Genomic DNA, 72,089 nt, shown 5'->3' with positions numbered 1-72,089 from the left:
TTCTGTAGGTATTAGAACATGGTTTTTCTAGTTTGGAAGAAAACTGCATATGAAATATACAACCAAAATGAAATTTCAATGAAATATAAGGCAATTAGGACAATGACAGGAAAATATGTTTATGACAGTGACTAAGTTCACAGTCAAATAATCTCAAAACTAATTTCTACAGAGACTATTTTTTGACCATTACAGATTGAGGTATTAATTGATTGAAGAGAAATCTGAACAAGTTTAACAACAAACTGTCATTATATAATAGTGAATTTCTGTTTTTTAAATAGACCATCATTGAAGATTTTGAAAAAAATAAGAAATACTGTATGAATATAACTATGGCTTAAAGAAATAGTAAAAAAAAAAAAAAGAAAAGAAAAACACATTATGAATGATAGTAATTTATATGATGAAATTCAAATATTTTATATTTTCTGTGATAATCATGTATCATACATGACCCAAACACAATGTTTAAACACAATATGTAAAACTGAATGCAGTCATCTTTGAAAATTTGCTTACTTTCAGTCCTGAAAACTACAGCTTCCCACATATTTTTCTATTTTGTCATTACAAAGGTAGATTTGTCAATGCAGAAGGATGAAATGCATTTTATTCAGCAATGTGTGAGCTTGATTTACAATTTTTAAACATATAGACATAGAGTATGTGGGCCACCATTCATACTCTTGCCACGGATGCTAGGGACCAACATGAGCCCAGCATCCCAACCACAAATACATTTCAGAACTAGGCTGGTGAGCACTAAGAATGAGGGGTGAGGAAGCCTGATTTAATGACAATAATTCCCTGTCAGGGCTAGGTGACTGGCATGTGCCACACCAAAGGCAAGAAAGGGTGGGCCCAAGAGAGGCCTAGGAATGGTTGATCAAGAAAGGAGGCTGCTGTCCCTGAAGCTGGAATATAGTTCAAGGAGGTAGTTTCAAGGTCATCAAAGGACAGCTGCAGCTCAAGAGAGATCTGCAGGACCCAGCAGGGCAAACACTACCCTCCTCCTAGAGCCAGAGAAGAGGAGCACAGATGTCAAGGCAAAGAATCAGATGCAGAAAATGCCTTGAGGCCCCAAGACAGAGATCAAGCTTGAATCTGACAGGCTTCCCTACAGAGGCCCGGGGAGCAGGTGGCACGGGGGCTGGAAGTGAGGGTCCCAGCAGGAGCAGGCAGGGTCACAGAGGATGCATGGCTGGTGGAAGGGCCCGGGTGGGTGTGTGCACAGTCAAGGACCTGGGCCAGTCCTGGCCAAGGTCAAGAACCGGGTTGGGCTGTGTTCAGAGACCTGGACTGTGATTGAGCTGAGGGAAAGAGTAGAGTCCAGTAGAGAAAGGGAATTTTGTTCTTTGTGTGCCAGGAGCGGCTTCCCTCGACCATGTCTGCACTTCACAGCCACAAGGTGTGGCCTGGGTGGGTAGGAGCAGGGATAGGATGTTTCTGGCCCTGCAGGACTGTGGGGGTCTGGGGCAGACTAATTGGTAGCTACCGAGAACAGCTGTGGATGAGTTTTCCCTGAATCCTTGGAGAAAGTGGGTGTCCAGCATCTATCTAGTCAAACTCCTTTCTTTTCTTTCTGAGAGGAAGGGAGCTCCCTTCTCCAACCAACCTGAACCACCTGGACTCCATTCTCTTCCTTTCTAGATTGAGGAAGGATCTTAGGTCAAATTCGTGATGGTTTGAAGTAAGTATAAAGACCGAGAGTCCAAAAGGACTGCCAGTGCAAGGCAGTCTGTTCTCTCTCATTCCCCGGGTTCTTCACCTTTAGGTCCTCACCCAAGGTTCCTCCTTCCCTGAGTCAACCCAGAGGGAGGAGGAGAGGATCCCCACACACTGTCACTCTAGACAGGGGCTTATTTCCATCGTGTCTGACCTGCCAGAAGCAACCGACTCTCAGGCTCTCTTTCCCCAGGTCAGACACAAAAGACTAAGTTAGACATTTCCCAAAGGAAACTGACTACTTTACTAGGGGAAAAGTCACATCAAAAGCATGATAGTACAAGACTGCAGGGATGGATGTGGCCATAGGGAATTATTTTTTTATTTGGGCAGAATCAAATTCCGCCTCAGGAGATTCAGCTGACTCTAGTGTGGATGCCAAGTTATTTCTCAAAGACCCAACCTTGCATGGCCCCTGGGGCTGAGCGATTCATTCCACCACAGCAAGTGAATTCAAGATGTGGGCCCAGGCTGCCTCCTGGCCTTGGGCTGAGATGCTGGTCAGTGCTGCATGGCATGAGCCAGCCTAATTCCCAATGAAGGGGAGGGAATTAATTATTAAGGACCTACCAGTTTGCATTTGGGTTTTCATTTAATCCCTTCAACAAGCAAGACAGCTAATATTTGGCTGGTATGAGATCTTAGTTTGACCCAGTCAGGTTTCAAACAGCTATGGAGGAGACTGAGAAATCTTCTAGGAAAAAGAAACAAATTGACCATGCTCACAATTAGAATGCAGATATATTCAAATACATCTAGAGGAACTAGGGCACCAACAGAAGTCCAGACTCAAGAAGTGACAGGTGATAATTCCCAGTGCTGGTGAGGGACCATTACATGCTTTTGATCAGTGTATAATTTGGTGCAGTGTTGTTTTTTATTTTTTGTTTGTTTGTTTGTTTGTTTTGAGATGTAGTCTTGCTCTGTCGCCCGGTATAGAGTGCAGTGGTGCGATCTCAGCTCACTGCAACCTCCACCTCCTGGGTTCAAGTGACCCCAGCTTCCCGAGTAGCTAGTATTACAGGTTCCTGCCACCATGCTCAGGTAATTTTTTGTATTTTTAGTAGAGATGGGTTTTACCATCTTGGCCAGGCTGGTCTCGAACTCCTGACCTCGTAATCTACCCCTCTCGGCCTCCCAAAGTGCTGGGATCACAGTCGTGTGCTACTGTGCCTGGCCTGGTGCAGCGTTCTTGAAGGCAATTTGCTGTCATTAAACATTTGCACACAGATACTCTTTGACAGCAGTTTCACTGCCAGGAATTTATTCTACAGATTTACAAGTACGCAAACATTTGTGAACAAGAACATTCACTGAAGCATTGTTTATAACAGTAAAATAATGGAAACAAATGCCCATCAGTAGGGGACTAATTGAGTAAAATAAATACTCTGCATCTACTGAAAAAACGAGATGAATCTATATGTGCTGATATGGAACAATATATAAGATAAAATGAGAAGAGTAAATTGCAGAAGAACCTTGCAATACTATCCCATTTGTAGGTTTTTAAATAAAAATGACTACATATGGACTTACAGTGGAATAGAAAATATTTGGAAAGATACACAAATGAATATTGTGTATATTTATAATTGCGTATATAATAGTGGCTATCACTAGGGGACTTTTACTTTCTTTTTGTTTTTTGAGACAGGGTCTCCTCCGTCTCCAAGGCTGGAGTGCAGTGGCTCCATCACGGCTCACTGCAGCCTTGACCTCCTGGGCTCAAGCAAGCCTTTCACTTCAGTCTCCGAGTAGCTAGGACCATGCCCAGCTAATTTTTGTATTTTTTGTAGAGACAGGGTTTTGCCATGTTGCCCTGGCTAGTACTTCCTATCTTACATTTTTCTTTACTGCTTTGAATTTACTTTTATGAACCTATATTACTTTTAAAATAGAAACGAAGAAAGTGAAAGAAGGAATTAGGGACCAAAAAGAGAAAAAAAGGAATTTACCAAATGTATCCTTAGAAGTCAAACTCAGCAACAGGACCTAAAGGCAGGTAAGACATGGTGGCTGATTGATGGACCCTTCCTGACCAGCTGACATGGCCAAATGAAGAGGGTTTGCTCTCACTCATCAAGCGGTCTTGCTGTGGGGCTCCAATAATGTGGCTGAGGAGAGTGGTGCCCTTTCCCGTTAGAAGCAGACTGTGGAGCTGTCAAAGAACAGAAGGGTAAGCACTGGTAGCTGGAGCCCCTGGCAGAGACTGGCACTCATGGAAGAGTCTGGAGGCAGCAGGCATTGGATCTCCAGCAGGCTGGATCTCCAGCTTGCTTACCACCAAGTCTTGGTACAGTGGAGGTGATGGCAGAACTGCAAGTATCCAGCAACAGCAGAAGGAGGCAGTCATCAGAACTGGGCTAGGAATGTATGGTGGGGGTGGGTAAGACAAGCTTGGAGAATCTCAGAAACACTTGAGGAAAAGCTATCAGAGACTGGAATGTCTGAGTGAGTACTTAAGCAATCCAAATTAATGATATTCATGTTTCACTCACGCATCTGATACACTGAGCTCTTATTATATGCAAGGCACAGTACCAACCACAGGAGATACAGCAGTGAGCAAGGTAAACACGGAATTTATTAAGTTGAACTGGATGGAAATAAAATTTCCAATATTCAACTTTTGGGGACTTATAAAAATGATAATTTCTTATGGGTCAGCATGAATACATTCCGGCAAGAGAGAAAGAAAACAACAACGCATTACCCAATTAATTGCTTGATTACAATTATGAAAAGAGCTATCAAAGAGCAATCCGATCTGATTCAGTCGTGTGTGTGTATGTGTGTGTGCGTGTGTGTTGCCAGCCAAGAAAGGCTTTCCTATAAGGAGTTACTTTAGAGGAAGTGAGGGTGAAGAAGAACTAACTTAGTGAAAGAGAGTAACAGAGATCATTCCTGGCCAAGTCAGGTGCGAAGGCCGTGAAGGGTAGGAGACTGGCATTTTCCCGGGCCTGAGAAGGTGGTGACTGCCTGCAGGCAGACGCAGGGGTGGTGGGATAAGGTCTGGAGAGAAGTGGGAGTCGAATCAGACAGGGCCTTGTAGGCCATGATAAGGACTTTGGCTTTTATCCCAAGAGGTTCAAAAAAACACAATGGTATATTATTTGTATCCAAAAGCTGGCAACATCCAGGGAACATTCAGGTTACAAAAAAATGTTCTATGCCCTTGGTACAGATGAGCCCGGAGGTTCACAGCCACAGGGGTAGTATCTGGTTGCGTCAGGATCAGAATCTAGGTCTTTCCAAAGAGCTTTCTCCACCCTGGATGCCACTGGGAGGGTGGCAGGGGGTGAGACAGGCGGGGAGGCTAGGAGACTCTTTAGGAGGAGGCCAAGGAGGCCCCGTGCACCCTGGGTGCCCCCTTCACCGGGCGGCAGCTCAGTGCCCAGCAGTAGTCCTGGCGGAAGCGGCGCACGAAGCAGCAGCAGATGAGTGGGTCCAGGCAGCTGTTGAGGCTCAGCAGCGCCAGGCTGAGGGTGTGCAGGATTGTCCAGCATGGAGGTGGCGCGACACCGGTCTCCGTCGCTGTCCCGCCCGGCCACCCTGGGCTCCAGCAGCAGGTGGTAGGGCGCCAGACTGAGGGCGAAGACTAGCAGGAGCCCCAGGACCAAGGTCTTGGCCGCGCGCGGGTGCGCGCCGGCGCTAGCAGGGCCTGGGCCCGAGGGCACCTGGAGCACCCGCGCCAGGCTCACGCAGGCTGCGAGCACCAGTAGGAAGGCGGCCGCGAAGAAGGCCACCGTGACTGAGGCCAGCCCCGAGCTTGCCAAGCGGTGCTCCTGGCAGGGAGGGGCCAGGCCCGCCAACCAGGCGAAGGAGCAGGCAGTGCGCGCGGCGCGCCGGCGGCGCAGGCCAGGCAGGCAGCCGCCCCGGGCCGGGGGCCGCGTACGGAGCAGCAGCGGCACACGCTGATGTGCCCGGCGAAGACCACCGCGTAGGTGGACACGTAGTAGGCGGCCCCAGCAGCACGGCAGGCGGCCTCCGGGCCAGGCCCAGGTAGTAGATGAGCCACGGCTGCAGCGTGAGCGTGAAGAGCTCATCAGCCAGAGCCAGGTTGAACAGGTAGAGTAGCAGGGCCTGGCCCAGGCGCCCGCTGCTGCGGATGAACACTGCCAGGGCAGCCACGTTGGCTGGCAGCCCCAGGCCCAGCGCCAAGGCATAGGCCGCGGGCACCACGATGAAACAAGCAGGGTCATCCCAGAGGCTGCAGCCGCCAACACCCAGGTCCCCAATACTGCTGTTATCTCTGACCTTGATGTGGCAGAGGAAAGGTTACTGCGGAGGCTAGCCACAAAGGCAACCCCCATTCCACCTTCTCCCACCCCAATCTCCTCTTCTTCAGCCCTTGCGGGGAGGGGCACTAGAGGCAGAGTCCATGTGAGAGGGAATGAGGACCGAACCTGGCCAGCAGCTGCTGAGAGGGGATGGACTCCGGAGTTTTCGGTGACAAGTTGTGGGAAGCGAGGAAGAGGCAGGAGTCCTAGATAACTTGGAAATTTCCAACCTTGGTGACTGAGAGGGTAGAGGTGCCCCTCACAGATGGAGTATGGTTCATACATGTTGGGGCACAGACCTGTGCAGTAAACCCACATAGGGCTGAGCCAACAGAGAATTCTGGAGAAACAGGCTGAAACATAGAGGCCTTTCCAGAAAAAGACCCAACTCCCTCGTCCTTGTGCCACCCAGATAAGAAGCACAGATAAAGGAATGGGCCTGTGGTGCAGTGACCCATAGGATAGGCCTATGCACAGTGACCTCGGACTTGCCTTGGTGAAGGTCCTCTCCCAGGGAGGTACCTCAGCACTTGCCTGGAGCACCCTTGGCTGGGCTGAAAAGCTTTTGCCACTCTGAAGCCTTCCATCCTTTTTCCTCCCCCCTCACTTTTTGACCACAAAGAAGTCCTGGGGTCAGACTCAGACCTCTGGACAGAAAAGCAAAAAGTGCACAGGCCCAGCAATCAGGCAGATTCTAGATATACACATCTATCTGCCATGTGACCTTGGGTAAATTACTCAGCTTCATTGAGCCTGTCTTTGCTGCAGTAAAATAGAGATTAAAATACCTACCTCACAGAGTTGTTGGGAGGATTATGAGAAAACATAAGTAAAACTGAGCCCTGTGGCTGACGCTGGGGAGATACTTCATTACTGTTAGCTCCCTTCCCTTCTAGGCAGCACATAGATAAATGTGTACACTCACACAGGCACACACAGAGTGTCAGAGACACAGACACCCCAGGCACACAAAACAACACAAAAACATCTGGGCATATTCCTATCCTCTTCCCAAGGGAGGTAAGTGTACAAATCAATGTCCTGTTACTATTTGTGACACACTTACACACTCCTAGGATGTCCTAAAACTCAGTTCCTCCAAAATCTGGATTTTTGCCTTTGAGCATCTCAGGCTCCAATCCTTTCTGAGACCCTGGGTAACTATTTCCTTTCCCCACTTCCTCTGTTCTGTTCTCCATGCCTGTAGCCTACCCTGACCCATCCCCTGCCATCCTACCAGATTGTTCCTTTCTTACCTTTTGCTATAATGGCTGCTGGAGTTCTCTCTGGGGTCCTGACTTTAAGGATCTGAGACAGGGCAGAATCCCCTCCCACCCACACATCCCAGACCCTCCCATCGGCCAGCTAATCCCAAGAAACAACATGAAGAATGGGTCTGACAGCTGGAAGGGCTGGAGCCCACCTGTGGCAGCTGTGAGCTGGGTTTCTGGGGCTGCAGCCAGGGCCCCAAGGGAAGGGAGTGTCATCGGAGGACAAGAGAGCCTTCAGTACAGGGAGGGAGATACAAATGTATTAGGAAGGGCAGGCGGCTGAACATCATCGTGCTGAGATGACCTAGATTTAGGCTGTAGTTTGGGGGGCACATTTCCTGAGGCCCGGCTTCTCCCTGGGCTGCTAAGGAGGCACCGCTTGGGCTCAAGATCCTCCTGCTGCTGTCAGTCCCAAATGCTGGTACACATCAGCTGCCCAGCCTACTCCTCTAGCACCCTGACTTTCCTGTAGCTGCTGGGCAGTCAGTCCTACAGCCAAGCTTGGGGGCCCCAGTAGCTGCTTATCAGCCTACAGATCCAGACTTGGTAAACAGGAGCCCTCAATCTAATGCTAGCTGCGAGAGGTTTTACTCAAAGTCCGTCCTGGCAGGACACGGGCTGGCAGTGGCATCCTGGAAGGGGTGGAGAAAGTATAAGGCCAGGATCCTTGGGGCTCCAGGCTTTACTTTCTTGGGCTTCAAAATTTCCAAGCAAGACGGGCACAGTGGCTAATGCCTATAAACCCAGCACTTTGAGAGGCCAAGGCAGGCAGATCACCTGAGGTCAGGAGTTCGAGATCAGCCTGGCCAACATGGTGAAATCCCATCTCCAAAAAAAAAATCCAATCAGAGGGGAAATGCTGGAAAGCAGGACAGATTTCATCACGTCAGACAGGTCATCCCATCTACCCTCAGACTGAAGACAGCAGGGGTGCCATGCCTGTCCATTTTCAGCTTTGGCAGCTGGTGCAGTGAAAAGTTTGGGTTCTGGAATCAATTAGCCTTAGTTCTAGTTCCAAGTCTCATATATAGGCACTTAAGCTTTCCAGATGCATCTTCTCAACTGTAAAACAAATCAATATTTAATAATGGCTAGCATTTACTCAACATTTACTACGTGGCGGGCTATTAAATAGTTACTATCATTATCCATAGTTTTCAAATAAGCTAGTAAATGACAGAAACCATTGTCTACTTCCTCTTCTTCCTTGCTGACCAGTGTGGGTAAATCTTAACTAGTCTAAGTTTATTACGGGAATTCCATTCTCCTGCCAGTGATTAGGAATGGAAATGGGACATAGTTCTACCCAGTGAGATCTATGGGAAAATCTAGGGTCTTCTAAAGCACCCTTCCTCTCTTTTCACCTTTCAGTATTATAGCAAATGCACTATCTGGAGCTGCTGCAGCTATTTCGCAACTCTGAGGGCAATAGCCAATACACTGAAAGCAGCAGAGCAGAAAGTTTAAAGAATGTTGATTCTTGATGCCATCATTAGGCAAATTAACCAACATTGAAACTGAAGTGGTTATCTCTGAACCTCTTACATGAGAGAAAAGGTTTCCTTATTGTTTTGACATTACCATTTATTTAGCGTAAGCTATCTATTCTTACTATAGGCAGACTGCCCCACCATGCTTTCCAACTCAAGAATAAAAAAAATCCAACTGAAAGCGTCACCTTGCCTGAGGTTCACTAGTCAGAATGGGAATTAGCATTTTGTAGTGAACATGAAATGGAGTAATAGAGACTTCTTTTACACCCTCAAAGCAATCTGTAGGCTGATAGCTAGAATATTTGCATAAATAAGTGAACTGTTTCTCACTATGATCCCTCATGGGAGGTACATCACTTCCCAAAAGCCCATAGCCCTGCCTAGCTAAGATAAAGATGGTGGTGATGTAATAGCAGATGCCCTAACGTGTTGTCCACTTTTCCCCCAAGAACCGTCACACACATGCACCCTTCCTACCCCCAAGGACCTCTGGGACTCCTCCCAGGCTTTGGGCCCTGCTGTACCACTCAGCATTTCACAGAGTTGGCTGTCCCTCACCTCCACGCAGGTGTCAAGGAACACCGGACTGGATGCCACACAGCACCACCAGAGCTTGATTTCAGGTCCTGTCAAATGACTCCACACCTACCTGCTAGCTCTGCAAATCTAATATGTCAGAGAAAAAAAGGAGTGGGAGGGAACCTCTAATGTGGCTCAAAGGGCATAGGCAGAAGCAAGTACTTAAGTTCTGCCATACAGAACCTGTACATTTTAAACATGTATTAAAAGCCTTAAAAATATGCATGTGTTTTGAACCAGCACCCTTACTTCTAGGGGAAGAAAATAAGTATGCAAAAGAGATTTACTGTGAGGCTTACAACAGCAAAAAATTGAGAAAAACCCAAATGTTCCTCGTGGGGGGTTAAATACATTATAGTACATCCTTACAATGGAATACTATGCAGCCATTAACAGCAATGAGGCAAAAGAGACATGAAGCAGTGTTATAGTTTATAAGGTTTTAAAAGGAAGGAATAAAATAGGATATATGGTTTTATTTTCATTTAAAAAAATATGTATCTGTTTAAAGGCATAGAAAAAAGTTCAGAGGTATACTAACACTAAGGCATTAAAAGTGGTTATTTGGGGCATCAGAATTTTGGTTGATTTAAATTTCTTTTCTGCTTATTTTGTATTTTCATATGACATGAGGAATGTTAATATGCATAACATGTACTCCTCACAAAAAAAAACTTAGTAAAGCTAAAAAGAGAAAGCAGGGCCAGGTAGGCAAAATGTCTCTTTCAACACTGGCTGACCCTGGATATTATACTGGTAACAAGATGACAGACTCTGTGTTCTACCATATTTCTGCTGTGACAGCTGCAATGGCATAAACAGGCAGAGATGCTCTACTTCCAGGATTCCTTGAATGTACTTAGAGTCTTCTTCCTAGTGGGTCTGACCACCTTCTTAGTCTGGGCTAAGAGCTGGCCGACATTCAGCAGCAGGAGGAACCCCAGGCAGACGATGGCCGGGATACAGGTGCTTAGTGACTCTTTTAGAGCTGCCAAGGTGAAGATAGCCCCTGGAATGGAAAGTGAGGTCCCTGAGGCTCCTAGGGAGAACCCAGGAGATCCAGGAGCCCAGGGCTCTCCAGTTTAGGCTGATCCACTCCAGCCCAAGCCCTCCCATTAAACACCCTCACCACTCCCAACGTGCATTACCAAAACTAGCTGCATTCATCTCTAGCCTCCTGGAGAAAGCAGGACCAGGAAATTAAAAGCCTCTTGAACAATAGCTGTGGCAACAGTTGCCCCTCTCAGAGGACAAGAAAGAAACAGAAATGACCCAGCAAAATAGGGCAGTGGCTAGAGTGGACAGATTTTAGGAAAAAAATCTCCCTGATCCTTCTTTCTTTCCTCTTTTTTTCTTTCTTTTCTTTCTTCTCTTTCTCTCTCTCTCTCTTTCTTTCTTTTTTAAGGCAGAGTTTTGCTCTGTCACCCAGGCTGGAGTGCAATAGCAAGATCTCCTGCCAGCCTCCTGAGGAGCTGGGCTACTGGGTTCTGGGTACTGGCTTCAAGTGATTCTCCTGCCTCAGCCTCCTGAGTAGCTGGGATTACAGGCGCCCACCACCACGCCCGGCTAATGCTTGTATTTTTAGTAGAGACGGGGTTTCACCATGTTGGTCAGGCTGGTCTCGAACTCCTGACCTTGTGATCCGCCCACCTCAGCCTCCCAAAGTGCTGGGATTACAGGCGTGAGCCACCGTGTCTGGCCCCTTCTCCTTTCTTAATCCTACATCTACTAAGATTAAGATGGAGGGAAGGACTAGCCCAGCGGCTGTTGGTTGGAGGTACGGGAAAGATCTGAAAATGAGAGAAGCTCCAGAGATGAAAGCAAGCCTGGTAGTGGTGGCAGCAATGGTAACAGATGCCAGGGCATACAGAAGAGCCTGAAGATATCTGGCCTTTGAAGCAACAGCTGTCTTTGTACATCAGCAGTTCCTGTGGGCAGAGCTAATGGGGGGCGGGCGGGGGGGGGGGACTCCCTAGGGAAATTCTCTGCCTTCCTGTTCAAGGTTCTCCAGCCTCCCTGCTCTCTACACCAAACTGCCAGACACATACATCAAATGGCAGCTGCTCCTCCATCCCCTCATCCCAGAAGTGGGTGTGTGGAGGAAGGAGTAGAGGCCCTGAGCTTGCAATACATCTTCACAAGGGAATACCATGCAGCCATTAGAATTGAGGAGGTAGAAGGTACACTTAACATGTGATAATGTTCTAGCATATTAAGTTTAAAAAGTACCTGTGCTAGTTTGAAGACCATGGAAACTGTGGTAGAGCAGGAAGTGCTCTTGATCCCAGAGAAAAAAGAAGGGTGGCAACAGTAAGGGGGAACAGCCAGGTCTTTCCATCATCCTCCCCCAGAAAACCCCATTTTCTCAGGCCAGTTGGCCCCCTTACCCATCATGAGCAGAATCAAGAACAAGTTACTGATCTCTTGCAGCATCGGTGGGCCCGTGACCAGCAGCAACCCAGCCAGCAGTTCCAGAAAGCCCACAGCTATTTGGTAGTTCAGGGGATCTGGCTGGTAGCCAAATACCTTCAGTGGGAACACCTCAGCAAACTGCACGAACAGGGCGTTCTAGGGGTGGCAAGGAATGCCTGTCAGCCTCATGCTCACCAAGGATGAGCTCCCCAGATGCTCCATGGCATATCTATGCCTGTGCCCTCAACTCCCCAGAGAAAAGAACTACTACTCTAGGTCAGGTCCAGGCCTGAGGTCAGCCTGGAGGGCAGAGGGCTGCCCTGTGGGGCTGAGCTTTGGAATCAGGAAACAGGCTCCATGTTCCAAGTGGTATAGAGATTGACCAGACCTCCAAGTGGTACAGAGATACACTAGACCTCTCAAGAGATTGCAACCCAGGCCAAATCCCAGGAGAAGGGGGCTGGGCTTGGCTCCCTAGTGCCAAGGCCTGGGGAATTCCACAGTTTACTTCTTTGTGCCTGGCCTGGTTTCTGTTAAGGCTGCAGTACAGGGAATATTTGGAGGTGGGGCGGAGTTAGGTGGGCTCAAAGTGACTCTTCTTGTCAAGGCAGGTCCACCCCTGAGCCAAATGGCAACTTCATCCTTACTTTCGGGGTTACTTTTTCCTGTTCACACTCCTCAGCTCTACCTCCCCTCCTCGGCTCTGCTGGGCAGCAGCTCTAAGCTATCATCTCTGGGGACGTATCCAGGCCTTGGAGAGAGATGCCAGCAGGGGTCTACAAGTCTAGCTCTTTTGACGGACTGGGGAGATTGGTGAACAGGACATGAAAGCTTTCCCATGAGTCTGGAACTAGACAGAAGGCTGAAAGACGACTTCAGGGCTTCCCTCTCAGGCTTCCAGGAGAGGCTTCCCTTTCTGGGTTCCGAGTTAGGAGTGACTAGTTTGTGTCCTGCTTCCTGACTAGATGTGCAACCTTTAGCAGATATACTTGCCCTTCAGGGCGGGCTTCCTTCCCTGCAAAGCCAGGATTACTACATCCCAACCCCACGAACCTCCCGAAAACTGAAGCAAACGGCGAAAAGGGGGAAGGCAGCGCGGAGTGAGCTCATTTTCCCGCTGCATCATCCTCCCCAAGGGTCCGGGGAGAGGGGAGGAGGGTCCTCCTAAGGCTCTAGGTTTGCCTGGGGCCACCAATGCTCAGCAGGAAGGGGAGGTTCTGTCCCCTTCCGAACTCAAGGAACTCCCCAAGCAGGACCTGCGCCTCAGTCGAAAGCCAGGCGCTTTCCCCCATCTCCAGCTGAGCCTCGGATGCCCAAAGGCAGCCTGCCGGGCCGGGGGCGAGGAGCGGCGAGGCGGAGCACACGCCTCCACGGGCCCGATCCCCGGCCGCCCGCCCCCCCGCGCCGCTCACCATCCGCTCCGAAACTGGAGCCGAGATCTCCTCCGAGAGCTTGGCCAACCCCACGAGCGCGAAGAAGCCGCCCAGCAGCACACGCAGCACCGACAGCAGAAGCTCCATGGCCGCGCTCCCCCTACCGTGGGTTGGCCGCGCTCCCCTCACCGTGGGTTGGCCGCGCTCCCCCCCACCGTGGGTTGGCCCCGCCGAAAACCCGCCTCTGCCGCCGACTCATTTCCTCCCTCCCTGGGGCGGCCGGAAGACTCTCGCCTGAGCTACCATCCCCCGCCCTCCAGGGGGTCGCGAGGCTGCAGTACTGGTCTTACAGGTGGGGACACTTGAGGACCACTGGCTCGTAACTGACTAAACCGACACCTTTGGATTCAGGGAGTGTTTCCCAGCCAATACGGAGTGCTGGCAGACACGGATGGGTGGGTGCGGCTCAGCTACCATCAAAAGATCCCGGGGCTTCGTTCCTGCCTGTGCCACAGTAGCTGTGGGATCTGAGCTGTCACCCGACCCCAAAGGGCCTCGGTATCTGCATCTGTATAAGGGGATAACTCAGTTCTCCAGAGTTCCTAACAGGCCTAGCACAGTGCCTGCACATGTAAGAGCTCAGAAAGTTATTTGTAAATTAGCAAATTAATTTATAAAATTATAAGTAATAAATCAAAAACCATTAATTATTAAATAAGTCTTTTTTCTATCTTTGCCTGAGGTATCTTTTCCCTCTAATTTATCTCAGCTGAGACTGAGATGTGAAAGGTGTTTGAAAATTCAGATACTTGCAGCCATGGATAGAGAGACTGAACCAAGCCCTACAGTCCACTCCTGGCCCATTTGCTCTTGCTTGGAAATCTGTCTAAAGCTGGGATGGGCAAACCATGGGCCAAATTTGCCCAGCTGTCTGATCTTTTTCCATGCTTCTCCCCTTCCCCAAAGCTAATAATGTTTGTTTACATTTTTTATGATAAAAACTTTTTAAAGAAGCTTGTGTGACATAGGAAAATTATATGAAATTCCTATTTCAGTGTTCACGAATAAGTTTTATTTATACAGCCATACTCATCTGCATATTGTCTATGGCTGCTTTTGCACTGCAACTGCAGAGCTGAGTAGTTGTGACAGTATGGCCTGCAAAGCTGAAAATATTTACTATCTGGCACTTTATTTAAAAAGTTTGCTAAGCCCTAGTATATTAGGCCAGAAAGCCCCCAAGCAGGGATCTCAAACCCCCCTATTGCTTCCATTTATAGTTACTCAAGCTGCTTAGATCTTTTTCCAGCTGGGCATGGTGGCTCACACTTGTAATCCCAGCACTTTGGGAGGCCGAGGCAGGTGGATCACTTGAGGTCAGGAGTTCGAGACCAGCGTGACCAACATGGTGAAACCCCATCTCTACTAAAAAAATACAACAGACAGGTGTAGTGGCACATGTCTGGTAACCCCAGCTACCCAGAAGGCCGAGGCAGGAGAACTGTTTGAACCCAGGAGGCAGAGGTTCCAGTGAGCCGAGATCACGCCATTGCACTCCAGCCTGGGCAACAAGAGCAAAACTCCGTCTCAAAAAAAAAGAAAAAAAAAAAAGATCCATCTTTTCCACCTACTCACAATCTTGCTGGGGTAAGTAGCTGGTTGGCTGGAAGACTGAAATGTTCCACTTGCTTCTAAAGGCCAAGCTGTTTCAACATTCAGGTTGTGCTGTTACATTATAAACTGGGCCTCTCATTACCTTCAGTCTTTGTCACTAATCCAAATTTAATGAAATAACTAAATTTTCTACCCTGGATTATAATTATACATAATTACTTATAAAAACCATAATTATTAAATTCCTCAACAAAAAGGGAAAAATTATTAAAACATTTAATCACTGAAAACACAAATCCACATTAGGAAATTATCTTTTCGGATACTTACACAAAACTTAACACAAGATTATTGACTTCACTATTAAGCAATGTGCATATTGCTACTCTTTTTCCTTCACTAATTTTTCTATCCTTGGAATTAAAGATGTGACTGCAAGTCTTAGGGCAGGGCCAGAAACCAACAGATTTCTTTGTTTTGACTCAGTCAAAGCTGAAAAGGCAGCATCACATAAATAAACAGTTGAAAAGGGTAATAAAAATTTCATTGCCCTTTCATGGAGTTCTGGGTAACTTGTCTTTGCATTTATCCAAAACTGAGTTACAGACACTGATTTAAATACTGATTGTAATCCTAAATCTGAAGATAGCTGTGTTAGCTTTTCTTCTTCGAAGTCGGTGATATTATTATTTTGGTGATTCATAAAAGGGTTAATTATCCACAAATTTCCTGAACGCAAGTCTTGTTCTGGTGGAAAACAGTCACTGAACACTTGAGAAAGTCCTTCCAGGTGCTCAAAAATAATCCTTGTGATATCTGTCATATTTAAGCCTGATGAATTTGAGAATTCAGAAAATGAAGGGAACATGTCATAATCATTCTCTTGTGTGCGCTTCAACCACATTTTTAACTTTCTCTTAAATACATCAATTTTATTACACAAATTGAAGAAAGTAGTCAAAGTTCCTTGGAGACTTAAATTTAATTCATTTATAAGTGAAAATATATCTGATAAGTAGGCCAGCTTTGCAACCCATTCCTCATCATGAAAATACTTGGCCAAATCTGAATGCTTTTGACTTAAAAATATTTCAATCTCATGTCGTAATTCAAATAATCTTTTTAACATTCTCCCTCTTGATATCCAACGTACTTCAGCATGAAGTGGTAAACTCACATGCTCAGATCCCATCTCTTCACACAAAATTGTTAACATACGTGAATTCAATGCATTGCTCTTTATAAAACTTAGAATTTGTGCTGACTGCAAAAGAATTTTATGTAAACATGGAGACAACTTTTCTGCCACTAAACGTTCACGGTGAATAAAACAATGTGTAAATGCCACTGTACTCATGGCAACTTCTTGAATTTTTGCTTTTAAACCAGAATACCTGCCAGTCATGCTTGCAGCCCCATCGGTACAGAGACCAACACAATGTTTCCAATTCAGAGATTTACTATCAATATATTTATTTATTAGTTCAAATATTTCAAAACCAGTTATTTGAGTAGGCATTTCAATGCAAAATAATAATTCTTCTTTTACATCACGACAATCATAATCAATGAAACGAATATAGCACAAAAGAAGTGTGATATCTGAGATTTCTGATGACTCATCTATCTGTAGGGCAAACCACTTTGACTCTCTGACCTTTTGAATCAGCTGGTCTTCAATGTCTGCAGATAGTTCGTCAATCCTGTGTTGAATTGTAACGTTAGAAAGTGGGATAGTTTTCATTTTGTCTCCAGCACTTGAACCCAAAACTTCTGAACACATTTCTACTAAATATGGTTTAATTAATTCTTCAGCAATGGAGAATGGCTTCTTGCTTGCAGCAGTTTGGAAAGCAATTAAATAAGAAGCTTTCACAAGTGACTTTTCAACTAGTAAACACTTTTTTAAAGAACTATTTTGACATTCCATTTCCAGAGATTTTTGTTCAAAAAAGTCTACTGGTTTGTTTTCTAATTCTGAATGTTTTGTCTTCAGATGATGAGAAAGATTTGCTGGCTTCATGTTTTCACTGGATAAGATCTCTCCACAAATGACACACTGTGGCCTTGGTGAACTTTCTTTTGATCCAGGACAGATAATAAAACCAACTTTTAAATATTCTGTATCGTAAGTCTGGAAAAAACCTAATCTTTTTTTCTTTGAAGGTGGAGAATCAAGTTCTGCATCATTTTTTTCATTAGGCATAGGTAAATCTGAATGAAATATTTGAATCACTGTTATTTTCAAGAACAAATAAGCAATGTTCTTTATGTATCTCCCCACACATTTAAAATTCATATTTTGTTACTATTTCTATTTATCAAAAGAATGCACTGATAAAAGTTTAAGCACAAATCATAATATTTCCAGTGATGCCACTGACAACTGAATTTCTCCTTTGCCCAAAGCTTGATCACTAGCTATAATAAAACTGTAGGATGTGATACATGTACAAGTAATCCCAAGCACCCAATAGGTTATTGAAATTAAGGCTGAAGACCACAGTACACATCAAATTAACAATAAACTTTTTGGCTGAGCAGGGTGGCTCACACCTATAATCCCAGCACTTTGGGATGCCAAGGTGGGTGGATCACTTGAGCCCTGGTGTTAGAAACCAGTCTGGGCAACATGGCAAAACTCCATCTCTACAAAAAAAAAAAAAAAAAAGAAAGAAAAATTGGCTGGGTGCAGTGGCACACGTCTATAGTCCCAGCTACTTGGGTAGCTAAAGCAAGAGGATCACCTGAGCCCAGGAGGTTGAGGCCGCAGGGAGCCAGGATCACACCACTGCACTCTTGAGACTGTGTCTCAAAAAACAAAAAAAAAGAAGAAATTTTGTATTGGTGAGTGACACTGGTATCGAAAAAAATTTTTTAAGAAAAAGAAAAAAAAGGCCAGGCATGGGGCTCACACCTGTACTCCCAGCACTCTGGGAGGCCAAGGTGGGCAGATCACCTGTGATCAGGAGTTCAAGACCAGCAAGGCCAACATGGTGAAACTCTCTACTAAAAACACAAAATTAGCCAGGCGTGGTAGTATGTGCCTATAATCCCAGCCACTTGAGAGGCTGAGACAGGAGAATTGCTTGAACCCAGGAGGCGGAGGTTGCAATGTGCTGAGATCACGCCATTGCACTCCAGCCTGGGAGACAAGAGCGAAACTCCATCTCAAAAAAGAGAAAGAAAAGGAAGAAAAAGAGAAAGAAAAATAATGTTTTACTTTGAAACAATCCAGAAAAAAAAAAATTGCAAAAAGTTAACATTTCATTAATCGAGATGAAGAGTATACTAGTGTTGACTGTACTGTATACTCCACCTTTCTGAATTTTGATACTCAGTGTCAGTGAGGTTGTAGAGAAATGGATCCTCCCGAACACTGCTGGTTGGAGCATACATTGATGTAACTTTTCAGGAGGGCAATTTAGGCAACAGGTATCAAAAGCTTTAAGAATAGATGATAGGCCAGGCACAGTGGCTCATGCTTGTAATCCCAGCACTTTGGGAGGCTGAGGCAGGCGGATCATGAGAGGCCAGGCACAGTGGCTCATGCTTGTAATCCCAGCACTTTGGGAGGCTGAGGCGGGCGGATCATGAGGTCAGGAGTTCAAGACCATCGTGGCCAACACAGTGAAACCTGTCTCTACTAAAAATACAAAAACAATTAGTTGGGCGTGGTCACGGGTGCCTGTAATCCCATCTACTTGGGAGGCTTGAGGCAGGAGAATCACTTGAGCCCGGGAGGTGGAGGCTGCAGTGAGCCGAGATCGCACCACTGCACTACAGCCTGAGCGACAGAGATAGACTCTGTCTCAAAAAAAAAAAAAAAATCGATGATAGTCTTTGAATCAATAATTCCACTGATTAGGATTTATCCTAAGGACATAATTAGGCAAATGGACAAAGATCCATTAACCTAGCTTAACCCAACATTGCTTATAATATAAATATCTAAATTTCCAATTTTACGGAGTTGGTTATATTATATACACTGAATTCTATTTTAAGAATCTCATACCCAGGTAACAAATCTGCACATGTACCCCCTGAATAAAATGAAATAAAATAATATAAAATAAAATAATAAAAATTGGAAAAAAAGAATCTCAATGTATATTTAAATTTACATTGATGTGGAATAATGTTTCCAATGCAATGTCAAATGAAAAAATAATTTCAATTGTTAGAAAACAATTCAATATTTATTCTTTTAAAAAAGATGGAGTTTCACTCTTGTTGCCCAGGTTGGAGCACAATGGCGCAATCTTGGCTCACAGCAACCTCCACCTCCTAGGTTCAAGCGATTCTCCTGCCTCAGCCTCCTGAGTAGCTGGGATTACAGTCATGTGCCATCACGCCCAGCTAATTTTGTATTTTTAGTAGAGATAGGGTTTCACCATGTTGGTTAGGCTAGTCTCAAACTCCTGACCTCAGGTGATCTGCCCATGTTGGCCTCCCAAAGTGCTGAGACTATATGCATGAGCCACCGCATCCGACTGACAATTCAATATTTAATCTAAAACTCAAAACATAAGCGCGCACACACACACACACACACACACACAGATGCCCACAGACCTTTCAGTACTCTCCATGTGTGAATGTTTTTTAATATAAATTCAAGTACAAAGAATATATTGTTTTAATAGGAATACAAATTTCCTGAGGAAGGAAAACAGGATTCTCCTTGACTTCTACCAAAATAAAGGTACGCTACATAAAAACTTACTATTTGTTGACAGACTAAGCTTTTAAATACAGCATATTCTATGAAGTAAAATTATTATTAAAAACAAAAATCAGGCCGGGGGCAGTGGCTCATGCCTGTAATCCCAGCACTTTGGGAGACCGAGGCAGGCAGATCACCTGAGGTCAGGAGTTCAAAACCAGCCTGGTCAAAGTGGTGAAACCCCATCTCTACTAAAAATACAAAAATTAGCCAGCTGTGGCGGCAGGCACCTGTAATCCCAGCTGCTCAGGAGGCTGAGGCAGGAGAATCACTTGAACCCAGGAGTTACAGGGAGCCAAGATCATGCTATTACACTCTAGCTTGGGCGACAAGAATGAAAATCCATCTCAAAAAAAAAAAAAAAATCAATGCTTTAGGCACAGTAGACTATTAAAGCAATTGAAAATCTAAGGGTAGTTGGATTAAAAGTAATACTTTACAACTTTTTCAAATATAAGTTCAAACAATTTTCACGGTCACCAATACCTCAGATAAATTAGTTGTACTGTTAGCAACTGACAATTGAATTCTCAGTATTTAAAAAAAAAACAGGTTAAATCATTAATGCTTTCAACTAAAACTGTATGTTAGTAATTATAATAGCTTGTTATAATAGCTGGTTATTAGTGTTAATAATTATGAAAGCAATAAATTAAGTATTCAAAGTATGTGAGCCAAGAAAAGGAATGTTTTCACATTTAAGAATCTGTCAATTATTTTCTTTTCCTTTTTTAAAAAACAAAAACAAACAAGCCAGAAAACAAGCTTTGTACATGGGAACACACAAGGATACATACCTGTCTGACATTCTTTGTGCTGTGTATGTGGTTTGCAAGAAGTGGCCTTGGTCTGTGAGACGGGTTTGCATGATATGCCTTTGTTCTTTAAAAGCCTGGAAGGCTGGGAAGACTGGGAAGATGGAAATTTCATGGCATCTGCCTGTGTGCCTTCCTAGTTAAAAGCAAATTCAGAAACCGCAGAAAGATTTTTTTTAGTATCTTATCACTGACTATAATTGCTACCAATTGAAAGTTTATATACATCAGGAGAAATACAATTCCTCTCAAAGAGTGGTTGCAATAAAAAAGTCACCTTGGAAAATACACACAGATTCCTACTTCTCCCAATCAGCATTAGTTTAATTTACTGATTTTAAAAAATATTTATAAATTATAAATATAAAATTTATAAATATAATATATATTTTTAAAATAAGTATGATCAAAACAATGAAAACAATTGTTAATCTTGCTGATTAGGACAACTGGCTATTCAGAAAAATTAGATCCAACCTCAGACCATACACAAAAATATATTCCACATCAATTAAAGATCTCAGAAAAAAAAAAAAAACCCAAAACTAAAGTCACTAGAAAACTTTCAAATAACCAGATCACAAAGTATAACCAGATCACAAAGTCTTCTTTTCTTTTTTTGTTTTTTTTTGAGACAGAGTCTCACTCTGTCACCCAGGCTGGAGTGCAGTGGCCGGATCTCAGCTCACTGCAAGCTCCGCCTCCCGGGTTCACGCCATTCTCCTGCCTCAGCCTCCCGAGTAGCTGGGACCACAGGCGCCTGCCACCTCGCCCGGCTAGTTTTTTGTATTTTTTTAGTAGAGACGGGGTTTCACCGTGTTAGCCAGGATGGTCTCGATCTCCTGACCTTGTGATCCGTCCGTCTCGGCCTCCCAAAGTGCTGGGATTACAGGCTTGAGCCACCGCGCCCGGCCAAGTATTCTTAAATAAAACACGAAAGAGTCAATCAAAGTAGAAAGTTGATACATTTGAGTACCTCAAAATTTAAAACTGTTCAGATGATCCAGGATAATCTCCCTATTTTAAGGTTAGCTGATTAGTAACTCTAATGCCATTTGCTACCTTAATTCATCTTTGCCATGTAATGTAATATATTCACAGATTCTGTGGACAAGGACATGGACATCTTTGGGGGGGCTACTATTCTGCCTATCATAATAAAGCTCTTAAAAAGTAAATTTTTTTAATCAAAAATAAAAACTTCTATAAACAAAGGTCTTTATAAAACAAAGTTACAGGACAAACAACAGAGTGGAGGAATGTACTTAAAACATGCTTATTCACTCAGTATTTATTTCCTGAATGTTTACTACAAGCCAGGCACTGTTCTAAGCCCTGGAGATACAGCAGAAAACAAGACAAAGTTCTGCTCTTATGAGCCTTACATTCTAGAGGAAGGCACAAACAATAAACAAGTAAAACAAATAATATATAATGCTAGGTAGTGATAAGCGCAATGAAGAAAATAAAGCACCGTTCAGGAATGGAGAGTGATGGCATGGAGGAGGGGCAATTTCAAAGTAAACATCTGAGCAGAGACCTTTTGAATTATTCAAAAGAGTAAGCCATGCAAAGGCCTAAGGTCAGAAGAGTTCAGGCAGGAAGACTATAGGTGCAAAAACCCTGAAGTGGGAAAAAGCTTGGCATGCTTTAGAAACATCAACAAGAACAAGGCTGAAAGACAGTAAGCAACGGGAGAATGATACATTTGGAGAAGTAGGCAGAAACTAAATTATATAGGATCTGGAAGGTCTCAGTTAAAAACAAAATTAGGATTGTATTTTAAATTTGATGGGAAGCCACTGGAGATTATATTTAAATTTACTTTAAACAAAAGTAATACATGAACTCAGTGCAAAATTCAAAAGGTATGGAAGTACTGCATTGGTGCAAAAATAACTGTCGTTTTTGTAATTAAAGTAATATATACACGAATGACTGCCATCTACCCAGACTCAACCTTGAACACAACCACTGTTCCCAGTTTCTTATACAGTTGTTCCCCCATTATCTGCTGGGAATATGTTCCAAGACCCCCAGTGATTGCCTGAAACCATGGATCATACCGAACCCTATATATATACACACATATGTATATATGTGTATATATGTATATGGATATATTATGGATATATATGGATATATTATGGATATATGTATATATACATATATAGGCATAGTATGTATGTATATACTATATATGTATATATACATAATATATGTATATGTATACATATATGTATACATATATACACACACAGATATGTATGTGTGTATATATATAATTCCAGGTAGTGATAAGTGCTAAGTGTGATATATATACACATATATATGTATATAGGGTTTGGTATGATCCATGGTTTCAGGCAACCACTATGTTACCTGAAATATGTATACAGGGTTGTATATACATATACAATATGTATATTGTAATTAAAATTATAACATATATAATATAATTATAATATATACTGTAATAAAAGTTACGTGAATGTACTCTCTCTCAAAATATCTTAATGTGCTGTACTTATCCTTCTTGTGACCTGATAACTGAGATGGCTACTGACTAGTGATGGGTAGTATACACAGTGTGGATATGCTAGACAAAGAGATGATTTACATCCCAGGTAGAATGGCATGATATTTCATCGTGCTACTCAGAATGGCACACAATTTAAAACTTATGAATTGTTTATTTCTGGAATTTTCCATTTAACATTTTCAAGCCACAGATAAGTGGTACTACTATATATCCTTCTAGAGATGGTCTATGTAATCAAACAAAGTTGCTTCTGACTACAAAGTGTAGCCTATTATTATCAAGATTCAGAACCTTGCTCTTGTCACTTAGCAAACTATCTTGGAGGTCCATTTACACAACATTGTATAAAGCTGCCTAATAACAGCTTGCATAGTATTCCATTATTAAATGTACCAAAAGTAATCTGAAGAATCCCTGATGCACATATCTAGGATGTTACAAATCTTTTACTGTTATAAACAATGCTACAATGAGTATGTTTAGACTTAAATTAATTCTACATGTGCTAGTTTATCTACAGAATAAAGTCTTAGAAGTGTTGTTGGTGGGTCCCAAATACACAATGTTAATTCTGATGGTACTGCCACATTGCTCTCCATAGACCTTATATCAAATTATGTGACCATTCTCAACAGATGTGGGCCTTTCCCAGTATCCTAGTCAATACAGTATTACCAAACATTTTGTTATTTCTCAATAAGTGAAAAATTATTTTACTTTAGTGTAGTTAGGTATTTTTCACATGTAAGCATTATTTGTAGTCCCTCTTCTGTGAACTCTCAATTCATATTCATTATCATTTTCCCTTATCTTTTCAAAAAAAATTCTATGCATGTTTAACAGATGTGCCAAAAAATTCAAAGATTCAAATAATACACAATGAAAAAATAATTTTCCCTTTTAAAATTCTCCCCTAGTGATTCAATTATCCTTAGAGGCAACCACTATTACCCATTTATTAGTTGTCTTCCAGGGATAGTCTACACATATATATAATTGTGTACGTGTGTGTAGCACAAATGGCACCATGTTACACAATCTTGTGTCTTTTTTACTTATGATATTTGAGACTGCTCTATGTATGCATATACTGAGCTGCCACATTCTTTTTTAACAACTGTGTAATATTCCATTGTTAGGGATATATACCTTGTTCAGTTTTAACTACAGCCTCAACAAGGCCACTATGTATGCCTGCACAGCAACTCCACGTGCCAGGCCATATAAATAGGTGTGAAATTCAAAAAGGGTACATTTCAGACCCTGCCCACGTAGAGCTATTTTTTTCTAATTCACACAATAACTCAAGAGTGAATACACCACGGCCCTGACTACTAGTGAAATAATTAGGTTGTGTTCAAGCTTCTGCTACTACAAACAATGCTATGAGTAAAATCCTTGTACATGTTTCATTTCATAAATGTACAAAATGTATCTGAAAGATAAATTCCTAAAAATGGAGTTCCTGGGTAAATGGTAGTTAAAATTTTAATAGGTTCTACTAAATTGCCCTCTGCAGCACTTTTATCAGTTTACACTCCTATTGGCACTCCTATTAGCAGTGTCACCCATCATTTTTCTTTGCCAATCTGATTAAACCATAGTTCTAACCAGCATTTCTCTCGTTTTGAAGTTAAATATCTTTGCATATGTTACTTTTGCCCATTTTCCTACCTTCATTTAAAATGATTCACAGAAGCTCCTTGGGGATTTTTTATTTTTGTTTTTGTTTTTGTTTTTTGAGACAGTCTCGCTCTGTCACCCAGACATAAGTGCAGTGGCGTGATCTCAGCTCACTGCAACCTCCGCATCCCGGGATCAAGCAATTACCCGTGCCTTAGCCACCTGAGTAGCTGGGATTACAGGCATGTGCCAACACACCCAACTAATTTTTGTATTTTTAGAAGAGACAGGGTTTCGCCATGTTGGCCAGGCTGGTCTTGAACTCCTGCCCTTAGGAGATTTGCCCACCTCGGCCTTCCAAAGTGTTGGGATTACAGGCATGAGCCACCGCAGCTGGCCCATAGAAGCTCTTTACTATTTAAAAAAACTAGATTTTTTGCAACATGAGTTGTATGTAACCTTTTCATTTTGTCATTTGTCTTTTGATTTTGAAATATGGTTGAATTTCCCTATTGATTCTTTTATGGCTTCTGGGTTTTGTGACATATTTAGAAAGACTTCTACACTGTTACAATTTTTTCCTATATTTTTCTGACTACATACTTACAATTTCTTAGGTATTTCTCCATCTGAACTTTATTTTTTTGTGAGGTACAAATCTATATTTTCTTCCATGTGTCTACTCAGTTGTCACAGCATTATTTATTAAATAATCCATATTTTTCCTATTGATCTGAAATGTCACCTCTATCATTACTAAATTCCCATATATTAAATATATGTTTGGGCCAGGTGCTGTAGCTCATGCCTGTAATCCCAGCACTTTGGGAGGCTGAGGTGGGTGAATCACGAGGTCAGGAGTTCAAGACTAGCGTGGCAAAGATGGTGAAACCCTGTCTCTACTAAAAATACAAAAATTAGCCGGGCATGGTGGCACGCACCTGTAATCCCAGCTACTAGGGAGGCTGAGGCAGAGAATTGCTTGAACCTGGGAGGCGGAGGCTGAAGTGAGCCGAGATTGCACGACTGCACTCCAGTCTGGGCGACAGGGCGAGACTCTGTCTCAAAAAAAAAAAAAAAACTTTGGGCCTATTTCTGGATTTCTCTTCTACTGGGTTGTCTGTCTGTTCATGCACCAGTACCAACTGTTTTAACTACGTAGCTTTATATCTGTAGTTTTCCCATAATTTCAATATGTGGAAACTAGCTCTTTGCCTTCTTTATTCTTTTCAGAATTTCATTGAAGGTTTTTGAGCAGAGGAATGACATGATCTGATTTGGGTTTTTAAAAGACCATTCTGGTAACAGTGTAGAGAAAAAACTGCAAAGGACAAAAATGGAAGCAGGAAAACAGATAGGTCACTGCAATAATCCAAAAGAATGATGATGCTCAGACTAAAGAGGTGGTAATAGAGGTGGTAAGAAGTAGGGATCACTGAAGAGAAGTCTGGGGGGATAAAAGGGTTCTGTTTTAGATATATTATTTGAGATGGTTGTTAATCATCTAAGTGTAAATGTCAAGTCGGCAGCTGGATACATGAATTTGGAGCTCAAAGGTCAGGGTAAGAGAAATAAATCTAAATACATCTAGAAGGAATCAACCACCATCTAGGTGGTATTTAAAACCACAGGACTGGGCCAAGAGAAATGGCTCACATCTGTATCCTAGCACTTTGGGAAGCTGAGGTGGGAGGATGGCTTGAGTCCAGAAGTTTGAGACCAGCCTGGGCAACATAGCGAGACCTCATCTCTACTAAAAATGTACAAAAGTTAACCAGGCATGGTGGCATTGCGCTGTGGTCCCAACTACCAGAAGGCTGAGGTGGGAGGGTCTCAGTCCCAGAAGGTAGAGGTTGCAGTGAGCTGAGATCATGCTACTGCACTCAAGACCCTGTCTCAATCAATCAATCGATCAATAAAACCACAGGACTGCATGAGTTCACTAAAAGTAATGTAGACTGAGAAAAGGGCCAAGTATGATGTCCTGGAAGTTGAATGAAGAAAGTATTTCAAAAAAGGAAGACAGAGTAACTGTATTAAATACAGTAAATTGACTACCAGATTTGGCAAAATAAAGACTGATAGCATATTGACAAGAACAGTTTCAATGCAATGGTGTAGACAAAAGCCTGACTGGAATGACCTAAGGAGAGATAACAGATAAGGAGGCAGAGGCGGCAAAAACAGGCTACCTTTAGACGAGTTTTTCCACAAAGAGAGCAGAGAAACGGGATAGTTGCTGGAGGGCCATGGTGTTAAAAAAGGATTACTCTCAGATAAGATGCAGGACTGTATATTTTTGTGTTGATGAAAATAATTAGTTGAAAAGGGGGAAAATCCAGATTAGAGAGACCACCTAAAAATCACTAAGAAAAAGATAATTCAACACAAAAATGGGGAAAAATTAAAAACAGGAAATTAAAGAAAATTCAAATGACCAAAAAACAGAAATATAAGCAAACCTACTGGTAATCAGTGACACACAAAATAAGACAACAATAAGATATCACCAAAGAGATTGGCAAAAAAAGTTTAAATCTGACAACATTAAATGATGGTGAGGCTGTAATATATGGGTAGAGTCATAACTGTTGGTAGGGATAAAAGTTGGAACAGCCCTAAAAATGAAAATGCTCTTTGACCTAACAATTCCACTCTTCCATTTCTACACATCTACATACACAGAAGGAGATATATACAAGGATATTCACTGTAGCAGATATTTTTATTTATTTATTTATTTATTTATTTAGAGACGGGGTCTTACTCTGTCACCCAGGCTGGAGTGTAGTGGTGTGATCTCAGCTCACCGCAGCTTTGACCTACCTCCTAGGCTCAAGCAACCCTCCCACCTCAGCCTCCTGAGTAGCTGGGACTACAGGAATGCACCTGTAGTCCCAGCTAATTTTTTGGTATTTTTTATAGAGATGAGGTTTCATCATGTTGCCCAGGCTGGTCTCAAACTCCTGGACTCAAGTGATCCTTGGCCTCCCAAAGTGCTGGGATTACAGGCGTGAGCCACCACACTTGGCCCCAGAGGTTTTTTTTTCTTTTTTTTTTTTTTTTGAGACAAGGTCTCACTCTGTCACCCAAGCTGAAGTACAGTGGTGCAATCAAGGCTCACTACAGCCTTGAACTCCTAGATTCAGGTGATTCTCCCATCTCAGCCTCACAAGTAGCTGGGACTAGATGCACTTGCCACCACCTCGCTAATTTTTTGTATTTTCAGTAGAGATGGGGTTTTGCCATGTTGTCCAGGCTGGTCTCAAACTCCTGAGCTCAAGAGATCTACCCACCTTGGCCTCCCAAAATGCTGGGATTACAGACATGAGCCACCGTGCCTAGCTACAAAGATTTTTAATAGCGAAAACCTGGAAACGATCTAATGTTCATCAATAGGGCAACAGATAAATAAAATGTGGTACCTACAGGCAAAATATTACTATAATCAACAGGAATGTACCAAACCTACTCAGTATCAACGTGGATAGATATTTTTTAAAACAATATTAAATATTTTCCATGGATCTGTAAATATGAAAGATTACTAGATCGTCTAAAAGCACACACACTAAACTCATAATAGTAGTTGCTCCAGGGATGTAAAAGGGAGACGAACTGGTAGCAGTGATTAATTTTTTAAAAAAGAAGAAAAAGGTAGGGGAAAGAAACTGAGCAAATAAACCAAATCTAACAATGGTTAATTCTGGATGGTGGAAATATCATAGAGCAGGGGTTGGCAAACTATGGCCTGTGCACCACGTCCAGCCCACCATCTGTTTTTGTAAATAAAATTTTACTGGAACATAGCCACACTCACTCTTTCATGTATTATTTATGGCAGCTTCTGCACTACAATGGCAGAGGTGACAGAGTCTACGGTTACAACCATAGAGCCTGCAAAGTCTAAAATATTTACTATCTAGACTTTTAAAGGAAAAGTTTGCTGAGTTTTACAGATTTTCCTCTTTGTAGTTTCTGTATTCTTCACCTTTCCCAAAAATTTAAAACCATTTATGTAACTTGAGGGAGATCCACAACAAAGTTCTCAGAGAAACCAAGAAAAGATTCTAAAACTGTCAGGTTTGTTTGTTTGTTTTTTCATGTTGTAAGAGCACTACATTATTTATTATTATGCTTTTTATAGACTAAAGTGAAAATATTAATCAAAACTATTCTGTAACATAGTTTAAATGACTGGTGAATTATAGAAATACTCCACATAGGGGCCGGTTATGGTGGCTCACGCCTGTAATCCCAGCACTTTGGGAGGCCGAGGCAGGTGGATCACAAGGTCAGGAGATCGAGACCATCCTGGCTAACATGGTGAAATCCTGTCTCTACTACAAATACAAAAAATTAGCTGGGCGTGGTGGCGGGCGCCTGTAGTCCCAGCTACTCGAGAGGCTGAGGCAGGAGAATGGCGTGAATCCAGGTGGTAGAGCTTGCAGTGAGCTGAGATCAGGTCACAGCATTCCAGCCTGGCGGACAGAGTGAGACTCCGTCTCAAAAAAAAAAAAAAAAAGAAATACTCCACATAGGGAAAACATATATAGGGCAGCTACATGAAATATGAGGTACAGGTTCCTAAAAAACTGAGTAATTCAAAACTAACATAATTCAAGACTAATTATCTCATATATATAGAGGAAAGAAGCATTCTCAGAGTACATAAATCTATAATTAATATAGAATGTTTTTATGAATACATGTTAATACTAATATATAATAATACATTAATATCTTGATTATACAATTGTGTGGTTAATAATTAATGTACAACACAGTGATTTATTATGTAATTTTAAAATATAATTTAGGCTGGGCGCGGTGGCTCAAGCCTGTAATCCCAGCACTTTGGGAGGCCGAGACGGGCGGATCATGAGGTCAGGAGATCGAGACCATCCTGGCTAACATGGTGAAACCCCGTCTCTACTAAAAAATACAAAAAAAAAAAAAACTAGCCGGGCGAGGTGGCGGGTGCCTGTAGTCCCAGCTACTTGGGAGGCTGAGGCAGGAGAATGGCATAAACCCGGGAGGCGGAGCTTGCGGTGAGCTGACATCCGGCCCCTGCACTCCAGCCCGGGCGACAGAGCAAGACTCCGTCTCAAAAAAATATATATATATATAATTTATTGCACAATACGGAATATTCAAATAAATACCAAGTTAACTTAATGACAGTTCATTATCTAATGTGGTATGCTGCTTGAAAATAATTAAGGAGAAATTACTATCATCTTCCAATAACACAAATAATGAGAGGGTTACGAGACACTAAATTAGGACAAGCTATCTCTCCACATTTCAGTGAAGGCTGGTCTGATTCCTTGGAAGACTTTTGCTAAAGAATGAATCTAATGTAGTTTAAGAGTTTTTCTTTCTCTTTTTTTTTCACTGAGGATTTCTTGGTATGCAGACACATCTTTCATCTTTAGATTTGCCACCACGAACAGCAATCCACATTTAGCTCACCTTCAAAAATAGTAATTGCTGCTGAAATACGGTCAAAAGCCTATGGCAGTCACTTTACTGTCAGTTGTGCCCAAGGCCCGGCTTGACTGCTAGGACCCTCTTCCAGCTGCTTTTGTTTTTCTAATTCTAGCAAGACTTCCTTTATTAATCCATGGGGGACAACCCAAGCAAATACTCAATATCCTCTTCAGGAACTCTATGCAAATCTACCTTCTGTTCTACTTGCACAGATTCCTTATTAGCAGGTGTTATGTTGTTATGCTGTCTTCCAAGTTAAAGCCTCTTTAAATTATGGTAAGGCTGAAATGTTTTGATAGCTTTGGAATTAGCAGATACAGCTTGCCGGCTCATTTTTATATTCCTAAAACCTTGGTGAGCTTTAAAATTGGAGAGCCAGCCATGACTTGTAGTAAACCTTTTGTCTCACTGTCACCTCTTTTCAAATCAAAATCAGAATACTCATGCCTTAGCATAGATGATAGATTGCCCTCAGGGGTGCATTATGGCAGCATTGATCTTGCAACTTGTGTTACCAGAACTTTTTTCCATTTATTCCATTATCAATGCCTGGTTATAATTTTTATGAACTAAGAGGCATACCTGCTTTAATACTGTTTTCAGTTTTTTGAGCACTACCGCTAATATTCTGCAGGGTACACTCTCCTAAATTAATAGCATGAGATATCACAGCAGTGGTTTGGTCATCTTCATAGATTTTCTTATCACATCTAACTTTCATTCTAAAGTTATTAAATTTGGAGCACATTTTTTAGCACTAGCACCACCACTTAATATAACACTTAAATGGCATTGTTCTATGATATGAAAATGAGTTTTAATTATATCAAGAGCAAATGTTAAGACAGCAGCACAAGCTGGGCGCCATCGGCTCATGCCTGTAATCACAACAGCTTCGAGGTTGAGGTGGGAGGATCACTTGAGGCCAGGAGTTTGAGACTAGCCTGGGCAACATAGCAAGACTGAGACCCTATCTCAACAAAAGAAAAAAACAAAATAAGCTGGGCGTGGTGGCAGACACCTGTGGTTCTAGCTCCTCAGGAGGCTGAGGTAGGGGATTGCTTGAGCCCAGGATTTCAAGGTTGCAGTGAGCTATGATCATGCCACTGCACTCCAGCCTGAGCAACAGAGCAAGACCCTGTCTCAAAAGAAAAAAAAAAAAAAAGGCATAACAGCCATCAGAAACATTAACCCAAGAACTGATACAGTATCATGTGATACTAATAAAGAATGATGGGAATTTTGTTTTCCTGCTAAAGTGATGCTGATACAAGGCAACAATGCCATAATTTGCAGTCAGCCTGCCAGACTTGAAAGTATGCATTTCTTGAACATTTTTTTTAATTTTGAGAAGTCTCACAATATTTCAAATTTGAGACATAAAGTGAAAGTCTAAATGTATTTTTACTTTGCACTATTTTCAGTCTCACATAATTCAAAGTTGCATAAAACAGGACTACATTGAACTTTCGAAACTTAAAAGGAAAATACTTGAATATAGTAAAAGAGAAAAATAATGTAGTTTTGTTATTTCCAACCAGGTGGAATTAACAATTTAAATAAATTAAAGAACCTGAATATAAATAATAAAATAAATCAAGCATGCATTCTTACTAATGATCTAAGATTAAACTGTAAGATTCAAAACAAAGGTGCACAATATATCACTCCACTTTTTTAAAGACTAAGCTTGCCACTATGAACAGCAATCCATGTTTACATCATCTTCAAAAACAGTAATTGCTGCTGAAATATGGTCAAAAGCCTATGCCAGTCACTTTACTGTTAGTTGTGCCCAAGACCCAGATTAATGACTAAGACCCTCTTCCAGCAAAAAGAAAAGTATTCAGATATATTAGAATGCTATATCCAAAGTGAAAATAAGCCCAAGTGGCATTATCAAGAAAAGTATCAAACTCACATCTTGAATGATCTTTGCTGCCGCTTTAGAAACTGCACCTGTTGTAAATTAAAATAAACATTATTATCTGAGAATATACAGAAGTAAACACTGAAACTGAGAAGTTACTTTCCTCCCATTAAACTGGGCTAGAGTCTAAACCAGAATTTCTCAGAAAAATGGTACAAGGAAACTGCATCAGTATCACCCAGGGTGCTTAATATTGGTAAGGATTCATGGGCCCCAACCCCATCCAACTGTATTAGAATCTCTGGCAGTAAAGGAATAGGAATATTAAAATAATTTGGGCTCCTAAAAAAATAGCATTTCCTGGGGAGTGTCTCTGAACCTTCTATGGCTCAAGAGTCTGCCTGATTAAAAAAAAGAAAAAAAATTAGCCCAGTGTGGTGGCCTGTAATCCCAGCACTTTGGGAGGCCAAGGCGGGAGGCCAGGAGCTCCAGACCAGCCTGGCCAACATGGTGAAACCCCGTCTCTACCAAAATTATAAAATTATCTGGGTGTGGTGGCAGGCACTTGTAAACCCAGCTACTCAAGAGGCTGAGGCAGAAGAATTGCTTGAACCTGGGAGGTGGAGGTTGCAGTGAGCCCAGATAGCGCTGTTGCACTCCAGCCTGGGTGACAGAGTGAGACTCCATCTCAAAAAAAAAAATTAAAAATTGAAAAAACAAAAATAAAGACACTTCCTTTCCCATCCACACCACCTTGCTTGCTACCCACTCCCCTGAGGCGGGGGTGGGGGGGCGGCGGGAGGGGGTGCATGTTCCCCTACATCACATGAAGAAAGGTATTACCAGTAAGAACTACTGGCCAGTGGCTCACACCTGTAATCCCAGCACTTTGGGAGGCCGAGGCAGGTGGACCACCTGAGGTCAGGAGTTTGAGATCAGCCTAGCCAACATGGTGAAATCCTGTCTCTACTAAAAATACCAAAATAGCTGGGCGTGGTGGCAGGTGCCTGTAATCCCAGCTACTCGGGAGGCTGAAGCAGGAGAACTGCTTGAGCCCAGGAGGCAGAGGTTGCAGTGAGGTGAGATCACACGATTGCACTTCAGCCTGGGCAACAAGAGTGAAACTCTGTCTCAAAAAAAGAGAACTACTTAGGCTAGACAACACTCACTTCTATGGCTTAGCCAAATGTCATTATATCAAGTCATACCTTTTAAAACACTGTTAGTGTTCCCTGTAGATAAAGCAGCAGGTATTTTTGCCAATGACACCACACTGGTTATAACTGGTGTTGTATCTGTCCTTGCAGAAGGGAGCTCCATCACAGCAGTTTTCGCTTTAGAAATATTTACTGATTAAAATAAAAAGTTAAGACCTGGAATAAGCAAAAGGATCTCTCTCTCATACACACTCATACTCACACACAAAACCCTGTTTAGTAACTAGGTTTTCAAGAAGCAATACAAATATCTGATTCTGTATAATGTTAGGTTGGGTGACTCTGGTCAGATTAGTGTTCATTAGGACTTAAAGAGAGTCCAATTCTATAAAATTATAAACCTCAAATGACATTTAACAGGTAGAAATACAGGTGCTGGATACAGTGGCACCAGCCTGTAATCCCAGCTACTTGGGAGGCTGAAACAGGAGGATCACTTGAGACCAGGAGTTCAAGACCAACCTGGGCAACATAGCAAAACCTAGTCTCAACAACAACAAAAAAGACAAATATTAGCTTCAGGATTCACTGGGCTGTTCTATTAGTAACTATTAAAACTCCTAGACCTAAGCGTGCATCAAATAAAAACTTAACATGACAATTTTTATAAATAAGTTAATGAGGGAGCTGTCCAACCCCATAACACTGGTTTTCTTAACCCATATTATAAAATGAATATTCTACTACTAACTTGAGTGGTTCTGGGGAATGGAGGGCTAACACAAAAGATTAGTACAAGGCATTTATGATTAAGGTAATCATTAATAAGGCTGCAAAGGTAGGCAATGGCCAGACTGCAAGGAGCCAAAGCTCTGTCAATTAGGTAGCATTCCAGGCTTTGATCAGAGGACATAATACCAAGCGGCTTTTTTTCTTCTGAGAGGGAGTATATCGTTCTGTTGCCCAGACTGGAGTGCCATGGTGTGATCTCGGCTCACTGTAACCTCCGTCTCTCGGGTTCTCATGCCTCAGCCTCCTGAATAGCTGAGATTACAGGCACACACCACCACACCTGGCTAATTTTTGCATTTTTAATAGAGATGGGGTTTCACCATGATTACCAGTCTGGTCTCGAACTCCTTGCCTCAAGTAATTTGCCCGTCTCAGCCTTCCAAAGTGCTGGGATTACAGGTGCGAGCTACCGCACCCGGCTACCAAATGTTTTTAATCTAATACTGAGAAAGAAATATTTAGGAGAGCTACCTTATGAATACACCATGGATCTATCTACTCACCTGGATATTCTGACCACATTAAGCTGTCCTACTTGCAAAATTATTTTATTCTTAGCCAGGATCAACTTTGCTACCCAAGTAGAACCCGTCTATTTTATATTTTCTGAGATAATTAATGTGTTGTTCTTTTCTCCTTGCCTATAAGCAAGCTCTGAATCAAATTTTACAGTAGTCACAGCAACTATATTAACTATACTCTCCCTTTGTTTGCCCTGATTTTCTATTTTTATTTCTGGTTTATTAACTAAACAGTATATATCCTTAGTTTAAGTTATTTATGTACAGATACATTCAATCAAAAGCAATCAAATACAAGTTTCCTATAAAAATTAGTGTAGATACATTATTGGCCTTTTGGTGTGCTTGACCATCAGAGCAAAAAGTATTAGAATTCCTTTTCCCTCAAGGGGAAATCTTAAAGACTTCTTAAAGAAAAATTTAAGGAAATTCAGGCTATTTGAATCCAATGAAATTTTGTTTTTATTATATTACTTATAACTGTGTGTGCTGATAGTGTCCTAGCACTGACATAAAAATCCCATTAGCTAAGTTTAATTTTACCTTTATTTTGTGGAAGAGAGTCATTCATAATTTGCTGATGACAAAACTCCAAGACACAAAATAGGTTACAGAAATGTTTAATGTTGCCTCGCCACTTTATGGACTCATTTAGTTTACCCTGTCGTTTACAACCATCACACTTGGCCATCTGAGAAAGAAACGTTGGACAAGATAGGCTTAAAACTATAAAATAATGATAAGATAATATTAATCATAAAAAGAGGCACTATGAACACAGGATATATGAGTCAGTTGAGACTACAAAATGTAAGGTTCTTACCTGAAAATACTGATTTTATTTAATTCTTTGTTTTATATAGATGCCCTAAATCAAGATAATATAAAAATTGTGGCCAGGCACGGCAGCTCACACCTGTAATCCCAGCATTTTGGGAGGCCGAGGCAGGCGGATCACGAAGTCAGGAGTTCAAGACCAGCCTGACCAACATGATGAAACCCCGTCTCTACTAAAAATACAAAAATTAGCTGGGCGTGGTGGCACACGCCTGTAATCCCAGCTACTCAGAAGGCTGAAGCAGAAGAATTGCTTGAACCCGGGAGGCAGAGGTTGCAGTGAGCCAAGATCGCATCACTGTACTCCATCCTGGGCGACACAGCAAGATTCTGTCTCAACAAAACAAAACAAAAAAATGCCCTTGTTTTCAAAATTACCAATAAGGGAGTCTAAAGACAGGTTCATAACTGCGTGTGGTGGTGCGCACCTTTCCTGGTTACTCAGGAGCCTGAGGCAGGAGGATAGCTTGAACCCAGGAGGCGGAGGCTACAGGGAGCCAACATCACCCACTGATCACACCACTGCACACCACCCTGAGCAACAGAATAAGGTTCTGTCTGGCCGTGGGGTGGGGGGTGGGCAGCGTGGGGTGGGGGAAGAAAAGATACAAATGAAAAATAAGTAAAAAAAAAAATAAAGATAGGTTCAACTTTTAAGAAATTAAGCAGCAGCTTACAGCAGTTGATATAATATGGGCTTTGGAGTCATAAAGGTTTTGATTCATTCAGCAAATATTTAATTAGACATCCTTTGTCTTAAGCACTGTGATTGGCCCTAATTATATAATCATGAAAAATAGATTACCCTCCCCCAACAATAAAATTCTATTTTGGGGGTGAGGTAGACAAGCAAACAGTGATTTCACCAGAGTGTTATAGATGCTGTCTTCCTGTCCCCTACCAGCTTCCTCAAGAGTGTATTACTTAACTTCCCTGGACCTCTCTCCTTTTTCTTATTTATAAAATGGCAATAATATCCTTAGCTCTTGGGACTATGGTAGGATTAAATGAAATGACACTTATGGAGCACCAGACATGTATTAGTGGTTCAATTAACTGCAGCTACCATTGTTAGCCTTTCAAAAAGTTAATCTCTTTTAAAATGAGGTAGGAATGGTTGCCAGCTATTGTCCTTTGACCTATGAAGTGAGACAAGGTCTGACTTCAAATTCCTCAGAGTAACTTGAATGAGAGAGCCACTTGAGGCAACATTATGTGAAGTTCTAACCTGAAAGAAGTCAAATAAGGGCAATGTGCCTTATAAGAAGGCAAAAATAAAAGGAACATATCCAATCAACAACAAAGTCTGCAGAAATCCTATACTTTTTATCCCAAAGATTTCATGTTTATATTCAACTGAATTTTTGTTATAGTCCATAACTTATTTTATCCAGTGCTAAACACCAAATTTTTCTTGACATAAGTTGAATATATTTTAAATAGAAAACAATTTGCACTGATTTCAGAAAGCCAAAAAAAGTATATTATCACCTTTACCTGATAAAACAGAACCGTAAATTTGGACATACAATCTTCACAACAAAACTCTTCTAACTTGCCCTCCAATCGGTTTTCTACCAAATTTGGGGATGTCTGTGAACAATAGCTGCACATCTTACAGTAGTTTCCCCATCGTTCTCCAAAGTCACGGGCAGATAGGAATTTGCAAACTGAGAATCAGAGGGATGAAAGGAAGAAAGATCAAACTTACATTAACTGAGGAGGTATAAGAAGTTTCTGTGGTCTCAGATATAAAACTTTAAGAAAATTTCTAATACTTACACAATTATTTGCCTCTAGATTACAGGACAGTCTCTATATTCACAAACCAAACTTATACCACCTTTTATTTCATTTTATTTTATTTTTTGAGACAGAGTCTCACTCATTTTGCCCAGGCTGGAGGGCAGTGGCACGATCTCAGCTCACTACAACCTCCACCTCCCGGGTTCAAGTGATTCTCCTGCCTCAGCCTCCCGAGTAGAGTAGCTGGGATTACAGGCGCCTGCCACTACGCCCAGCTAATTTTCATATTTTTAGTAAAGACAGCATTTCGCCATGTTGGCCAGGCTGTTCTAGAACTCCTGACCTCAGGTGATCTGGCTCACCTCAGCCTCCCAAAATGCTGGGATTACAGGCGTGAGCCACTGCACATGGCCCCCACCTTTTAAATATACTCTAAATATTAGGCCGTTTATATTCAGAAACATCAGAGGTATAAAAGTTTTTTAAGCCAAGAAGCAGCAACTATTTAAGCTCTTCTTTACAAATGAGTGCAAGAACAAAAAGATCTCTGATGTCATAGCTAAATTTATGAAGAGATTTTCTTTATTAATACCACTGATCTAATCATTTTTACAGTTTTTTATTGCAATTATTGCAACATTTAAAAAGACTGACTTTCGTCCATGCACAGTCGCTCAAGCCTGTAATCCCAGCACTTTGGGAGGCCGAGGCGGGAGTATCACCTGAGCTCAGGAATTCAAGACCAGTCTGGACAACATGGTGAAACCCCGTCTTTACAAAAAATAAAAAAAATTAGCCAGGCATGGTGGCATGCTCTTGTAGCTTCAGCTACTTGGGAGGCTGAAGTGGGAGGATCCCTTACACCAGGGAGGCAGAAATAGCAGTAAGCCAAGATCATGCCACCACACTCCAGCCTGAGTGACAGGGCAAGACCTTGTCTCAAAAAAATAAATAAATAAAAATAATAAATAAAAAGATTGACTTTAAAGTGAATTAACTGTAAACACAATTCAAAAAACCTTTTTTTTTTGAGACAATGTTTCACTCTTGTCGCCCAAGCTAGAGTGCAATGGCGTGATACCGGCTCACTGCAACCTCTGCCTCTGAGGTTCAAGCAATTCTCCTGCCTCAGGCTGCGAAGTAGCTAGGATTACAGGCGTGTGACACCATGCCTGGCTAATTTTGTATAGAGATGGGGTTTTTTCATGGGGTTTCACCATGTTGGTCAGGCTGGTCTTGAACTCCCAACCTCAAGTGATCCACCCGCCCCAGCCTCCTGAAGTGCTGGGATTACAGGCGTGAGCCACCGTGCCAGGCCTCCAAAATACTTCTAATTATACCTCATAAGACAAAAAGAACGTGAAAACTAATTGTGGCTTAATTGCCCAAGTCATCGTGAATTATAACAACCCATGCACTGTGGATAAACCAACTTTGTCTTTACCTTCACTACAGAATGGCTTGTCAACCCCTGAGAATCGCACAGTCTCCTTTATAATTTTCTGCAGTTTACAGTAGTCACACATTGCCACAACTTTATATTTCTTCTTGTATTCATCAGAGCAATTCTTGCCACAAAACAGAAACATTCTACCCTGCAGAAAAGCAAGAGTCATTAAGAGCTAACTAAACAGTTGCTTTATCTTTAAGAAGTCCTTTTCGTGTCAAAGCAAATTGAGTTGTTCAAAATTGAAAACACAAAAGTGTTTTTACTGGATAAGTTTATATTCAATCCCTTTCATGATCTCTCTTTACCTTGTAGAAAAGAAGTTCTGGTTTTGTGGCAAACAGATGATTACAGTGCTGACACTTGAGTTTAACAACTGTATGGGTTAAAGCAACTTGCTGGGATTGCTCAGCAAGAGGTTGGAGGCTGGCTGCAGCAGAGCCACCGATGGAGCTGGGGGAAACGGCAGAGGTGTTACCTCCTCCTGTTGACACTGCTGACCTGGAGGAGGGCAGGCTTACAACCACTTGGCCCTGAGACAGGGGCACCGCTGAAGAGTTTGTTCCTTTTGGCTTGTTAAATACATTCTGAATGAAAACAAATAAGGTAAAGATTTTATCAAGTGAGAAATAAGATAACTTGGTACTTTTCATTTCCTCACTTTAATAAATCAAGTCCCCCACAAACATTTTTTAAAATTTTCTATGTCACCGAAAGAGTTTAAATGGCATACTTCCACAATAAAAGGACTGAGAAATACAACATTAAAAGGTCAAGGACTGGAATTCAGGCTTTCGTGACAAAGACCTCTAATGTATGCCTCTAATAAATTAGAGCAGGCTTCTCCTTCCCCCCAAAACTTCCCCCTACCTGCACGCCCATTATCAACCAGCTTCTGATGGCTATTAAGACACAACAGCCACCAACAGTCTCTTTCTCCCTAATGCCAGGGATACTGCATCAGGCATGTTCCTACCCCAGAGATTACTAAACTCTACTCTGTGTGTGTATTGCAGAGAGGGAGGAGAAAATGGGACAAGTGGATGCTTACAATTCCATGCCAGGAGTCACTAGGTATCTGACCCAGGATGAGAGAGGAAGGGGCATGTGAATCCCATCAGGCTACTGTTCTTCACCATACCACCTACCCAAACCATAATCCTAGCTTCCATCTTTGTGAAGGGGAGAGACCCAAGGGAGAAAGTGGAAGGGAATGACAATTTAGGCAAGGTTCCTAAATAAAGTAGAAATTGCTGAGACCCAATATCTGGGTTCAGATATTTTATAGAAATGACCTGGTTGGGACCCTGGATGAAACAAAACAAATTTTTTCTTTTTAATTCGAATTTAAATTTTCATAAGAACAGGACTTCAGCAGTTAACACTGTGCCACAGATCAATGCCTAAGAGAATCACATGCATGATGTGCTACCTTAGATCATACCTGGAAAGCGACCACACAACTGGAGCTGCAGAAGCTGTATATAGTTCCATTTGACATGGCTAGGTGATACTGAGGGATTGCTGAGGTTTTACAACTATGACATGAAACCTGGACACCTTGGTGACAAAAAATAAAAAACAATGATTAAGTTATACCAATGAACAAACAATACAAAAATCTATTGGGAGAATGAAAAAATTAAATAATCAATAATATACCAAAAAAATCAAAGAACTTTACAGAAATCTGAAATCTAATTACAACTAACCTCTATTAAGTCCCACTTAGAAAAAAACTAACTTGGAAATTTTAAGTGTCAAAAACTAACTTGGAAATTTTAAGTGTTTTTTCTTTCTTCTCATATATGAAACTATAAAATACTGTATATATTGCAACCAAGAAAATCGGTGAAAAACTATTTTCACATACAAGTCAGTTATTTAAAAGTCAATCTTGGGTCTTTATTTAACTAACTAGATAAATTTAGCTTATAACAAAATCAAAGAAAAGCAGTTACATTTTTCTTCAATAGTTATTAAATCTATAAATTTATCAAATTTAAACATTACCTGAAGAAGTAACAGTCTTAACTCTGTAAGCAGATAAGCAATTAATAGAGCAGAAAAGCTCTGTTTTTCCTGAATCATTTGTAGTCTCAATCATTTCAGCTGAGGGCCTCAATGACTTCCCCAGGGCATATGGAGGAATCTGGGCTGAATTCTATTAAAATAAAAGAACATTAGATACTTAGTACAAGCATACATATTTACATATTGTTCAAAAAAGTAAAAAGAAAAGCTACCTACAACCACAGCTCTTGGTTGAAATATTTGAGCATGATGATGAAACCACACTATTGGGAGGTGGGAAAATAAGTTCTTCCAGACAGTAAAAAAATAGAAACTGAAGAAAATTAGTAACTACTCAGATAGAGATCTTAGCAAACAAAACATATTAATTCAAACACAAGTAATGAATTAGGTAGTCATTACATACTTTTTCATCACCAATAACCAGAGAAGACCAGCGAATCCATAAACCAAAGGGCCATTCTCGGTATAGTCTTGTACATCGATCTAGAAGAGTCTACCACCTTTAAGGTTACTTAATTTGTGAGATTACTCAGCAGGAGATAGAAATGATACTTAATGTATATTAATAGAGATCCTACAGAACTACCTATTTTTCAAGCTGAGTTTCATAATAAAATCTGCTTATGTTTATTCATGTTTTAAGAAATAATAAAAATAGCTACCATTTACATAACCAATACTATAACTTACTGAATGCTTATCAAGAGCCAGGCCCCAGGCTAAGCAACTGATACATAGTGTGTCACAGAATCCTTTCAACGACAGAGTGAGGTGCTCTCAAAAATTACATTAACAAAAAGTTCAAATTAACTTTAATTAAATTAACAGATGAGCAGAAGTGGTAGGAAATTAAACTCATTTCATCAGGCTCCAAAGTTCAGGCTCCTCACCACTACACTACTCTGTCAGTGACACATTATAAGATCTCTCAATATGAAAGGAAATCGTAAGAAAATATAAATTCTGGGGTTTCACTACATAATCTTCCTAGTAAAAAGACAGAGCACAATACTAGTAACAAAATTAGAAATGGAACTCATTTTGGGATCATATATAAAATAACATGGATTCTCTTCCTGCGAAAGTAGTAACCAGACTGCCAAAAATGGCAATTCTTAAAAAAAGAGATTATCTTCAGTGATGAATGTCCATATGTCCATTACCAACTGCTCAGAGGAAGTAACAAATCAAACTTTCTAACTGAAAAAAATGTTTAATTATCATTTACAAGATACATCTTTACATCTTCAAGAAAAACTTTTTAAAACCACAAATTAGTAATAATTAAATTGACACAGGTGATATATTTAGTAACAAGCTTACTGCATTATTCATTACAATAAATAAAATTACTTGACGTATTCTCACAAGACAGCGTTGGTCAAATAATTACAATTCATTCCCAAACACATTTTAAAATGAAAAAAGACAAGCTTTGTTTAGATTCACTGATTTTATCATCTTAACTCTTGCTTATGGCTTATTTATAATATGGTTTTCTTGCTTTCAATACATCACAAAATATTTCATGCTCAAAGAAAATCATGAAATTACATTTGAGGCCGGGACGTGGTTACTGACGCCTGTAATCCCGGCACTTTGGGAGGCTGAGGTGGGTGGATGGCTTGAGCTCAGGAGTTCAAGACCGGCCTGAGCAACATGGAAAAACCCCATCTTGATTAAAAAAAAAAAAAAGAAAAGAAAAGAAATCGCATTTGTGAATTCTTAGCTATGAAGGGAGCCTTAAAAAAGGGACTTATTTTACCTATATCAACTTACCACCACAATCATCCCTCACACCATCAGAATCTATCTCATTTTCTGGAAGGGAAATCACATATCAGGATGGACTAATGGAAGGAGCTCACTCTCATTTTGTAGTTCATCCCTGTGCAGCCAAATCAGAAGGAGTGGGCCTAACTACATGCAACAAATAGATATTCATACCTGCTTGTATGCCGTGACACTTGTTGAGCTAAAAACCTTCTGGGATTGGCAAGGACCAGAACTACTATAGCAATAGCTCCCACAGTTCTCACAACAGTTCATGGTGAGGTTGTTTGTAGAGTGAAATTTTGAAAAACAGGCATCACTACAAAGACCATGTACCACATTTTGATATTTAACTTCAAATCGAGTCTAGGAAATAAACACACACACACATACACAAAATAAGCAGGGCCAGCTAAAAAAAAATCTCTTTGAGCAGAATCCCAATAAAAGTAAAATAACTTACATCAGCATTCTTCTGACACATACTGCACTTAGTTGAAATGCTTTTGGTATATATGGTAACAACAGGTTTTTTCTTTAGCTCGTAAGACGACAAGCATGATTGGCTACAGAAATCTTTGCTAGGAGAGGAATTCTCAAGGCGAGTTGTGATCACATCCTTAGGATTTAAAATGTCTCTAAAAATAAATAACAAAGGTAAAAATGAAATGTATTCTTCACAATTGTAACTTCCTCCTCTTTGTGAGCTGAAATAACACTTACTAAGGGCAGGTATTGTATGGTAGAAAAAGGATAAGGTGTCTGCAAACCTTGGTTTGATGATGAGTTCTGCTATTTATCAGGTGAGTGACAATGAATGATGTAATTACTATCTCAATTTCCTCATGTATAAAATGGGGTTTATAATACCTAATTCATAAATTTGTCAAGAGCGAATTGTATTTAAAATATAACCAGCCAGGGCTGGGCATGGTGGCTCACGCTTGTAATCCCAGCACTTTGGGAGGCCGAGGTGGGCGGATCATGAGGTCAGGAGTTCAAGACCAGCCTGGACAACACAGTGAAACCCCATCTCTACTAAAAATACAAAAGTTAGCTGGGTGTGGTAGTGGGTGCCTGTAATCCCAGCTACTCGGGAGACTGAGGCAGGAGAATCGCCTGAACCCGGGAGGCGGAGGTTGCAGTGAGCCGAGATTGTGCCACTGAACTGCAGCCTGGGCAACAGAGCTAGACACCATTTCAAAAAAAAAAATATATATATATATACACACACACACACACACACACACACACATATATATATATATATACAGCCAGCCAGATGCTGAAGACAAAAACAGGAAGGCTTCCAGCCCCAACCAAGTTTCATCTGCTGTAGCCAATGGGACCAGTCAGTGTCCATCCCACAACTCCAGACCACAAGACACTGGTTCTCTTACTAGTCAGAGGCTGCCCAAAGTAGAACTGAAATGAGACAATACATGAATTTTTTTTTCTTTTTTTTTTTTTTTGTGAGACAGAGTCTCACTCTGCTGCCCAGGCTGGAGTGCAGTGGCACGATCTTGGCTCGCTGCAACCTCCACCTCCTGGGTTCAAGCGATTCTCCTGTCTCAGCCTCCTGCCCGAGTAGCTGGGACACAGGCCCATGCCACCATGCCAGGCTAATTTTTGTATTTTTAGTAGAGACAGGGTTTCGCCATATTGGCCAGGCTGGTCTCAAACTCCTGACCTTGTGATCCGCCTGCCTCAGCCTCCCAAAGTGTTGGGATTACAGGCACAAGCCACCGCGTCCAGCCAAGACAATAAACGAAATGTTTTAAAAGTGCAAGATTTTGAGAAACAAATGAGCTACCAGAATACAAAAAATAAGCATGATATATAATATTTAGCTATAACGGAAAATCAAAGAAACATATGATAAAAGGGCTGTTAGGGCTTTGTATCAGAGGACAGATGGAAACAAGAACGAGATAGGAAGAACAAAAATAATTGAGTGGTTCTGTGAGATTCCTAGAGCCAATTTGTAAAAGCTAATTATTGCAATAAGCACAAAGAGCAATATCCTGGTAAAACAGAGGCTAAGAATTGCCATTCTTCTGACAAGTATAAAAACTAAAGGAAATAGTCACTAATTATAAACATTAGTGCAGGCCACAAAGTAAATGGCAAAGTATATAATAATGGCAATAATATATACTACAATAAGTGTGTTGAGTAATTACTATGTGCCAAGCATTATTCTCTTTACTCAAATTATCCAATTTAAATACCACAAAAATGACAGAGTGCAGTGGCTTACCCCCATAATCCTAGCACTTTGGGAGGCCAAGGCAGAAGAATTGCTTGAGGCCGGGGAGTTCAAAGCTCCAATGAGCCGTGATCATGCCACTGCACTCCAGCCTGGGCAACACAGCAAGACCCAATCTCTACAAAAACTTTTTTTAATTAGCAGGGCATGCTGGCTTATGCCCATGGTCTCAGTTACTCAGGATGCTGAGCTGGGAGGACTGCTTGAGCCCAGGAAGTAGAGGCTGCGGGGAGGTGAGATCACGCAACTGCACTCCAGCCTGGGTGACAGAGTGAAACCCTGTTTCAAAAAAAAAAAAAAAAATCCCCAAACTACTATGAGATTAAGTATTATTGCAACTGCCACTTTACAGATGAGGAAACTGAATCAGAGGTTAAACAGCTTGTCAAAATCATATTGCTAGTAGGCAGTAAAGCTGAAATACAAATCCAGGTAGTCTGATTCTAGTCTATGGAATTAATTATTCCACTATCCTGCCTCCCATCCAGCACCTTTATTATACAGGTGTATTCAATGGTAAACCATGAGAAAATAACAACAACAAAAATTATTTTAATTCTTTAAAACTCAACTGTAAAAATACGACAGCAAATCTTGGAAACCAAAAGAATATGCTTATAATATACAGATGAAGTATTAATTTTGAAAAGTGATTTTTCTACTGAAAACAGCGCAATAAAGAGTTTCACTTAATAAGGTGAATCTGCCAGTGGCATAATAAGTAAAAAAATAGTAAGTAAAAATATGTAAATCAAAGACAGTAATTTTATAATGAAAATCTGTGCACATAAATTATAAATGTACTCTGAACTTTACACACTCAAATGAGTGTTATACCATAACATTTACCTTAGAAAAACCAACAATAACATAGCTCAAACATTTTTCTAATTTTTTTAAGATAAAACTTAAGATAAACCTTTAGACTATTTAACTTTTAATTTTATAAATCTCATGTTTTAACAGTATGACTCAATTTAATTAGCTACTATATTAGCCTGATTAAGGTATCAAGTACCTTTGAAAATTTGTAAAAATCAAATGCATGCTGAAAAGATAAGAATCTGTCTCCTAATCTTATGCTAAAAAGTCACTGACGGGGTGACTACTTTTAAGAAAACAATAGGCATTTGGATGTGTAAGTTGTGTTATGTTCTTTAAAATTATTTAATTTTATTTTGATATTTGGTATGTTGAAACAATATCTAAAAATAGAAAACTAAGTTTACTTCTTCAGATTAGTTTCATGAGAACGACATAAAACTGTTAATTAGAAGGGTATTTTGCAACAAACTAATTTAGAGTATATAAATATTTTAAAATTCCTCTCTCCTGGCCAGGTATGATGGCTCATGCCAATAGTCCCAGCACTTTGGGAGGCTGAGGCAGGCTAATTGCTTGAGCCCAGGAATTTGAGAACAGCCTTGGCAACATAGCAAAACCATCTCTACAAAAAATACAAAAACTAGCCGGGCATGGTGGTGTGCGCCTGTGGTCCCAGCTACTTGAAAGGCTAAGGTGGGAGGATCATCTGAGCCCAGGGAGTTCAAGGCTGCAGTGAGCAGTGATCATGCCACTGCACTCCAGCATGGCCAACAAAGAAAAAAAAAAACATCCTCTCTCCTCTTTAGTTGGAAATTTCCATATAGCAGGATCTACTTTTAGATAGTTTAGGTCAAGACACAAAGCACATAAACATGGCCAAAGACAAAATAGGGACCTACAGGTGATATGTTAAGTATACAAAGTAATATGTATCATATATACTATATTTATTAAATTTAATATATTTATCATGTTAACTATAAATAGTAACACGATATAATTTTTATTATTAATAACAGGATTCCATTTATTAAGTACTTGCTATGCGCTAGGCCATGTGCTAACACTGTCTCATTAAAATCCTAGGAAGCAACTATTATTTACTGATGATAAATGGAGGCTTAGAAAGTTAAATATCTAGCCCGAAGTCTAATATTGATAAATACAGAGATAAATGATAGAGCCACAGTTTAAAAGCAAGCTCTTACCATTTTTTGCCCGTAGTGACTACTAACAACACACTGTATTCCTCAAATTACACTACCACAGTGTACCACAGTATAGGTAAAACATGCCAAATCCTTCAAATGTACTAAGGCAGGGAAAGATTTATGTGACTTTGTTGCTGTTTCTTCTTCTCTCTGCATCAAAGCATTATTGTAAAGCAACAATGACCCCACAAGGACATTAGAAATAAACACATTTTTGTGACCATGTGGAGTTTTTACTTTTTAAAGAATTAAATAGCTTTCATATACTATTAAAAGAGCGAAATTATATTATGCTATACCAAATAACTTTCAAGATAACTGTTAAATAAATTTAAATGGTGGGTGTCTACAATTACAGGATAGTCCTGCAATTCCCACACGTTATTTGTTATTTATTTCCATAGTAAAATCTAAAGTGATAGAAAACTGGTTTAATCATTATTCTAACACCAAGTCACTTATTTAATGTTGCAAAACTTTTAAATTGGCTAATTCTTCCATTAGCTAAAAAGTTATTTCTACAGATACATGCTAAAAAGATTTAAAGTATCAACAGCATGTTTGAACTAAACTATATACACGCTTAAAAAAAGGTAAAGTAAAAAGGGATGTTAAGAATTTTATACCTCGAGCAGTTTGTGCAGGTTTTCTTGGGAGGAGGTGGCAAGCAGGCAGGTGAAGAATGTCTGGTGATGCATCGTGTGGAGCAGAAGAGCTGAGTAGATCCTGTCTTATGATATGCAGTTTGGCCCTTACAAAGCATTTTTTTACAACCAGAACAAAAAACCTTAATAGCAACAGCTGGAACTGAAGGAAGCAATACACTTGGGCCAGATGATGCAAAAGAAAGCTGAAAGCCTGGGTTCAACTGCTGGGCTATCAAAACAAAATAAAAAAAGTTTTAGTATCAATACTAATACATATACAGTCTCAGTCTCTCCTTCTCCCTCTCTCTCTCTCTCTCTCTTTCTTTTTCTGAGACAGGGTCTTACTGTCACCCAGGCTGGAAGGCAGTGGTGCAATCATAGCTCACTGAAGCCTCAAACTCCCAGGATTAACTAATCCTCCCGCCTCAGCCTCTTGAGTAGCTGGGACTACAGGCACACACCACCATACCCAGCTAATTTGTTTTTTAATTTTTAGCAGAGATAAGGTCTCACTATGTTGCCCAGACTGGCCTCAAACTCTTGAGCAAAAGCCATCCACCTGCCTCAGCCTCCCAAGTTGCTGAGATTATAGGTGTTAGCCACCACACCCAGCCCAGTCTTTCTTTTTTAGGACAAATTCCCTATCTTGAAATCCAGTATCAATGAGGCAATAAGTATTAATGAGGCAATAAGCACTCCAAAACTGAGGTTTCAATTTTTTTTTTTTTACCATGACTCAAAATAGGAAATACATTTAATATTATAATCCAGTTCTCATATACATATGTTTGTAAATGTGGCGATGTGTGTTCAATTCAATCACTGAAACAGAAATTTTATGAAACAATACATTTCCTTACTATACATATCATATTCTGATATAATCTTATTCTATTTTATTTTTTTCCTCTGAAAACCAGCTACTCAGTTTGAAAAACCACAGCTCTAAAGAAAGAGAAAGACATACATGAAAAGATGCTTTCTCTCAATTTTACAAGTCAGAATAAGCAAATACTAATTGTAATTAACTTATACAGTTCCATTTCTTACCAAGAGGTCTCTCATTAACTGAAAACACACCACTAATTTTCAATTCACTTTCTTGAATTTTTGGCTGTTGGGCACTTCCATACTCCTTTAAAAAAGAAAAGAAAAAAGAGCAATGAATACAGTGTATGTAAGTAAACTAGAAATTCTATCCTATTCATCTTTTTTTTTTTTTTTTTTTTTTTTTTGAGATGGAGTCTTGCTCTGTCACCCAGGCTGGTGTGCAGTGGCACGATCTTGGCTCACTGCAACCTCTGCCTCCCAGATTCAAGTGATTCTTCTGCCTCAGCTGCCCAAGTAGCTGGGACTACAGGTATACGCCACCACACCCAGCTATTTTTTGTATTTTTAATACAGATGGGGTTTCACCATATTGGCCAGGCTGGTCTCAAACTCCTGACTTCGTGATCCACCCACCTCAGCTTCCCAAAGTTCTGGAACTACAGACGTGAGCCACCACACCCGGCCCTATTAATCTCTTAAACAGTCTAATCATAAATACCTTCACAAACACCTCAAAAGTCAAAATTTACAAGTTATTAGACTAGATTTAGTCTTTACGAAGACAATCTTTCAGAATTAGAGAATCTTTTAAAATACTTTTATCTACTTTTCAAATGTAATTTTGATATATGGGAATAATACATAATTATTCCAAATGCTGAGCACTACCTATTTTTTAGATAGTGTGTTTAAAAGGGGGCAATAAATAATTTTTTATTTTTTTATTTTTTGAGATGGAATCTCATTCTGTCACCCAGGAATGCAATGGCGCGATCTTGGCTTACTGTAACCTCCATCCACCACCTGGGTTCAAGCGACTCTCCTGCCTCAGCCTCCCAAGTAGCTGGGACTACAGGCTTGCGCTACCACACCCGGTGAATTTTTGTGTTTTTTCCAGTAGAGACAGGGTTTTGCTATGTTAGCCAGGCTGGTCTCAAACTCCTGACTGATCTGCCCACCTTGGCCTACCAAAGTGCTGGGATTACAGGTGTGTGCCACCGCACCTGGCAAAAAGGAGCAATAAATGAAATTAAATATGGCTGAGCGTGGTGGCTCACACCTATAGTCCCAGCTACCAGGAAGGCTGAGGCAGGAGAATCACTTGAACCCCGGAGGAGGACGCTGCAGTAAGCTGAGATTGTGCCACTGCACTCCAGCCTGGGCAACAGAGCAAGCCTCTGTCTCAAAAAAAAAAAAAGAAAAACTAAATCTGAATCATTTAGAGTTTGGATTCAATCATTTTAGACTTACAAGCTGCCTTTTCTGTTAATGGCAGAAAAGATACAAGAGTGTCAATGCAATCTGCTCATTATACATAAAATCATCACAGACAAAATCCTATTTATTCTTACTACATCCTTTAAAACGTTTTAAAACAAAATGTAATCATGAAACATTTTTAAAATGTAAATGCCTATTTTGAATGGTCCTTTATTCTGAAATTATAACCATCCTTTTTTTAATGTTAAAATACCCTTCCATATTTCAAAACAGAAAGTTTTAAAAAAAAGTCTTACTTTTCTGAATCACTGATGGTAATAAATGGCAGTTGTATTTTTAATCTCCCCACACGTAGCAAAATAAATGAGTAGCTATGTTAGTTCCAAAGTTACTTTAGAAATTTCTTCAGACTATTAAATGCCAAAAACTAGGAACCACTGCATTAATTCAACACTTCCCATGATATGTACTAAGTACCCAAAGAGGTGCTCTCTACAAGATATCCCTTCTTTATAGATGAGGAAAGTGAAGCTAAGAGATGTTCAGCAACTTGCCCAAGGTCACAAAGAGACTACGTGCACAGATGGGAATCAAACTCAGTCTCTCTGTTCTTTTTTTTTCTTCTTCTTCTTTTTCTTCTTTTTGAGATGGAGTCTCACTCTGTTGTCCAGGCTGGAGTGCAATGGCGCCATCTCGGCTCACTGCAACCTCTGCCTCCCGGGTTCAAGTGATCTTCAGCCTCCCGAGTAGCTGGGATTACAGGCACCCACCACCATGCCCAACTAATCTTTGTATTTTTAGTAGAGACAGAGTTTCACCCTGTTGGTCAGGCTGGTCTTGAACTCCTGACCTCAGGTGACCGGCCCACCTCCACCTCCCAAAGTGCTGGGACTAGAGGCATGAGCCACGGCACCCAGCCAGTCTCTCTGTTCTAAAATCCAAGATAGCACCGTCATATATGTGAAAATATAAAGTAATTACTACAATGAATTCAAACTCTGGCCCAATTGAAATTTAAGTTCCCCTGTTGTAGTAATCTCTCCCATCTCCTTTCTCTCACAGCACTAAATCATTTCATTACTTATTTGGATAATCTGAATAATGCCTAACATTCATCCTTCCCCCTACACACATATTAGACTGAAAAGATCACATCCATTATGGACAATATCTGTTTTTTTCACCCCTGTACACCCAATCACCCAACACGGTCAACATAACAGTAATGACTATGGGTTCTAACAGCAGACAGAAACATATGATCTTGGCTCCTAAACAAGCTATTTAATCTTTCTTAGTTTCAATTTATCTGTCAAAATAAAGATAATATTACCTAACCCCTAGGGCCTATGGGGAGGGAGGGGGCAAATGACTTAATATAAATAAAGTACACAGCATGGCATCTTACAGTTAGTCAAAGTCAAAAGTAAGCATGATACGAACACAAAATGCTAGTTCTTTTTTTTTTTTCTTTTGAGATGGAGTTTTGCTCTTCTTGCCCAGGCTGGAGTGCAATGGCGTGATCTCAGCTCACCACAACCTCGGCCTCCAGGGTTCAAGTGATTCTCCTCCCTCAGCCTCCCGAGTAGCTGGGATTACAGGCATGCGCCACCACGCCTGGCTAATTTTGTAGTTTTAGTAGAGACAGGGTTTCTCCATGTTGGTCAGGCTGGTCTCAAGCTCCTGACCTCAGGTGATCTGCCTGCCTTGGCCTCCCAGAGTGCTGGGAGTACAGGCATGAACCACTGCACCCAGCCAAAATGCTAGTTCTCATACTTATTATTTTAATAACTGTGGCATTTAATAAATACTTGCTAAATGAAGGAATGTAAGTCTATTCAATCCAAAGTGCATGTTCTTAAACATTATACTTAAATGACAATATTTACTAACACTTGCAAAATGAAGAGGATGTTAAAAGTATTATATACATCTTCAAATTACCAAAATGAGTGTTTAAGATTCAATTTAAAAAAAATTTTTTTTTTTTTGAGACGGAGTCTCACTCTGTCACCCAGGCTGGAGTGCAGTGGTGCAATCTCCGCTCACTACAAGCTCTGCCTCCCGGGTTCGCGCCATTCTCCTGCCTCAGCCTCCCGAGTAGCTGGGACTACAGGCGCCCGCCACCACACCTGGCTAATTTTTTTGTATTTTTAGTAGAGACGGGGTTTCACCGTGTTAGCCAGGATGGTCTTTATCTCCTGACCTCGTGATCCGCCCGCCTTGGCCTCCCAAAGTGCTGGGATTACAGGCGTGAGCCATTACACCTGGCCAGATTCAATAAAAATTACTTTGCCTTATCAACTCAATTTCTAAAATTTTTCTACTATTTCTGTTATATTTCCCTGACTGGTTTCTTTTACCTCAGAAAGTAACTTTTCTAAACCTTCATAGCTCACAAGTCCAAACTCCACATCTTTCCTGCTCATTGATGTTTCAATTTCACCAGGTAAAAAGAAGTAACTAAGAACTCCCTCAAAATCCTTCAACCCCCTCCACCTTACCTACAAATCGCTCAGCAAACTGTCCTACTATCTTACAGGAAAAGGAAACCTTCTTTTTAGCTATAGCTGAAATAATGCTATTTTAGAATAAGTGTGTTCCAAATATTGCATGCAATACTCTTATGGTAAAAATTACCATTGTTTATTTGATAGTAAAATTTAAGCTGGCATCCTGTATTTTATCTGGAAGCCCTACATCTCCAAGTAGATAACTTTCCAATCTCCAAATCCCAGATTTTTATGTGCAAATGCCTCCTTGTGCAATTCACCACTTGAATATCCCACAAGCCCTTTAAACACAACAGACCCCAAACCGCACTTAGTACTTCCTCCAAAATCCTGCTCTAACCCCTCAGTAAATGGTATCACCATAAACCCCAAAACCTGTAAGTATCCATGGACTCCTCTTTGACCTTCACACCTCATAAACAATCTCTAAATTTGATCAATCCTACCCAACCATTTTTAAATCGATTCTCTTTTCCCACTTTACTATCAATACTCAACTATTAAACACACCACATTATCTCACCCCTCCATGACTTGGCTATTTTCTCTGCTATATTTTCTCTGTCTGAAACTTTTAGTCAGTTGTTATGATTCAATTGCTACCTGCTCTGTGAAGCCTTCCTCTCCCTCTCAAATAGATTTAGGGCTCCTTCCCCTATGCTCCCAATGCACCTCACACAATTTTAAAGCACTTACATAAGACTGTGATTTTGTATTTTTTTTTTTTTTAGGTGGAATCTTTCTCTGTTGCCCAGGCTGGAGTGCAGTAGAGCAATTTCTGTTCACTGCAGCCTCCACCTCCTGGGTTCAAGTGATTCTCCTGCCTCAGCCTCCCAAGTAGTTGAGATCACAGGCGCGTACCACCAAGACTGGCTAATTTTTTTGTATTTTTAGTAGAGATGGGGTTTCACCATGTTGGCCAGGCTGGTCTTGAACTCCTGACCTCAAGTGAGCCACCCACCTCAGCCTCCCAAAGTGCTGGGATTACAGGTATGAGCCACCATGCCTGGCCTTGATTTTGAATTTGTACAAAAGGCGGCACAGGCCAGGCGCGGTGGCTTACGCCTGTAATCTCAGCACTTTGTGAGGTCGACGTAGGCAGAGTTCAAGACCAGCCGGCCAACATGGTGAAACCCCATCTCTATTAAAAATACAAAAATTAGCCAGGTGTGGTGGTGGGTGCCTGTAATCCCAGCTACTCGGCAGGCTGAGGCAGGAGAATTGCATGAGCCCAGGAGGTGGAGGTTACAGTGAGCTGAGATCGCACCACTGCACTTCAGCCTGGGCTACAAAGCAAAACTCCATCCAAAAAAAAAAACAGGTGGCACAAAGCAACAGAAAGCATACAAGTTTGAAGACAATTAGGTTTAAATGAGAATGCATAAGATATGCTTAGCACAGCTTCTCACAAGGCACAGTCACTCAACAAATAAATATTACTTCTCTCACTCCCATAACTTTTCTCTCCATTACACTATCAATTACCTTGAGGGCAGAAGTCCTATCTTTTCATCTCTGTAGCCTTTCTGAAAACAAAGTAACTAATACAGTTTACCATCCTGGTTAAGCGTTTGGGCTCTTGAATCAGACTGCTGGGGTCCAAATCCTGACTCAACCATTTATTAATTATGTGACTTTTAACAGGTTACTATCTAGGACTCAGCTTCCTCATAGGTAAAGTGGGAAGAAAAACTACTTAACTCAGGGTTGTGAGCATCAAATGGATTAAGGTATGTAAACTGCTCACAACAATGTCCAAGTATTATGGATTATAGTAGGCAGGAATAAAAACTCACTGAATGAATATGAATGCTCAACATATATGAATATGAGGGCTAAACTGTAACTTTTTTTTTTAGATGGAGTCTCCCTTTGTGGTCCAGATTGGAGCGCAATGGCGCAATCTCAGTTCACTGCAACTTCCGCCCCCCGGGTTCAAGTGATTCTCATGCCGCAGCCTCCCAAGTAGCTGGGATTACAGGTGCCCACCACCATGCCCAGCTAGTTGTTGTATTTTTAGTAGAGACAGGGTTTCACCAGGTTGGCCAGGCTGGTCTCGAATTCCTGACCTCAATTGATCCACCCACCTCAGCCTCCCAAAGTGCTGGGGTTATAGGCACAAGTCACCGCGCCTGGCCTTCAACTATAATTTTAATATCCAGAACAAACTCTTAGAAAATCAGAAAAAAAAAACATTTTTTATTTGTCTCTTATTTTCCAATATTCAAAGGAGATTCATCAATGCAACATGGAAAACAATACACAGTTTGTGTACTGTCAATTGTGTCAACTGGCTTGTCAACTGGCTTGTCAATCATAGTCTATACCCTCAATCACAAAAAATATAGCCTATTCACCTGAAAGCAATACTATAAACCAAAGACAACTGAGCAGTTCCTATCCTCTTAACTTTACAATCTAAGCTGCTAGGGAGATTTCCATTATCACAATTTTTATATTCAGAAAGAACATTTAATTAACTTAAAGCACATTATTTGTAAAGTGTATAGGCAAGGTATAATGAAAGAAATATTGCATCTGGAGTAACAATAAATTGGTTTGTATCCCAGTTTTACCATGAGACATTGGTGAAATCACTTATTCCTTCAGGCTCAGTTTCCTTATATGTGAAACACAGGCTCTTTTATTCCAATTATTGAACATGTACTTTGTGCCAATCCCTGTGCTAGGAAATGGAAATTCAGGTCAACAAGACCAATTTCTGACTTCAGAGAGACTGCAGTCTAGTGTGTCAATGAAGGATGAGGAGGAGATGGCAAGATTAGTATAATCAGTATGAAGACAAAATTCAATGACCTGTAGATACCATAATAAAAGTGACCGCACTATACAATTAAAAAGAGAGAGAGAGAACAGCTCATTCTACTGTGAATGACAAACAAACTTCATCTTAAAAGAGACAAAATTTTGCCAGCCTACATAGCTTATTTCTTCTTCCACTGGCACAAGAAATGGCATGTGCAAAGGCAAGGAAATAAAATGCAACCTAGTTTTAGAAGATAGTTTTGAGTGAACTGCAAATAGTTGGCAGGAGCATAGATTAGAAAAGGTGGGAATAATGAATGATGACACTGGAGAGGGAAACAAAGGCCTAAACATGGATGGTCTGGATGTCACACTGAAAGATCTTTGCTTCATCACACAGAAGGAAACAGGGTCTTTAAAGGGAGAAATATCACTCCATCTGTACAGTACAATGGCATCACCATACAGTGTTTTGATGGGATATGTGACTGAAGGAAGGAGAATAGCTAGGAAACTATTATAAAAGTCCAAATGAAAAATAATGAAATAGTTCAGGTGTGATGGTTCATGCCTGTAATCCCAGCACTTTGGGAGGCCAACACAGGAGGATTGCTTGAGGTCAGGAGTTCAGGACCAGTCTGGGCAACATAAGGAGACCCCATCTCTACAAAAACTAGTTAGGTGTGGTGGAGCATGTTTGCGGTCAGCTACCTGGGAGGCTGAGGTGGGAGGATCACTTAGAGTGCAGTGGCCATACTCACACCACTGCACTCCAGTATGGGCAACAAAGTGTGACCCTGTCTCAAAAAAAGGAAACACAAAAAAGAGAGAGAGAAATAATGAAATACAGAAGAATATCAAGGATCAGATATAAAAAATATTTAAAAGCTAAAATACACAAAACCTGGCAAAGAAACGGTCACTTTAAGCAGAGAAAGAGTAAGAATTTACCATCTGGAGGGAAAATAAGTGGCATTGATGCCACCATCCCCCACTCCACATCTTACAGACACTACCTCAGAACTCTGCTTAGCCCAGCACTCTAGGAAGGCATAGAGTTCATGGGTGAAACAAAATCTACCTGACATCCCTGTCTTCTTATGATACTGCCTGTGGCTTGGCACGGTGGCTCACAACTATAATCCCAGCACTTTGGGAAGCCGAGGTGGGCAGAGCACTTGAGGTCAGGAGTTCGAAACCAAACTGGCCAACATGTCCAAACCCAGTCTCTACCAAAAATATAAAAAGTTAGCCAGGCCTGGTGGCACACACCTGTAATCCCAGCTACTCAGGAGGCTGAGGCAGGAGAATCGCTTGAACCTGGGAGGTGGAGGTTGCAGTGAGCCGAGATCGCGCCACTGCACTCCAGCCTGAGTGTGACAGAGCAAGACTCCATCTTGAAAACAAAAAAAGAAATGATACTGCCTGTGAGATGGTATGAAAAATAAAATTATTTTTTATTATTTTAAAATATAATTGCTTCACTTATACAACAAAGTCAGTAACTATAGATGTAAAGCAAAAGAACTGTCCCAGAAAAAAATTCCTTGCCAAAACAACTAACTCATCTCTCCACAAGGATTTTTTTTTTTTTAAACAGAGTCTTGCTCTGTCGCCCAGGCTAGAGTGCAGTGGCGCAATCTCAGCTCACTGCAAGCTCCACCTCCCAGGTTCACGCCATTCTCCTGCCTCAGCCTCCCGAGTACCTGGGACTACAGGCGCCCACCACCACACCTGGATAATTTTTTGTATTTTTCATAGAGACAGAGTTTCACCGTGTTAGCCAGGATGGTCTCAATCTCCTGACCCCATGATCCACCCGCCTCAGCTTCCCAAAGTGCTGGGATTACAGGCTTGAGCCACCATGCCTGGCCTCCACATTGATTTCTGTGCTTTCCATTCTGGGTCCCTATGGGGTAGCCAGAATGATCTTTCCAAACACAGATCTGTTTCATCTTACTTTTTCACTTAAAACCCTACAATTGGCCAGGTGTGGTGGCTCACGCCTGTAATCCTAGCACTTTGGGAGGCTGAGGTGGGCAGATCACCTGAGGTCAGGAGTTTGAAAAACCAGCCTGGCCAACATGGTGAAACCTCATCTCCACTAAAAAAAAAAAAAAAAATTAGCCAGGCGTGGTGGCAGGCACCTGTAATCCCTGCTACTGGGGAGGCTGAGGCAGGAGAATCACTTGAACCTGGGATGTGGAGGTTGCAGTGAGCCACCAAGATCACACCATTGCAGCAAAACTCCATCTCAAACAAACGAAAAAAAAAACGTATAATGGCTATGAACTGCTCTTAGAATAAAAACCAAAGTTTATAACAAGGTCCACTAGGTCCTGCATAATCCAGCCTCAAACTATATATACAGCCTTATCATAGAGAAGCAGAATAGCACAGGTTCTGGAGTCTGACCACCTGGATTTGAATCCAGTCTTTGTCATTTACTACTAACTGTGATCTGTGGTAAACTATTTGGCTTTTTTGAGCTTTGGTCTCCTCATCTGTAAAATGGAGATAATAATATGGTGGTAAAAATGGTGCCTGACACACTCTTAAGCATATATAAGTATTAAGTTAATAATGTCACATATGATTATGATATAATATATACTATATACTGATATACTAATGCCATCTATTTTTATTGTTGTTGTTTTAATCATTATCTTCGTCACCATTTTCATACCTTTTCTATTCCAGGCCCGCTGTTCCCACAGGTCTTAAAAAGAACCATGCATCTTCCCAACTCAGGGCTTTCCTATTCACAATTCCTTCTGTCTGTAATACTCTTCTCCATGCCCTTTGCCTAATCAATTCATTCTTCATAATTCAGCTTACATATCCTTTCCTTAGAGAGGCCTTCCCTAGCCATTCCCAGGCCTCAGACCACAACCAAAACTAGGTCAGATCCCCATTTTAGGCTTTTCTTCCACAGTATTTGTCATAGTTTGTAATTATATATATTATTTGACCAATACTTTTGTAATCTCTGCCTCCTCTACTAACATATAAGCTCTACAAGGGAAGGGACTAAGCTGACTTTGCTCAGTCCTAGATACCCAGAGACTAGCACAGACCACGAATTCTTAACAGAATAAAGAAAAGTACTACCAAATACAAGATAATTTTTTTTAATGACAAGTATGGAAAAATGGTAAATATACTACTTTCCTTCCACACAAACAAAACCACGTAGTTATAGCTTTCATTCAAAGAGCAAAAAACCAGCCAGGCATGATGGCTCATGCCTGTAATCCCAGAACTTTGGGAGGCCAAGGTGGGTGGATTGCTTGAGCTCAGGAGTTTTGAGACCAGCCTGGGAAACGTGGCCAAACCCCGTTTCTACCAAAAATACAAAAAAATAGCTGAGCAGGTTGGTGTGTGCCCTGTGGTCCCAGCTACACAGGAGGCTGAGGTTGGAAGATCACTTGAGCCTGGGAGGTGGAGGCTGCAGTGAGCCAAGGAGATCGCACCACTGTACTATATATACCCTGAGCGACAGCGAGAGCCTGTCTCAGTTTGGGTTATTTTAAACTTACAAACCAGAAACTGCCTGACTAAAATTTTTCAGTTGACCAGACGGAAAAGAAGGAATTTTTAAAAACGTTTAAATCAAGATGAAATGCTTACTTGAGCATTGTCTGGTTCTTCTTTAATTTTGTCCAGAAGCTCCTGCTGTGGTACCACTGCTTTGCCACATTCACCATCCAAAGGTTCTTTCATTCTAATTTTTTACCTCAAAGAGTTCCTCAGGCTCAAAAGAATAGATTTCTTCTTGGTAATGGATAGCTGGACACCTAAAATACATACTCAGGTTTATTCTTTTTTTTTTTTTTTTCTTCAGGCTTATCTATATGAAAGAAAAACTTTGTGTTGAGTGCATGAGGCTTCACGGCTCAGCATTTGAAAAACAACTTTTCTGGGGCCACAACTAAGTTTTTTCTTTCTTCCTGCTTTCTGTTCCTTCAGTAGCTACATAAGAAAACAGCTTTCCAGCAACAGCTCCCACTTCTCTAGTATCTTTAAAGACACACACTCTGGTCTCTCCTACGTTGAAGGTTATTGAAGGGAATTAGACCAGCAGACCAAGACGTGGGAGGAAGTTACCAAACTCTGAGAAGAATGGACTCAAGAAATAGTTTCTGACCCCATGAGAGTCAGTACTTGGAGGCCCACGTCGCCTTTTATTTCTCAAAGAGGGGCACAACAACCTCCCAGCCCTGACCTGTAACTCAACCTTCACTGGAAGCCTCCCTAAGGGCCCCATTTCTTGGCCTAACGCTAGATGTGAGCTCAAGATGCCATCCACCGCAGGCGAACAACATGAACGCCCTTACTGAAAGTGAGTCACCTGCCTCTTTCAAGGTCTCCGTGTGAGGGGTGGAGGACATCAAGCCCCTCTGAGACCCGCTTCACAATCGCCTTCTTGTAGAAAAGAAACTAGTTGGCCATTCAGTAAACTCCCTTCTCCTAAAAGTCAAAGAACTAAACGGGACGAATTAAACCTAAAACAAAAAGCTCTTCAAAGTTGTCTTTATCCGAACTGTCAGGGATGGAAATGGACAACTGGTTGAAAAGATTGTTCCAAAGAAGAGATGAGAACTTTTGCGCACTCGCCACAAACATCTATGGGCGCTCATCCCTCCTCTGAGAACCGCACGCGTTCCGAAATTCTCCTTCCCACCAAGAATTCCCACTCCCATCTTTGAGGACTAACGAGGCAACTTGGTCTCCGACTGAGAGCAGTGGACCAGCCAGTGAGTGTCAACGCGTCCCTAAGGCGAAATCCGCAGCCGCCGCAGCAGCGTAGCCCACCTGGCACCGCCCCCGCCGCAACGCCTCGTCACGTGGCGTGGCCTCCGCCCCCGCCGTCCCGCCCACTACCACTGCGGCCGCACCCACCTTCTGTTGCCTCCCTGCTACCGGAAGAGCACCGGACGGGGAATTTGCGAATATGAACCAAGCCCTCTGCGCCTGGACAAGGATTAGTTTCTCTTCTGGAATTCCGCCTGATCCATCACAACGCAGCAGCCGGCCAACCACGCGTGCGCAGGCCTAGTCTCCGCCCTCTTTTCCCGTCAGGCTCCGGACCTGAGCTGAGAAGAACTTCCCAGCATTCCTCTTTCCTCAGTTATGGTTCACTTCTTAAAGAGACCGAGGCTCAATTGTGAAAAGGTGGAGGAATGGGGAAGGGGTTTGAGGAAGAATTATCAGTGGCGTTAGAAGACACTGTAAGTGCTCTATAGCATTTTTGTTTGTTTGTTTGTTTATTTGTTTTTGGAGACAGAGTCTCACTCTGTTACCCAGGCTGGGGTGCAGGTGCAGTGGCGCAATCTCGGCTAACTGCAACCTCTGCCTCCTGGGTTCAAGCGATTCTCCTGCCTCAGCCTCCCGAGTAGCTGGGCTTACAGGCACGTGCCACCACGTCCAGCTAATCTGTAGCATTCTTTAGTGCCCATTTCCTGAAAGGTGGCCTACTGAGAGAGCATGATATTAAAAAATACTTGGCTTGCTGAGCACTTCACATGCACCATCCCACTTAATCCTCACCATTTAACCCTAGGAGGTATAATTTTTTAATCTCGAGATAGAAATGAAAAGATTAATTAACTTGCTCAAAATTGAGATTTGGGTTTTTTTATTCAACACTGTTTCACAGGTACATCTGTGATTTGTGACTGTTCATTCATTTTAACTGCTGTATAGTATTCCATTTTATGAATATGGTACAATTTTAATCATCTATTGATGGACATTTGAGTTGTTTCCAATTTGTAGCTATTAGGAGTAATGCTTCTGTGAACATTCTTGTCATTGGTGGTGTTAAAAGACAAAATTACAATAAATTTAATTTAAAGATCTCAATTAGCTTCATTTGTGATTCTAGAATCTGGAAACACTTCATTCCAGAAAATGGAACAAGTGTCCCGATGAGCTGAGCAGAAGAGTTAGGTTTTATAGACAGAGAAGGGCTGGAGAAAGCAGAAATAAGAATAGAAAACAGATTGGTCCATTTCAAAGTAACTTTCCAAAAAATAAATAAATAAAGTTATTTTCCTTGTAAAGTAGAACCGAGAAACAAAATAATAGAGAAATAACTGATTGGTTAACATCAGGTAACTTCAGTTTACCTTTTTTTGGTAAGGATTAAAGCAGAAGGAATTTCATTATTATGCTAATTGAAACTGGCACTCAGGGGAAATTAGACTCTTTTTCCTGACTTTTCAGAACTTCAGATAACAAGGTAGTTTCCATTTGATGACATGGAACCTCAGTGTGAGTGACTCCATTTTGATTTTTAGTCTGATTCATTGAGACCTAGTGCAGGAACTTAGCCCAAAACAATGGCCTACAATTTTTATTTAACAGTGATACATATGCACACATTTCTGTTGGGTTTATACCTAAAAGTGAAATTGCTTGTTATGTATATGTAAAATTTAGGTAGATAATCTCAGGCAATTTTAGAAAATGGTGGTTTCAGTTTATACTCCCTTCAGCCATGTATGAGAGTTTCAGTTTCCCAACATCCTTGCCAATAATTACTACTGCACATCTTTTTAATTATAACCATTCTGATGAGGGTATAGTGGTATCTCATTGTGGTTTTAATTTGCATTTCCCAGATTACTAGTGAGGCTAAGCCCATTTTCATGTTTTTTGGGTATCTGGATATCTCCCATAAGTGCCTGTTCAAGTCTCTTGCTCATTTTTGTATTGGATTGACATTTTCTTATGGGCATATATTCTAGATATCAGTCCTGCTATGGTCTGAATATATGTGTCCCTTCAAAATTCATATATTGGAACTTAAACATTAAGGCAATGGTATAAGAAGTGGAGCCTTTGGGAGGGGTTAGGCTATGAGGACTCCATCCTCATGAATGGGATTCATGCCCTTACAAAAGAGGGTATTCATGCCTTTCACAAAGTTTCATTCCTTTGCCCTTTTAACCCCTCACTGTATGATAACAATGTTCCTCCCAGCAAGAGGACAACAACAAAGTTTCACCTTGGAATTGGAGAGTAATTCCAAGACAACAAATCTGCCAGTGCCTTGATCTTGGACTTGCCAACCTCCAGAACTGTGAGAAATAAATTTCTACCATTTATAAATTACACAGTCTGTGGCATTTTCTTTTGGCAATCAGGAATACACTAAGATAAGTCTTTTTATAGCGCCCCTCATCCACGATTTTGCTTTCTGAAGTCTTGGTTACCCATAATCAACCATGGTCTGAAAATATTAAATGGAAAATTCCAGTAACAAATAATTCTTAAGTTTTAAACAACTTTTATTAAAGTATATTATTAATTATTCTATTTTAGTTGTTAGTCTCTTTCTGTGCCTAATTTATAAATTAAACTTTATCATAGGTATGTATGTATAGGAAAAAACATAGTATATATAGGGTTCACTACTACTGGAGGTTTCAGGCATCTGTGGAACATCTTGGAACATATCCCCATGGATAAGGGAGGACTACTGCATATATTGCAAATATCTTCTCCCACTCAGTAGGTTGCCTTTTCACTCATTGGTGTCTTTTGATGAACTTAAAAAACCTTTGTGGCGTGGTGCGGTGGCTCATACCTATAATAGCAGCACTTTGTGAGGCTGAGGCAGGCAGAATTCTTGAGGCCCGGAGTTTGAGACCAGCCTGGCCAGCATGGTGAAACCCTGTCTCTACTAGAAATACAAAAATTAGCTGGGCATGGTGGGCATCTGTAATCCCAGCTACTAGGGAGGCTGAGGCAGGAGAATCACTTGAACCCTGGAGGCAGGGCTTGCAGTGAGCCAAGATCACACCACTGCACTGCAGCCTGGGTGGCAGAGCAAGACTCTGCCACAGGAAAAAAAAGAAAATTAGCCGCGTATGGTAGTGTGCAACTATAGTCCCAGCTGCTTAGGAGGCTGAGGCAGGAGAATCACTTGAACTGGGAAGCAAAGGTTGCAGTGAGCCGGGGTTGTGCCACTGCACTTCAGCATGGCAACAGAGCAAGACTCCATCCAAAAAACAAACAACCCCTTGTGCTTAGTGCTTATTGTATACTCCTTTTTTTTTGAGACGGAGTCTCGCTTTGTCACCCAGGCTGGAGTGCAGTGGCGCGATCTCGGCTCACTGCAAGCTCCGCCTCCCGGGTTCACGCCATTCTCCTGCCTCAGCCTCCCTAGTAGCTGGAACTACAGGCACCCGCCACCTCGCCTGGCTAATTTTTTTGTATTTTTTAGTAGAGACGGAGTTTCACCGTGTCAGCCAGGATGGTCTCGATCTCCTGACCTCGTGATCCGCCTGCCTCGGCCTCCCAAAGTGCTGGGATTACAGGCGTGAGGCACTGTGCCCGGCCTATTGTATACTCTTAAGAAATATTTTCCTACCAAATGAAGAAAATTTCTAGAAATGTTATTAGTCTTTCACATTTAGTTTTATAATCCAGCTGAGGTTGGGTTATGTGTATACTATAAGGTAAGTCAGATTTCAACCTTTCCATGTGAATTTTACATGGATTAAGCACTATTTTTAAAAAAGACTGTCCTTTTCCCCACTGTTCTGCATTGACACCTTTGTCATGTATCAGTTGTCTCTATATATATACATATGTGGGTTTGTTGCAGGACTATGAAGGCTGTTCCTTTTGTTTCTCCTTGTGGAAATATCATACTGTCTTAATTTCTGTAATAGCTTTATAATAAATCTTAGTATATGATAGAAAAAGTCCTCCCTCCTATTATGTCCTTCAAGATTATCTTTGCTTTCCTTGGTCCTTTGCATCTTCATGTAAATTTTTGAATCAGCTTGTCAGTTGTGACAAAACTTTCCTTATAAATTTTAGAATCCATGGGGATTTTGTTTAGTATTATACTGAAGTGATATGCCTGTTTTGGAGAATTGGTATTTGTCATTCATTGTGTTGAATTGTGTCACCTAAAAAGATGCGTTGGAGTCCTAACCCTTAAAATGGGACCTTACTTAGTCATATAGGATTGTTGCACATGTAATTAGTTAAGGTGAGGCCATACTGAAGGAAAGTGCGCACGTCATCCATTATGACTGGTGTCCTTAAGAGAGGAGAAGATGGCCGGGCGCGGTGGCTCAAGCCTGTAATCCCAGCACTTTGGGAGGCCGAGACGGGTGGATCACGAGGTCAGGAGATCGAGACCATCCTGTCTAACACGGTGAAACCCTGTCTCTACTAAAAAAAAAAAAATACAAAAAACTAGCCAGGCGTAGTGGTGGGCGCCTGTAGTCCCAGCTACTCCGGAGGCTGAGGCAGGAGAATGGCGTGAACCCGGGAGGCGGAGCTTGCAGTGAGCTGAGATCCGGCCACTGCACTCCAGCCCGGGCGACAGAGCGAGACTCCATCTAAAAAAAAAAAAAAAAAAAAAAAAAGAGAGGAGAATATATGGAGGCGTACATATGCGAGGAGAACCCCATGCGATGATGGAAGCAGTTGCAAGCCAAGGAATGCTAAGGATTGTTGATAACACCAAAAGCTAAGAGAGGCAAGAAAAGATTCTCCTGTATAGTTTTCTGAGAAAGCATGACCCTACCAATCTTTAATTTTAGATTTCTAGCCCCAAGAATGGTGAGATAATAAATTCTGGGTGTTTTGTTGTTGTTGTTGTTGTTGTTGTTGTTGTTTTTAAAAAAAAACCCAGTTTGTGGTACTTTATTAAAGCAGCCTTAGGAGACTAATAACAGCATTATGTGGGGTTGAATCTTTCAATCCATAAAAATGATATATTTCTCCATTTATTTTGGTGTCTGTAATTTCTCTTAATGCTTTACAGTTTTTAAGTATAGAAACTGCACACATCTTTGTTAGATTTATTCTAGGCATTTAATATTTCATGTCATTTTTAATGTAAATTTTTATTTTCTAATTGTTTTCAGTGTAAATATAGAAATACAATTATTTTTGTATGTTGGTCTTGAAGCTAGCACCCTTGCTGAATTATTAATTAAACTAATTAATTCTAATAGTCTAGCCATTTTTCTTACTTTCTGTTTCCAGCTATGTAGAAAATAATGACCATTTTATTTCTTTCCAATTATATAACTTTTATTTCTTTTTCTTGCCTATTGCAGTGGCTAAAACCTCTAGTAATGTGTTAAATGGAAATAGTGATATTAGGTATCTATATCTTGTTCCTGTTATGTTGCTTTCAACATAAAATTATTGAATATTATATTTACTTTAAGATGTTTGTAGTTACCCGTGGGAGGTTAAATATGGCCATAAAGTTGTTACAACTTTTCCCATTAAGAGGAGTCTTTAGTGTGCAGATGGCAGATTTAAAAAGAGAGAGAGAGAGAGAGAGAGAGGGAGTCTGTGCTAGTTAATTTCATGTGTCAACTGGAATCTGTAGACTCAGTAAAATAGAATGTCCTCCCAATATAGAAAGGCATTATCCAATCCATTGAAGGTCAGAATAGAACAAAAGGTGGAGGAAGGAGGAATTTGCCCTTTCTCTCGCTCGCTCTCTTTTTTTTTTCCTGCTTCACTGTCTGAGCTGAAACATCCCCTCTCATCTTCTCCTGCCCTCGTACTAGAATTTATACCATCAGCTCCCCTGCTTCTCAGACCTTTAGGCTCGGACTGAATTACACCACTGGCTTCCCTGCGTCTTCAGCTTGCAGACAGCAGATTGTGGGACTTCTTCGCCTCCATATCATGTGAGCCAATTCTTCATAATAATAAATATTCGTATCCTATTTGTTCTGTTTTTCTGGAGAACCCTGACTAATACATAGTCTTTTTCCCTACCTGTTGTTTCTTGACTGGGCTTGTGAATTATTTTGACTGACAAAATGTTACAGAAGTGATACCATGTGAGTTCCTAAGCGTAGGCCTCTATTGTCCTTAGAGCTTATGCTTATGCTGTCATAGAACACTCCTACCACCATGTCAAAGTTAAATGGGATAACTGCTGACTGATGAGAAATCACATATGGAGAGTGACCCCATGGCCAGCACCAAGGCCCCATACATATGAGTGAAGCCATCTTGTATCCTCCAGATTACTAGATGATGACAGTATCTGTCGTTACATAACAAAACACTCCTTGCAGATAACTGTTAGAGAATTGGTATCTAGAAATGGGATACTGCCGTAACTAAAACATAAAACATGTGGCATTGATGTTGGGACCAGGCAGGAGGTAGAGCCTGGAAAGACAGCCAGGAGGCTATGAGTGGAGGTTAGAAGAGCAGTGAGGAAACTTACTAAAGCCTGGAGAGAGAACAACCAGTGTGATGCATTGGCAAAATGTTTGGCAGCACTGTCATCTGTGATAACTTAGAAGCTAGGAGACATACTTAATGACCGTCTGGATCTGCCTTCGGAGACTCCCATGCAGAATGTTAAAAGTGTTCGCTGATTTATTTTAACCACATAGGATGTTGTAGTGCAAAAGAGAAATAAGTCAAAGAAGAAACTATTCAATTTTCAAGCAGAAACGAGACAAAATGTAAAGGACTTAGTGAGTAAAGGACTGAGGACTTAGCAAAATAAGAAATGGCTTCAGAGCAAAGATCAAATCTAGGAAATTGCAAGTTAAATGTGGCCTCAAGGTCAAGATCAAATCAAGAGTGCAGCTGTAAGACTTCATAACGAATTAGGCAGTGCCTTGTAGACCATCTCACCTAGACAAAAGGGCTTCTGAGAAACATAAGGGCATTGCACTATAGCAATGAGACACATCCAAAGTAGAGAGACTTCTGTCTCAGAAAGAAGTATGGATGTGGTTTGAGGGGTATGGTGTGAATCCAAGTAATATTCATAAAATGCCCACAAAGTTTTAAAAAGAAGTGTATTGGCAAAAGTGAAACTATCGATTATAAGGGGCAAAGACAGTTTGAAATGAAAAGGATCCCAGGGCCCTCAACTTTCTATGGGTGGAAAGAAACTGAAAAAGCTACTCAACTAAAAATATGGACCATTTCTTATGGAAATTGCTTTCTCAGGGTGTGAAGCCAAGATCCCAGAAGGCAAAAGGCAGAATTAAAAGCTTCTGAAAATAAAATGGATTATGAAACCATTCCTGCCAGGGGCAGTGGCTCACACCAGTAATCCTAGCAGTTTGGGAGGCCGAGGTGGTCAGATCACTTGAGTCCAGGAGTTCAAGACCAGCCTGGGAAACATGGTGAGACCCTGTCTCTACAAAAAAATACAAAAATTAGCTGGGCGTAGTGGCACGTGCCTACAGTCCTAGCTGCTCAGGAGACTGAGGTGGGAGGATCACCTGAGCCCAGTGGCCAAGATCATGCCACTGCACTCCAGCCTGGGCAACAAAGTCAGACTCAGTCTCAAAAACAAAGCCGTTCAATAAAACAATCAAAGAACAATTCCTGTCCTCAGAGTAGGAGAACCTGACAATAGGTGCCCAGGTAAATTTCAGAATTATTATGAATCGATAATTATTAATGTGCCTTCTATGCTTCCTCTTTTTGAATAAGACTATTCAGTGGAGTCATTATGTCTCTATATTATCAAGTGTGTTGGTGTGTGGGTGTGGGGAGTGAGGAATAAGGGGAGCAGATAAGTCATCTATTTAGTTCACAGGTCTCTGGGTTGAAGAAGTTGTACCTGCACACCCAATAAACTATACCACAGGAACAACTTCTTCATGGGCCTTATTTAGATAGTGAAGTGCTGGACTTTGATCCAAGGCCATAATGGTTTGAGACTTTTGGTGGAGTGGATGAGTGTATTTTGATTGGGAAATGATATGGATTGTTATGGCCAGAAGGTGAACTATGAAAGATTGTTGCTGGGCTGGGTGTGGTGGCTTGCACCTATAATCCCAGCACTTTGGAAGGCCAAGGTGGGAGGATCACTTGAGCTCAGGAGTTTCAGACCAGCCTGGGCAACACAGTGAGACCCCATCTCTACAAAAAATACAAAATGTAACCAGGCATGGTGGCATGTGCCTGTGGTCCCAGCTACTCAGCAAACGAAGGCAGGAGGGTCCTTTGAGCCCAGGAGGTTGAGGCTGCAGTGAGTCAAGGCTGCAGTGAGCTATGATTGTGCCATTGCACTCCAGCCTGGGTGACAGAGTGAGACACTGTCTCAAAGAAAAAAGAAAGAAAGAAAGATTGTTTCCAAAGATGCTGTCAGTAATCCCATCTTCGATGTGCATGATGCTTCTCCCATCAGGAGGTGGGATTAACTACAAACCAATATCTATGATGAATATTGATGCAGAAATCCTCAATAAAATACTAGCAAAAATAATTCAATAATACATTAAAAAGAACATTTGCTATGACCAAGTGGGATTTATCTCTGGGATTCAAGGATGGTTCAGCATGTGCAAATCAATCATTGTGATATATTATATCAACAGAATGAAGGACAAAAACCATAGAATCATTTCAAATGATGCTGAAAAAACATTTGATAAAATTCAACACCCTTCAAGATGAAAACCCTTAAAAAGCAGTATAGAAGGAACATACCTGGGCATAATAAAAGCTGTATCCAACAGACCCACAGCTAGTATCATACTGAATGGGGAAAAACTGAAAGGCTTTCCTCTAAGATCTGGAACATGACAAGGATACCCATTTTCACCACTATTATTCACCATAGTAATGGAAGTCCTAGCTAGAGCAGTCAGACAAGAGAGAAAAATAAAGGATATTGTTGGGCACAGTGGCTCATGCCTGTAATCCCAGCACTTTGGGAGGCCAAGGTGGGTGGATCATATGAAGTCAGGAGTTTGAGGCCAACCTGGCCAACATGGTGAAACCCCGTCTCTACTAAAAATACAAAAGTTAGCTGGGCATGGTGGCATACGCCTGTAGTCCCAACTACTCAGGAGGCTGAGGCAGGAGAAATGCTTGAACCCAGGAGGTGGAGGTTGCAGTGAGCCAAGATCATGCCACTGCACTCCAGCCTGGGTGACAGAGTGAGACTCCATCTCAAAAAAATAAAAATAGATATAATAGGGTATCCAAATTGGAAAGGAAGAAGTTAAATTATCTTTGCTTGCAGATGACAGGATCTTATATTTGGAAAAACCTAAAGAGTCCTCCAAAAAATTATTAGACATGATAAATTCCTCTGGGTGTGGTAGCTCACACCTGTAATCCCAGCACTTTAGGAGGCCAAGATGCGTGGATCACCTGAGATCAGGAGTTCAAGAGCAGCCTGGCCAACATGGTGAAACTCCATCTTTACTAAAAATACAAAAATTAGCTAGTCATGGTGGCACGCACCTGTAATCCCAGCTACTTGGGAAACTGAGGCAGGAGAATCACTTGAACACAGGAGACAGAGGTTGCAGTAAGCTGAGATCGCACCACTGCACTCCAGCCTGGGGAACAAAGCAAGACTGTCTCCAAAAAAAAAAAAAAAAAAAGTGATAAATTGCCAGGCACAGTGACTCACCTGTAGTCCCAGCACTTTTGGGAAACCAAAGTGGGCAGATTGCTTGAGTGCAGGAGTTCAAGACCAGCCTGGGCAACAGGGTGAAACTCCATCTCTACCAAAAAGACAAAAAAATTAGCCAGGTGTGGTGGTGTGCATCTGTGGTCCCAGCTACTTGCAGTAGGAGGATTGCCTGGGCCTGGGAGGTGGAGGTTGCAGTGAGCCAGGATCATGCCACTGCACTCCACCCTGGGTGACAGAGTGAGACCCCATCTCAAAAAAAAAAAAAAAAAAAAAAACTGATAAATTCAGTAAAGTTGCAGAATACAAAATCAACATACAAAAAGCAGCAGGACTTCTATATGCCAGCAGTGAATAATCTGAAAAAGAAATTTGAAAAAGTAATCCCACTTGTAACCACAAATAAAAGTAAAAACCTAGGAATTAATCAAAGAAGTGAAAGATCTCTGTAATGAAAACTATAAAACACAGATGAAAGAAATTGAAGAGGACACCAAAAAATGGTAAGATATTCCACGTTCATAGATTGGAAGACTCAATATTGTTAAAACGTTCATACTACCCAAAGCAATCTATAGATTCAATGCAATTTCTATCAAAATATCAACGACATTCTTCACAGAAATAGAAAAAATGACCCTAAAATTTATATAGAACCGGCCAGGCACAATGGCTCACACCTGTAATCCCAGTACTTTGGGAGGCAGAGATAGGAGGATTGCTTGATATCAGGAATTCGAGACCAGCCTGACCAACATGGTGAAACCTCATCTTTACTAAAAACACACAAAAAATTAACTGGGTATGGTGGTACCTGCCTGTAATCTTGTAGGCTGAGGTACAAGAACCACTTGAACCCAGGAGGCGGAGGTTGCAGTAAGACAATGCACTCCAAGCCTCAAAAAAAAAATTTTTTTCTTACATAGAACTACAAAAGACCCAGAATAGCCAAAGCTACCTTAAGCAAAAAGAACAAAACTGGAGGAATCACATTACCTGACTTCAAATTATACAACAGAGCTATAGTAACCAAAACAGCATGATATTAGCATAAAAACAAACACATAAATCAATAGAACAGAATAGAGAAACCAGAAACAAATCCATGCACCTACAGTGATCTCATTTTCCACAAAGGGGCCAATAACATACACTGGGGAAGAGACAGTCACTTCAATAAATGGCTCAGGGAATACTGGACATCCAAACCCTGAAGAATGAAACATGAAACTTGACCACCTTCTCTCACCATAAACAGAAATAAAATCATAATCCCAGCACTTTAAGAGGCCAGGACAGGAAGATCACTTGAGTCCAGGAGTTCAAGACCAGCATGGGCAACATGGCAAAACCTCGTCTCTACAAAAAATACAAAAATTAGCTGGGTGTGGTGGCACTCACCTGTGGTCCCAGCTACTTGGGAGGCTGAGGTGAGAGGATGGCTTGAGCCCAGGAGTCAGAGGTTGCAGTGAGCTGAGGTCGTGCCACTGCCCTCCAGCTTGGGCAACAGAACCATACTTTATCTCAAAAACAACAAAAAAGAGGTCAAAAGATTTGAATAGACATTTCTCAAAAGAAGGCATACAAATGACAATCACATGAAAAGGTGGACATAAAAAGGTGAAAAGATTAACATCATTGATCATCAGAGAAATGCAAATAAGAACTACAATGAGATATCATCTCACCCCAGTTGAAATGGCTTGTGTCCAAAAGACAGGCAATAACAAATGCTGGCAAAAATGTGGAGAAAAGGGAACCATCGCACACTATTGGTGGGAATGTAAATTAGTACAACCACTGTGGAGAACAGTTTGAAGGTTCATTAAAAAACTGAAACTAGAGCCACCACATGATCTAGCAATCCCACTGCTGGGTTTATACCCAGAAAGAAAGGAAATCAGTATATTGAAGAGATATCTGCACTCCAATGTTTGTTGCACCACTGTTTACAACAACCAAGATTTGGAAGCAACCTAAACACCCATCAACAGATGAATGGATAAAGAAAATGTGATATTTATACACAATGGAGTACTATTCAGTCATAAAAAAAGAATGAGATCCTGTCATTTGCAACAACATGGTTGGAATGGAGGTTATTATGTTAAATGAAATAAGCTAGGCACTGAAAGACAAACATCAGATGTTCTCACTTATTTGTGCGATCTGAAAATCAAAACAATTGAATTCTTGGAGATAGAGAGTAATGGTTACCAGAGGCTGGGAAGGATAGTTGGGTGGGAAGGTAGGGATGGTTAATGGGTACCAAAAAAATAGTTAGAACGAATGAATAAGACCTAGCATTTGGTAACACAACAAGGTGACTATAGTCAATAATAATTGTACATTTTACAATAACTAAAAGAGCATAACTGGGTTGTTTGTAACACAAAGGATAAATGTTTGAGGCAATAAATACTCCATTTTCCATGATATGATTACTACACATTGCATGCCTGTCTCAAAACATCTAATGTATCTCAAAAGTATATATACTTGCTATGTACCCACAAAAAATAAAAATAAAAATAATTTTTAAAAGAGGTGGGAAGGCCAGGCATGGTGACTCACACCTGTAATCCTAGCACTTTGGGAGGCCGAGACAGCTGGATTGCCAGAGCCCAGGAGTTCAAGACCAGCCTAGGCAAGATATCTCTTATCTCTACAAAAAGCACAAAAACTAGCCGGGCATGGTAGCACATGCCTGTGGTCCCAGCTACTCAGGAGGCTGGGAGGCTGAGGTGGGAGGATCACTTGAGCCCCAGGAGGTGGAGGTTGCAGTGAACTGAGATCACACTGCTACACTCCATCCTGGGCAACAGAGTGAGACCCTGTCTCAAAAAAAAGAAAAAAAAAGTGGAATTAGTTTCCCACCACTTGAATCTGGGCTAGACTGTGACTTACCTTGACCAATCAATTACAAGGGAAGTGACCCTGTGACAGTTACAGGTGTAGGTTTTAAGAGGATTGGCAACTTCTGCCACCACATAAATAGGTCTGGCCAACCTGCTGGAGAGACCACATGGAGAGAGAGAGAAAAAAGCCCCA

The 72,089-nt window shown here is 41.2% G+C and overlaps 3 protein-coding genes across 8 annotated transcripts; all 3 read right to left on the bottom strand.

Moving 5' to 3' along the window:
- Positions 1-4,293: 4,293 nt before the first annotated feature.
- On the bottom strand, positions 4,294-9,571 carry LOC113219489. The gene has a single exon (XM_026457202.1). It carries the CDS (start codon positions 6,327-6,329, stop codon positions 4,899-4,901), a length of 1,431 nt encoding a protein of 476 aa, XP_026312987.1. The 5' UTR covers positions 6,330-9,571; the 3' UTR covers positions 4,294-4,898.
- Positions 9,572-9,773: 202 nt separating this feature from the next.
- Positions 9,774-13,350, bottom strand: TMEM35B (transmembrane protein 35B). The gene is made up of 3 exons (XM_023232232.3): positions 13,179-13,350; positions 11,742-11,922; positions 9,774-10,363 (listed from the first exon to the last, which is right to left on the bottom strand). The coding sequence occupies exons 1-3, from the start codon at positions 13,284-13,286 to the stop codon at positions 10,188-10,190; spliced, it is 465 nt and encodes a 154-aa protein (XP_023088000.2). The 5' UTR covers positions 13,287-13,350; the 3' UTR covers positions 9,774-10,187.
- A 1,661-nt stretch (positions 13,351-15,011) lies between these two features.
- ZMYM6 (zinc finger MYM-type containing 6) lies at positions 15,012-59,775 on the bottom strand. Of its 6 annotated transcripts, none has more exons than XM_026457197.2 (16): positions 59,543-59,775; positions 58,271-58,437; positions 48,138-48,222; positions 47,067-47,316; positions 42,599-42,773; positions 42,310-42,501; positions 40,339-40,489; positions 39,770-39,885; positions 38,634-38,912; positions 38,323-38,473; positions 36,630-36,802; positions 34,839-34,986; positions 33,034-33,174; positions 31,877-31,914; positions 20,280-20,433; positions 15,012-16,967 (listed from the first exon to the last, which is right to left on the bottom strand). In XM_026457197.2, exons 2-16 carry the CDS (start codon positions 58,361-58,363, stop codon positions 15,136-15,138), a joined length of 3,978 nt encoding a protein of 1,325 aa, XP_026312982.1. In that variant the 5' UTR covers positions 58,364-58,437; positions 59,543-59,775; the 3' UTR covers positions 15,012-15,135. The 6 variants fall into 6 exon arrangements, with proteins under 6 accessions (XP_026312982.1, XP_026312983.1, XP_026312985.1 ...); XM_026457198.2 differs by lacking the exon at positions 59,543-59,775 and adding an exon at positions 58,996-59,474; XM_026457200.2 differs by lacking the exon at positions 59,543-59,775 and adding an exon at positions 59,254-59,474.
- Between the last annotated feature and the right edge of the window lie 12,314 nt (positions 59,776-72,089).

This window comes from Piliocolobus tephrosceles, chromosome 1, assembly GCF_002776525.5.
Source record: "Piliocolobus tephrosceles isolate RC106 chromosome 1, ASM277652v3, whole genome shotgun sequence".
In the NCBI taxonomy this organism is placed as follows: Eukaryota; Metazoa; Chordata; class Mammalia; order Primates; family Cercopithecidae; genus Piliocolobus; species Piliocolobus tephrosceles.
This window is presented reverse-complemented; position numbering and strand designations above follow the sequence as displayed.

Coding starts and splice junctions, on each gene's coding strand:
- LOC113219489 (XM_026457202.1), bottom strand. CDS start 6,329: ATGTGGGTTTACTGCACAGGTCTGTGCCCCAACATGTATGAACCATAC.
- TMEM35B (XM_023232232.3), bottom strand. CDS start 13,286: ATGGAGCTTCTGCTGTCGGTGCTGCGTGTGCTGCTGGGCGGCTTCTTC. Junction 11,923..13,178: donor CTCCAGTTTCGGAGCGGATG/GTGAGCGGCGCG, acceptor TGCCACCCCTAG/AACGCCCTGTTCGTGCAGTT. Junction 10,364..11,741: donor CTTGATTCTGCTCATGATGG/GTAAGGGGGCCA, acceptor TTTCCATTCCAG/GGGCTATCTTCACCTTGGCA.
- ZMYM6 (XM_026457197.2), bottom strand. CDS start 58,363: ATGAAAGAACCTTTGGATGGTGAATGTGGCAAAGCAGTGGTACCACAG. Junction 47,317..48,137: donor AGTTAATGAGAGACCTCTTG/GTAAGAAATGGA, acceptor TTGTTTTGATAG/CCCAGCAGTTGAACCCAGGC. Junction 42,502..42,598: donor TGTGTCAGAAGAATGCTGAT/GTAAGTTATTTT, acceptor TTTATTTCCTAG/ACTCGATTTGAAGTTAAATA.